This window comes from Carassius carassius, chromosome 10, assembly GCF_963082965.1.
Source record: "Carassius carassius chromosome 10, fCarCar2.1, whole genome shotgun sequence".
Lineage (NCBI taxonomy): Eukaryota > Metazoa > Chordata > Actinopteri > Cypriniformes > Cyprinidae > Carassius > Carassius carassius.
Window position 1 is genome coordinate 7,891,329 of NC_081764.1, and position 60,948 is coordinate 7,952,276.

Here is a 60,948-nt window from a genome sequence, read left to right on the forward strand (position 1 = left end):
TGCATCATCACACCTGGGTTTTTGGATTGGCCAGCTTCCTCATTCCCAGACCACCATAATGCCCAAAGTGCTCTAATGAATAATAATTACAACTTGAACTGCCACTGCGAATTGTCTTGAATTAAAATACTTTATTTCTCTCAAATGAGCGCTGAGTTTATACACTATCTTGTTTAAAAAAACCTTTGATTTTTTTTTTTTTTTGCCACAAGCATATAATTATGCATTTTAAATAGTAAATGATTAAAATCTATCTATAATTTAAAATGAAAACTAAGGAAAAGCATGTGATTTTAAAGCTATCTACATATGTTTTATTATCTGAATTAAGCAGCACATTTGATTAAACTTACATTTAGAGATGAATTATTAAAGCCATGTTCAGAGAGCTCTTTTGCTTGACTATTATGATTCAACAGCTTTTTCAATATGAAATTAATTAGAACAATATATTTCCCCTCATTCAGCCAGTAGGTTCAGATTAGTTAATTTAATTTTTTTCAATTTCAATTTATTTATAAAGCACAACTAAACACAACTACCATTGACCAATGTGCTGTACGAAGTAAGCAACCATTAACAGAATTAAAACAAAGACAAGATCACAGATAAAACTGCAACCAATATTAACTGAGAAACTTCTATTCGTAAGATAAGACTGGAACCAATTTAGGGCTGAACCTCTAATGCCCACTACCTGTTCTAAGCGGGACAGAAGAACATACAAAAGCAGTGCTCAAGTCTAAAAGTACCAGTGCTACAGAATCTCCAGTCGGTAGCTCAATGAATGTCATTAAACACTTTTAAAAGAGCCATCTCAGTGGAGTGTAATTTTCTAAAGCATAAATTTTGTAATTGACCAAGAAACTTTGAAGTTGATTGAATACTACTTTCTCTGTAATTAATTGAGTTAATATAGGAGTAATTATGTCATAGTGTCGAGGTTTACACATGCATTATGATGCCTTTCCTGGTCAAATATTCAGAGGTTAATCTAATTCCTACTCTTAAGCTAGGGTAAGGCAAGGGTATTTTGTCCCGCATTATGCTTAGATCTACTAGGCCCAATCTCATTTCTACCCCTAAAACATTGGTGCATCTCCATTAAGGTAGGAACTAGCGATTACATATTATGAAGTGTAAGTAGTGGTGTCTCGTTTCTTAGGGAAATATTTACACCCCTGTCCCTTGCCACTTTGTTTCAAGGGCCATGGGGAAGAGGTAGGCATAGTGGTAGTTGAAGGGGTTTAAAATAGAATTGGGATAGGGCCTTAAATCTTGAAACCCCCATTTGAAGCTTGGTTTGTTTATTTGTTTTTTTTACACAAAACCCTGGGCTGTGTGGAAACATTTCTTAAAAACAGACCATCACATTAAGTCGACTACACTAAAATCCCCCCAAATATTTTGATTCTGTGTCATCCCCCTGTTTATGTAATCACCTGAAAGTGCCTGGAAGGGAAAAACACCTAAACAGATGGATGATAATTGATTATCTCCACACAGCTCTATTCCTTCTCTCTTTGGAAGGAAAAGATGGTTCAGTAAATTATGCATGTGTACAGAAGTGCCCAGCGAGAGCTGGGAAGCTTTTAAACTCTTTATACAAGAGGTGCGGACTGACTCCAGGTCATTAAGGGCCTTTAAGTGTCTATCCCAATCAGCCGAGATCTCAAGGTAAGAGTTTTCAAAGAGGCATTTAAGTTCTATAACATATGTAATACTCTATGGGCTTTTTAAGCTATTGGCATGATGGTGCCATGTCATTATGAGCATTACTGATATCATTCACTCATCACACATCATTGTGCTTTTTGACATATTATGTGACCGTAACAGCATGTGTGTTAGACAGATGTGATGTTTTGATGTACTGTAGTATATATATTGGTGATAAAGCATGTCTGTTAATGTTTAAAATTAATTCAAAATGTTTCAGCAATATCATAACTTAGCTCTGCTAGAGACGGCCACTCAAAAACAGTTTTTTTCCCCAGTGCAGTTTCTTTGTACATTACAAATGTTAAAGGGTGTTTTTTCAAGTGTAAAGACAGACAAAAGTCTTATAGGTTTGGAATGACACGAGGGCAAATAAATGATTTTTTTTGTGTGAACTATTCCTTTAAAGAGGGAAGACCAAGAATGATGACTCTCCAAATCAGACAACTCCAAAGTTGGTTTGAGTTCTGCAATGAAAAACACAGACATCGATGGTTTTTATGAAATGGGCATGTAATCACACTGTTGTTGCATCAAAATGTGAAGTAAACCGACAGTAGACAACAGAAACATTTATTTTCTAAAAATAACTTGCATAAATCTCAAAAGAATGATGCTCTCCTATATCTCTGGCTTTCAACATCTACAAAAACAAAAAACAATCATTATTTTACTCCTATTAAAAAAAAAAAAAAACTTGCCTTAAACTGTCTTTCCCTCTTTTCCGTAGAAGCTGAGAAAATTGCCTCCTCCTAACACAAGCAGGCTTCTGTGTCCTTAATTTCAAAGCTAGTTTGAGTTCTGCAAAGAAAAAGGGGACATCAACGGTTTAAATAAAATATGAACATGTAATCATACTGTTGTTGCATCAAAATGTGAAGTAAACAGCCAGGACACAACAGAAACATTTATTTTCCAAAAATAACTCTCATCAGTCTCAAAAGAATTAAGTTATCTTGTCTCTGGCGTTCAACATCTAAAAAAACAAACATTCTTTTAGTCTTAGTAAAAAAAGAATAATAATAACATGATGGAATTATGAAGTTTACTTGCCTTAAACTCATCTTTCACTCTCTTCTGAAGAAGCTGAGAACATCGCCTCCTCCTCACACAAGCAAGCCTTTAGAAAACTAACGTAACGTTACATTCAGTTTAACCGCGAAAAATAAGATAACAAATTAACATGACTGAACTGTAACCATAACCGTCTATTAACACCTCAAAAAGTGCAGATGTTGTAAAATCTTATGTAAATATGACACAAGACACTCACGGACGTTATATTAAAAGTAACGTTAACGTTAACTCTTCCGTTCAGTAAAAGAGGCCGTTAAGACTTCAGTTTCTGAGGCGAAAACCGCATCCGCTTATCTTTCAATATAAGCTCTTTTATTTCCGCCTTTCATGAGACCTCAAAACACTCCCGGACATAAACAATGAATGATAACTTTACATTTCGAATCTTTACTTATCATAGTGTCTTTCATTTACTTCTCACTTCTTTCACACAGAGAAAATGGCGGCTTCTCCCACTGGCGTCGTCCGATGTTAACGTGACGTGCATTCTCTATTTCACGTCTGCGTTCCCAACCCAGTGCCGCTGGGTTATTAGTCCTTTTAGGCAAGTCATGCCACTTGGCCGCCATCTTGGCAACGCCAGCGGGCAGCTATTTCAAACTAACAAGACCAGGCTCATATCTAAATGAATGGGCATAGAGTCAGAACTGCACTTTCACTGGTCACCGGGACATAAAAACTACATGTATAGAAACAGCAGTAAAATATAATAAAAATCGCTGAAAAATGTTGATGACTTTGCACCAAAATAAGGTTTAAAACGCCTTTTTCCCCACAGGTTTTACTTTTACTACATATGCGCAAGAGTTCCTCAACTGTGCGTGTACATCAGTGGAACCAGACGATAGGCTTAAATATTTCCCAGCTTGACTGTTAAAAGCAGATGATTGGCTTTCCAGCGGGAGGGGCGGGACATGTGCATACAACCGCCATCTTTGCCGTTACGGGTTTTCCTTATATAGTTGTATTGAGGATTGAGGAAGTGGCATGTCTCTTATAAATTGTCTCTTATGATCAAGACCAATTTTCAACCCAAACTTGGGTTAAAACAACCCAACATCCTACAAAGTGCTTTCAACCCAGCATTTGGGTTGAAAAAAGACTGTGTACTTTGATGAAGGAAAGAACTACAATTCCATGAAGCATTATGAACGACATAATCAAGTTAAAACTGACAGATAAATATCTAACTATTGATTTAAAGATACTGGTCGTGCATATAGAAACAAGTTTATTGCAAAAAAAAAAAAAAAAAAAACATATATGCAAATATATTTATTTAAAAAAAATTAAACCCTTGGAATATAAAAGTGCTTTTTTAGTTGAAAAACAAAAAAACAAAGAAAAGTTTGAAACTAATCACACTTTTATTTTATTACAGCACTACACATGGCCATTTTTTTTTAATTGCATCAGTACTTTATTTTTTTTATTTTTATTTGTTCTGGCCTTTTGTTTTCATGACATATCCCTGTTGAAAAAAACAACAACTAGCAACTGCTCAGGACCAAATAAGGATCAGCTTAAACCAGCTCAATCATAGTGCCATGCTTCATAAAATACCTAACAAGCATATGCTGTTTGTTGTTGATGTTGTTGTTGTTTTCAACAGTGATTGCCAGCATCTGAAGCATCATGTTACTGTTAATTAAACAGAAAAGCTACAAGTGTACTCTCCGTTAGGAAGGCTTTACATGCTTCTTCTAAATACACTTTCTGCAGCTGTGAATAAAGTATAGATGCTTTAGCATTCCCTTTTGACTATCCACAATCCAATGATTTCTTATTCTTGTTCAGAACTCTGTGCCGGGATTGTGCTGAATTGTCTCTTCTGCCGATTCTACGACTTGTTCCTCATGCTACCTGAAACATTGGAGCGAGCTGCTCACTCCATCTGCCCTGCCTACATGCTTTTCTCACCACCCGCAGAACCTTCGCATAATAACAGCTGGAACTGCAGTTGTGATTTTGACTGTGGCCTTACAGACGCCTGCCACGAAACAGGGGAATGTCTTGAACTAGTGATGGAAATTTCTGAGGTTTGCTATCACTGAGGTCCCTGCAAAACTAAAGATGTTGCTTTGTTGGGAGAAAACCTTTCAATTCCACATCACTTTGAAATGAAAAAGTTTGTATTTCTATCCCAGAACACCACAGTCTATGCCAAAGCAAGCAAGCTACAGTAGAAAATGTTCATTTGGACCTAGCATAATCAAAATAAGTCTTGGAAAATAAATGTTAACATGACATTAAAGGGGTCATATGATGCGATTTCAATTTTTCCTTTCTTTTTGGAGTGTTACAATCTCTTGGTGCATAAAGAAGATCTGTAAATTTGCAAAGACTAAAGTTTCAAATCCAAAGAGATATTCTTTATCAAAGTTAAGACTCTGCAATGCCCCCTTAAAACGGCTCATTAATAATATTTGCGGTGGTTTCAGTAACCGGAGTTAGTGTTGAAGCAGCCATGTCAGGGATGTGCTGTGTGTATCTAGGCGAAAGCAAAAGCTCTTTACTTGGCCCTCCGAAAGTAGATGCATTTAGGAATCTTTAAGATTACTTACAATAAAACAGCAACGCATTTTATGGACGACCATTTCGTGAACCTAGGAGAGGAGGTCATTCTGACTTTGCTCTGACAATCTGGCACTTCTGAATCAGCTACTGTAGGTATGTTTTGTTATTAGTCAAATGTGGAGTTCTGCGCATTGCGTGTGTGTGTGTGTGTGTGTGAGAGAGAGAGTGAGAGAGAGAGACAGAGACAGAGAGACAGTCACACGGTGGAGTCAGCTATCTAAACCGTCCGTAGCTTGAGTACTGCAAACACACAGGAGCTTCATCACTGTCTGTCACACGACTCTGTTCCCCTTTCGGGCTTGAACTGATGGTATAACTAAGGACATTATTAACTGTCTTTAAATTTATTTTGAAAGATGAAGCTTGCGATTATGGAAAGGGGCATTACATTTCTGACGAGTGCTTGTGGTGTTCGGCTAATCACAATGCACTGGGTCAGTTGGCCAATCAGAGCAGACTGCGCTTGTCAGAAGGAGGGACTTTGTAGAAAACAATGCGTTTGGCGGGGCATAGAGGACCTACAATAATGTACAGTATTTGAAAAATGATGTGTTTTTTGAACATTAAAGCAGGTCAACATATTCTGTTACACCAAATACACAAAATAATGATCTTTAAAAAAGCACTATATAACCCTTTTAAAGCTACTATTAGTGATTTCTGTGCAACTAGTAACAATTGCAACTTGTATATCATCCATAGTCTGGCCCCTAAACTCATACCATTGGTTAAAATGGTAGAGAAATGCCTCCAGGTTTTCTGATTGGTTAATGTGAGTGGCTTTCTCTTAAATAACACAAGACCTCCGGTAATATAGGCTCCTTAACAAAAAGTATGTTCTGACTAATAATACTGTGAACAGAAATAAACTCAAAAACACTTTCACGATGTTCATCAAAAGGCTGATAAAAAGATCCTATCAGCTTCACTAGGTAAACAGTTCTACACAATAACAGGCCCTTGTGCCAACGTATGTCGATTTCTATCACAATGAAGAGCGAAGTGGAGAGAAAAGGCCTTCAGTGTGTCCCTGTGTAGATGGCTTCTTTAAACTAGAGTGTTAACAGCCGGTTTGAGACAGTGTTTTGTAGAACACTTGTCCTTCTAGGGCCCATCAACCTTTGTTCTTCGTTCAGGAAGACTGCTCTCTCAAGTGCACTGCGACGGTGTAATAGATCTTTTTTCAGCGCCAGGCTCTCATCACGTAATGGGGAAAGCTACACTTTTGTGTGGGTGTTCGTGTGTATGTAATTCAGGCATCTATTTCAGGGTGAGGTCAAGGTAAGAGAACGATCACGCCAGGCAGTGGGCTGGAGTGTTATTGTGGTATCTTGGCTTGCTAAACATTTGTTTTCAGTTAACAGACAGAGATATCAAAGGAGCAACCGGGTTGTTCAAACAACAGGAAAACCTCCGTGCAGTTAGCCAAGAAGTGGGTAGTGCTATCTTTTTCCCCACCATTTATATGGTCGTATGACTTTTTTATCAGTCTACCTGCAAATCAGTTTGCTATGTTGCTTCAATAAGCACTTTCACTGGATTTGCCATATTAGCATCGTATTCTAGAAAATTGTAGTTTTGATTAAGGGACTTACTAGCATGTGAACATGGTATCTAGAAGCAAGAGTGTATGTATTGTTTTGTTTTCTGAATTACGGTATATCTGCGAAATATATTTTTGTGTACATGTCGGTTTTTTTTCTGCACCGTCATTCATGGAGAATGCTGCACCATTTACACTATATACATGATTCTCATATATATATATATATAAATTTGTATATATATATATATATATATATATATATATATATATATATGTATATATATATATACAATTACTATTATCAAAAATGTTATGTATATGTGTTTACATACATCCAAAATGTTGCTATTTCCCTGTCAATGATGTGAAATTTATATTCTAGTGTTTTTTGTTGTTGTTGTTTTTTCAAATACAAATGCATGTGAATGATGAACTATATGTAATATTTAAGATTTCATTTGTGATTATTTTGCTTTCACTTTTCTTATGGCAGGCACTTACAAACGTTCACTTAAATTGCTCTTTAAAAAGACTTTGGGCACCTGTCACATTTTCTCTGACATAAACTGTGCACAGATTCCTGCTTAAATGGTAAACATCTGCATGTCTACAACTTTTGGATCTCTGTCAAATTACCTGATAGCTGTGGGAGCCACAGGGGCTGTTGAGCTTTGCTAATGGTTTTGTATATGATCATGCCAGCTATTTAAAGAACTTCCAAAAAGTTCATGTTATTTCTTTGCATTTGTGGCTGTCTTTTCATTGTTCGTTCAATGACTTTTCTGTCTTTAGTACCATTCAGGGCACTTGGATGATATGATGGAGGAAAAAACTTATAGACCTAAACTGAAGGAGCTACCCAAATATCATAGCAAATTTCAAACACCAAAACAACCTTAAAGCAGCACTCTAGCAACCAACCACAATGCTCTGCTCTGCATGAACAAGCACCAGTTATGTTTTCTTAATGTAAAAATTTACTTTGTAGTCAATTTTACTGAATGTTACATGTGTCAGAAAAGTAAAATCTTGTGTAAATAAATTGATATGATACAAAAAAAATTTTTTTTGATTCCTGAATTCTTACGATGTGGAAATGATATCTGAATTATGAATGCTGAGCTTCTGTGCATGTGAAGTTCATTATCCCTTATTTCCAAAAATTATGTAGTCCCCAATAAGTTATCAAACAACTCATGGCTTTTGAATCTGGGCCATACGAGTGTGGATGTATGTCAGCCATATATGCATTTAAAAAGTGAGCTTCCCCTTTTATGAACAAGGTGTTTTATGCCTTTGGGCTATGCAGACATGCAATCCCAGTGTGTGTTTCACAGGCCCATAAAGCCCATGGGCTCATATAAGAGATATCTTTCAATCGGGAAGTGATCCCCATCTGACATGACAGGTGATTTTCCTCTGTGTCCAATTAATAACCTAATTCTAACAATTAACAGAGGAGGATTGTGAAAAGCCCTGTGGATAGAGAAGGCCTGAGGGATTGGTAGCATTAGGTTTCGCTGCAGATCCTCCTAGGTTCACTCCCACAATCCCCGGTCATAATGCCATGCCCTTTTCCAGGTGTTGCTCTATGAGAGGTCTCAGAGGACGGGACAAGCTAAAAGGTGGGGTTCAAGATGGGGTGGGGAGGGAGAGCGCATATGGCAGGGAATGATAGAGTTTGGAGTGAAAACTCTCTTGCTTTACACACCACGGAGAGGAGGAAATTAAAAACCAGGCGAGGGGAGGAGAGCGTTAGGGGGTGTTTGTGGAAGGAAAGGTTGATTTAAGTGTCAGGACGGGGGGGGATGGGACTGTGGAGTTAATTACTGAGTAATGAGGGACAATTTATTGTCTTCTTGTTAGACACATCAAAATGCCTATTGTGAGACTCCCTGTTAATGTGTCCCCTTGGAGCTTGGTGCTAAAGGTCCCGAAAGCTTGTCTGGAGCTTTAGTAGACCGTCCGAGTTGGATGCAGCCATCCTGGAACCCCAAGGGCCTTGCGGAGCCACTGAAATACCACCAGGTGCTTTTAGTGTCGGTCCCCGAGTCAGGAGAATTTATTCCAAGAAATAATGTGAGTTGCATTAGCAGAGTATCGATCCCCCTCAGTGTGGCCTTCCCTCATGAGCCTGCAGTAAGTCTTTAGAGGCACCTCTCAACCCCACTAAATCTCCACTTCCTCAGTTACAGTCCTCTCCTGTTGTTTCCTACCTTGTGTCCATCTGTTTTATTTTAGGTCAAAGTTTGTCGTTCATCTCTGGAGGTGATATTTATTCTGGAAATTTTTAAACTTGAAAAAGAAAGGCATGATTAGATACAGTATTTGATCACTCTATGATGTAATGAACAGTAAAAAAAAAAATCAGACTTGTACAAAATATTATTAAAGCCAATATGTTATAAATAAAATATGTATTAATGTTTAGGGTCAGTAAGATATATATATATATATATATATTTTTTTTTTTTTTGTATTCAGCAAATAATCCTGAAAAATAAAATATTTCAAAATATTTCAGTTCAAAACTGTTTCTTTAGCAGCAAATCAGCATATTAGAATAATTTCTAGACTAACGGCTGATGAAAATGCAACTTTACCATCGCAGGAATAAATTACATAAAATATTAAAACAGATACCAGTTATATTAAATTGTAATATTTCACAATATTACTTTTTTTCAGTTTTTTTTTTTTATATAATATAATAACATAAAATATAACATTTTATATAGTTGACATACAATTCAAATTAATTTAGTATGATTTTACAGTAATACCCATTGTGTTTAAGTGGAAACAATGGTAAATGTTTGTAAGGAGAGGAAAGATAACATGCAAAATATTTTCAGCTGTCAGTTCAGTGAACTTAAAGTGCATGTGATATTCAAGGCCACTTCTAATAAACAATTTTGGAGGAAATGTCAGTAAAATCATCCTTCAGCCCTCTCCCAAAGAGAGAAACCTCAGCCTTTGATGTGGTATGTGTGAAATCAGACCACATAACAAAGTTTCCTTCACCAACAGCCAGAAGTCAGAAGTAATCTGCACCATTATTATTCAGTACCTGTCATGAATGATTCACAAACAGCAGTATTAATAGAGATATGTATGTCTGCATGACATATAAAACCCCAAAGGAGAGAATATAAAAAAAATCAGCTCTAAATAACACAGCAAGCCATTGTGTTCAAATGAAACATGCTTAAAATGCTAGTAGCCTATTAAATATATGCAGAACTCATTTTTGTTTTTTTTTCTTGTATGACCAACATCTTTCTTTCTTTCTTTTTAGATCATAATCTAAACCCATTAGTAATGACATTTCTAATCTGTGGTAATGCGATTCTAATCTGAATTGTGTTCCTTGTTTTGTTGCTCAAATGAAAATGTTCCATCAGCAGCTGAATCTGTCTTTGAAATGATCTCTCCGGATGCACGAGTAGAATATGGAATGTCTATAGAATGCAAATGAGCTTTCTCTGGACATGCACAAATTAAGCAATGAGGTTCCAGAAATAACACAAGTCTGTGAGGAGCATCTATTAATAGATTAATAGAATTTGAAATGAGGCTTTATATACGACTCCACTCCGAGAACAGGATTCCTCCCGTGGTGTTTTAAGAGCCAGTGGAACCTAGTCTCTGTCCGGTTAATCATAATGGAAGCCTTCAACAGAAAAATGCATCTCTTTTTGCATTAGCAACAAGAACTAGATGTGCTGAAAGTGCATTTCAGTGCTTTCTTTATAGCACAGTTGAAAGCAAAAGACACCGCAGCAACTTATGGGTCACATTTACAGTGCTGCGCTAACATATACAGTGCTGAACGCCATACATTGACTATACATTATTGAACTCCTCCAGAGTGGTTTTCTAAGACATATTCATCGTGTTGTTCTCCTTTGTTCTCCAAACGTCCCTTAGGGGCCACCGGCAGCAAGCTCAAACTCTTTTTGAAGAGAGAGAACAATTTTCCACCATACAAGTCAACTTTTTCATTCATCAAAATGGCAGAACACATATGCATCCAACTCCCCATAGAATTCTCCCCTAAGGAACATGCTTGTCAGTGAGAAAACAAGTATACCAACAGTGTGTTAGGTAATAGGCCACCTCATTAATCACCAGAAGTTATAGCTTATGTAATAGCAAAACAACCTCAGCTCAACAAACTAATAACTTTGTGTTTAGACTCATGTCATGTACAAACTTGGTTGTACTATGAATCCCCCCCCCCCCGCCCATTTTAACTAGCAGACAAACTGCAGTCGAAGACAAATATAAAGTACATCATGGAAAAATAGGTGTCTGAGGATGAAGTAGCAGTAGAAACAAATGGATTTTGCAGAAAACTGGTGTTTGGATATAACATTCATCAGTAAAGGTTGATAAACATTGATTGACATTTCAGAGAATTTGGTCTTCTCCCATTTAAATAGAAAGCAGCTACAGAACTAAAAATAGCTGTTAGGATAACTGCAAGTGAACTGACATACCTTACAAAGAAGCAATGATGTATAAAACAAAGCATTTAAATGTTAATGAAATGCCAACTTTCATCAATGAAAGCCAACTTTTATTATTTATGATGTTCACATACAAACCAGCTATTTTTGAAACAGCTCATTGGTTCTGTTGTGACTCAGAAATCCAAACTCTCAAATAAAATCGGTAATTCATGAGGTTTAAAGTTTAGGCAGCTACAGTCAAACAGGCCCGTAATCTGTGAGAATGAGGTGCCATAGCCTTTAGAGTCATCTACATGAATAATGCACATCTGTGTGGCTGGTTTCCCACCTCTATTTGAATAGAACGGAGCAGTATGGCACATGTTGACAAAATATTGCCCTTTTTATAATTTAGTGAAAATGCACTGTAATGTGTTTTGAAGACCTGTATGTCAGCAGGTGAGCCTGATCCAAGCAAACAGCACAAGCTTGCTATCATCAATTAGACATGAGATCACAAACAGGCCATAAACAGAGCTTACACATCAGAATTAAATAACTGTACACACACAAAAGGCTGGAAATGCAACTACAAGTCTTCATCTGAGAAAGAAGCCTGTTTATGGTCAGCTATTTTGTCACTAAAAAGTATACTGAATGAAATAAAATTTCATAAAACAGCTAGCACTGCCGTGATAGCAATTCCCTTGGGATCAAGATATTTGGGATTATCGATAATTGCTCATTTCAAAATGCACGAAGTGTAAGTTCATGTGAAGTATATCTAGGCTACTGGAGAAAGAGAACAAGCACAGCACAAGTTTCTTTTTCCACTGAAGACGTGTTTAGCACAACAGCCGTGCCCACGCTCCTGACAGTAATTGCAGCTCAAGGAGGTCATCAATAATGTATTCAAGTTCACTTACACATCATGGAGCAGTCATAGGCTTGAAGAGCCGCTTCTACCCTAGCCTAAAAAAAAACCTACGGTGCAAGAGGTTCAGGGGAAATGAGGTCTTCAAAGAGAGCTTGACAATAGTTTACAACATAATATAGCATGTACAGCAGTGTTTAAGGATAGATAGATAGATAGATAGATAGATAGATAGATAGATAGATAGATAGATAGATAGATAGATAGATAGATAGATAGATAGATAGATAGATAGATAGATACTATTTATATACTGTAGTAGTATTAATGTATATAATTTAAGTTTCTATAATAATATTTGTTAAAGTATACACATATATATGATTAACATATTGTAATAATACTATTAAAATATTTATTAATGAAACTATTAGGATTAAAAATTACCTTTCCCACACTGAAATGAGCAGTGGATTTTACTACTAAATCTAAATGTCACATGTGAACTGCAAAAAAAATAAAAAAAACCTTCCTAGGTTAAATATCAATAAGCTGAATACTAAAGCAAACCTTTAACCTAGCATCCTAAATTTTATTTTAAGTAGTTTGAGAAGCATTTTATAATAAACAATAATCTTAAACTCATGTACAGAATGTAGACAATGGGCAATGACAGTTTGATAGTTCTCCCGTGATATGTGCTGGTAAAATAGAAGCACATGATGAACTATAGCTTTCTGTCTCCGTGCTTCCACTGTGTGGACAGATAATGAATTACTGATTCTTATTAAGTCCTGCTGATTTTCCTTCTCGGAGGAACTTTGCCATTAAATACTAATTGAATCCTGATTAGTACTACTTCTAACTTTAAACACATCAAAGCGTGCATATTTTGTATTTTTGGATCTAAAAGTGAATATCTTGACAGTTCATGTGATGCTAGGCTTCAGATCAGGAGCAGAATTGTCGATCTAACATAACGGTGAAGCTCTCCAACACCAGTATCCTCATTTGCAGTACTAATTATGTAAATATCTGGCCTGAGTATCTGAGCTGATGGCATGAATTATAGACATTTATGTGCATACCTGCTATCCTATTGCTTTACTAATGGAACTAATTGGCCACTCCTTTTGAATAATTGCAGTGACGGAGGTCAAGTTCTCCACTGGCCTTTTCATTCAAGTATTGTTTTTCAGCATATACACAGAACAGAGAGCAATTAAGATAACTGTGGGAGAGGCCCTTACAGAGCCATTCACGACTGCTGATGGTGAAAAAGACTGGTAGTGTTATACACAAGGTTGAACATGAGTGGATAGACTTGAACAAGTGTGATAGCAGGTAGTATTGGGGTATGTAAAGCACTACAAATGCATTGTAAAAATTATTTATAAAGCATCTGAATCAGGGCACAAATTTAGTAGTGATTACATTTGGAAAACAGTTGTGCTGCTCATATTTGACCAATGTTCAGAAATGGTTCATTTCATTTCCAATGCAAAATTGTATACCTGAACTCTTCAAAAAGTAATAGCACACCTCTCCACAACAAGCCACATGATTTGAGCATCAATCATGCCTGTAACACAAATTAAACATGATGAGTTATGTGCCTTTTTTTGCACAGGCCTATCTAAAGGGTTAATGGTCCCACCTAGTGATCAACTGTAAAAAATAACAAATGTTACCTCTTCCCAACAGGAAAAACCTCCAACAATCAAGAATCTCACACACACAAACACTATAATTTGCTGTTATACTCCATATAACTCCATATACAAGCCAGAAACCAAGCCTTTTTTTGCACAGGCCTATTTAAAGGGTTAATGGTCCCACCTAGTGATCAACTGTAAAAATACATTTTTTTACCTCTTCCCAAAAGTGAAAACCACAAACAATCAAGAATGCATGATTATATGGTGTCATGGCTTTGCAATCAAAAAATGTCGTTATAATGGAAGTCAATGGGGCAAAAACAGCCACCAACAGCTAATTAGGGAGAAAAAATTTAAATCTAATGCTGCACAAAAACTAACAATGCATCAAAGCCAATCTTGTTACTAATCTTTGACATGCCCAAGACTGTGATAAAAGGTAAAAAAAAATCCAGTCCACAATCACTTTTTATATTGAAAATATGTAATTTTGTGTGTTTTTTTTCCCCAAATCAGTGACATCATTTATGAACTTGGTAATTAAAAAGTTAAAATCTTGGAATGTTTTGAAAAATTTGGTAGTTTTGATCAGGACTGAGGTTGATTAATAGATTTATACAAAAAAAATTGAAAAAAATATTTATCTGATACATTTTTACAGCAGTTTAATTTAGTGGATGTTTTCATCCACGAACATCCCGAAAGGGTAGTGAATTTGCCCAGAGTGTACCGTTGAGTTTTTGAAAAATTTCAAAGCATTTTCCCAAAATATGGGTCAAAATAAGATTTGTCACCAAAAATCATTCCATTAGCTCAAACACAGAGAAAGTTGTGGCCAAAATAAGACTCAACTTTACCCCCTAGTGGACGAAAACGTCCCCAACAACCCACAAGAGTTAAGATATTTCTTACCGTATTGGCAGATATTTTTTCTTGTTTTATGCAAAAAACTTTTTTTTTTTCAGAAAACAAGATCTTACAATACTCTGTCATTTTTTCATGCCACTGGACTGTCTGTGTGTGTGTTTTTGTCCCCATGTGCTCCCAGTGACCCAGTTTCTCCCTTGTTTGATTGTGTGCATTTGTTTCAGGTGTGTCTTGTCAATTACCCTCATTTCGTTCTGTATTTAAAGTGTGGTTTGCCCTACGTTCCCTTGTCAATACTATGTGCTGCGTGAGTGTTCCTGCCGGCCCCTTTACTTGGATTATTAAAGATTGTTATACATGAATCTCCTGCGTCTCCGCATCCTTTGATTAATTATTTGATCCGCATCAAGTTTATTTCATGCTTTGGTATGAAGTCATGTTTTTGTTTATATTTGTATAGTTCAAGCCTTGTAAATAAAAGCTGCACATGGGTTCAGTAAGCTTGCCTGCAGTGGACTTTATTACAGTTGTGGAAGGCAGTGTTTATCGTAATAGTGTTCAAATATAAAAACCTCATACAAAATGCACTAGTTAAATAACACACAAGTAGAGTTGCTTACAAATGAGACACTACACACTAAACAGGTTGTGGATCCACTGATAACTTAAAATGTACAGTACACACCTTCACCAAATGTACTGCATCGTTAAAATCAAGGAAGTGACTCAGTATCCTTTAGGAACACTGGGTGAGAGTATATTACCAAATCCAAGAGGCAAACTTTCTCTACCACAGACTCTGACCACCCTCTATGACTACGTTATGCCCTGTCATGTAGTCAGAGGCGTCAGATGCCAAGTATACCACTGCAGCTTGGAGGTCTGTCACTTGAGCCAGTCGTCCGGCTGGGATATCTGACAGCCAGCGCTGAACTAGAGGCTCCAGACTCTCTGAATGGATGAGAGGGGTGTCAACAATACCACTGTAGAGAAAGAGAGAGACAGACAGACAGATAAGACAGAATGTTGTTTCAAGGCCACTTGTTTCAGTTATAGCAGTCACAGTGACATAAAATGAAGTTGGCTATCCTTTAAGGACTTTAGTACTGAGCAGAACAGCTCTGATGGTGTATACACTGGTTCAATGTCCTTTGATGGATGGATAGTATGGTTGGCACACTCCAAACTGAACGTCAGAAGTCTCAAAGTCCACATGGAATCAAAACTGACCATATTTGTTACAAAAGTAACAATATATAAAATGAAAGTTTCCAATGAAGTTCCACTCATGGTTAAAACAATGCTGTATTGGTTCGGTACACATGCGCACGTCTCATACATTCATACAGTGTGTGTGTGTATATATATATATATATATATATAATTTTATGTTCTAATTTAGACCGTAATATAACTTTGCGAGGGTGAGCTTCTTTCATTCCCACTCCCTGACTGCGGGTGTCGCTGAGGGACAGTGTTTTCTCTACTTCCTGTTGGCCTTCTGTTGCTAATCGTAGCTCCGTGTTGCTGTTTTTATTTATTTTTTATTTTTTTTTCTCTAGAATCTTTATCTTACTATCACTCTCTGTTTTTTAAAGTGATAAAATATAACTTAATTCACACCATATTTCTGATATTATCGATCAATCACTTTTATTTTATATCCGTGAGTGCAGTTCACCTGCAAAGCATTAACACTCGTTAGCTTCATTAGCGTTTTCATTCGAACCTATCGCTGTTTTCTTTTCTCCTCTCCTCTCTCTTGCTCCAGTTTTTCACAAGTTCATCAAACAACTGCAGTACGAATATTTCATCAAGCACGGTGAGTAATGGCTTCTCCTGCTATTGTTATTTGCACCTCTTGCCACATGTACAGTTTATCTATCTCTGTCGCAGATGAGGGATTCACATGTGATAAATGCAGGGAAATAGTTAGGCTGACAGAGAAGATTTCAGAATTAGAGACAGGCATCCAAACTTTAATTGAGGACAGTAAGAATGTTAGGGCTCTAGATATGGCTTTGGATGCGTCTAGCTCAGGGATTCCTGTACATTGTCCGGTTCCGGCAACAGAGCCCCTGCAGCAGGGCAACTGGGTGACAGTGAGGCAGCGTAGTCGTGGTTAAACAGGTTCTCCCCACTCAGTGATGCACCCACTGAGAAACCTGATGAAAGTGCTCTAGTTATTGGTGATTCTATTGTACGGAACGTGAATATAGAGACACCAGCCACCATAGTCAAATGTTTACCGGGAGCCAGAGCGCCTGACATCTTGGCAAATTTAAAAGTGCTGGCTAATGCTAAACATAAATACAGTAAGATTGTTATTCATGCCGGCGCTAATGATGTTCGACTTCGCCAGTCGGAGATCACTAAAAATAACATTAAAGAGGTGTGTGAACTTGCAAGCACGATGTCAGACACTGTAATATGCTCTGGTCCCCCCCCTGCTTACCGTGGTGACGAGATGCATAGCAGATTGTCATCACTCAATGGCTGGATGTCTAAGTGGTGCCCACAGAATAACATAGGTTTCATAGACAATTGGACGAGCTTTTGGGGCAGACCTGACCTGTTGAAAAGAGATGGTCTTCATCCGTCCTGGGTCAGTGCCACTCTTCTCTCTAGAAATATGGCAAATAGTCTTAGTGTTTATACTTGACTAACTGGGGCCTAGGTCAGGAAGCAGACAGACTGGCTAAACCGACCGTCTGCTAGCTGCCTCACGTCACAGAGGTCAGTTAATTCTCAGCACATAGAGACTCTTTCACCTAGATATCACACTATAGAGACTGTGTCTGTTCCCCGAACTAGAAAATACAAAAAACGTCCAAACCAAGTTAAGATTAACAATTTAATTGAGGTTCAACAAATAAAAAACAGATGCAATATGGATAAACAAAAGATGGGCAAGATTGGCTTATTGAATATCAGATCCCTTTCTACGAAAACACTTTTTGTAAATAATATGATCACTGATCATAAAATAGATGTGCTCTGTTTAACAGAAACCTGGCTAAAACCTGATGATTACATTATTTTAAATGAGTCCACCCCCCAAGATTACTGTTATAAACATGAGCCGCGTCTAAAAGGCAAAGGGGGAGGTGTTTCTTCAATTTATAACAACGTTTTCAGGATTTCTCAGAGGGCAGGCTTCAAGTATAACTCGTTTAAAGTAATTGTGCTTCATATAACATTCTCCAGAGAAACAAATGTTAATGATAAATCCCCTGTTATGTTTGTACTGGCTACTGTATCCAGGGCACCATACAGACTTTATTAAAGAGTTAGTTCTGGCTGCAGATAAAGTTTTAATAGTTGGTGATTTTAATGTCCATGTTGATAATGAAAAAGATGCATTGGGATCAGCATTTATAGACATTCTGAACTCTATTGGGGTTAGACAACAAGTTTCAGGACCTACTCATTGTCGAAATCATACTCTAGATTTAATACTGTCACATGGAATTGATGTTGATGGTGTTGAAATTATTCAGCCAAGTGATGATATCTCAGATCATTATTTAGTTTTGTGCAAACTTCATATAGCCAAAATTGTAAATTCTACTTCTTGTTACAAGTATGGAAGAACCATCACTTCTACCACAAAAGACTGCTTTTTAAGTTATCTTCCTGATGTATCCAAATTCCTTAGCATATCCAAAACCTCAGAACAACTTGATGATGTAACAAAAACTATGGACTCTCTCTTTTCTAGCACTTTAAATACAGTTGCTCCTTTACGCTTAAGGAAGGTTAAGGAAAACAGTTTGACACCATGGTATAATGCGCATACTCGCACCCTAAAGAGAGCAGCCCGAAAAATGGAGCGCAGCTGGAGGAAAACAAAACTAGAGGTATTTCGTATTGCTTGGCGGGAAAGTAACCTATCCTACAGAAAAGCATTAAAAACTGCTAGATCCGATTACTTTTCTTCTCTTTTAGAAGAAAACAAACATAACCCCAGGTATTTATTCAATGCAGTGGCTAAATTAACGAAAAATGAAGTCTCAACAAGTGTTGATATTTCCAAACACCACAGCAGTAATGATTTTATGAACTACTTTACTTCTAAAATCAATACTATTAGATATAAAATTGCAACCATTCAGCCGTCAGCTACAGTATCGCATCAGACAGTGCACTATAGACCCCCTGAGGAACAGTTCCACTCATTCTCTACTATAACGGAGGAAAAATTGTATAAACTTGTTAAATCATCTAAACCAACAACATGTATGTTAGACCCTATACCATCTAAGCTCCTAAAAGAGGTGCTTCCAGAAGTCATAGATCCTCTTCTGACTATTATAAATTCCTCATTGTCATTAGGATATGTCCCCAAAACCTTCAAACTGGCTGTTATTAAGCCTCTCATCAAAAAACCACAACTTGACCCCAAAGAACTAGTTAATTATAGACCAATCTCGAATCTCCCTTTTCTGTTCAAGATACTAGAAAAGGTGGTATCCTCACAATTATATTCCTTCTTAGAGAAAAATGGTATATGTGAGGATTTCCAGTCAGGATTTAGACCGTATCATAGTACTGAGACTGCTCTCCTTAGAGTTACAAATTATCTGCTCTTATCATCTGATCGTGGGTGTATCTCTCTATTAGTTTTATTGGATCTTAGTGCTGCGTTTGACACAATTGACCACAACATTCTTTTGCATAGACTTGAACACTTTGTTGGCATTAATGGGAGTGCATTAGCATGGTTTAAATCGTACTTATATGACCGCCATCAGTTCGTAGCAGTGAATGAAGATGTATCATAACGATCACAAGTGCAGTATGGAGTACCTCAAGGCTCAGTACTAGGGCCGCTACTCTTCACGCTTTATATGTTACCCTTGGGAGATCTCATCAGGGAACATGGTGTTAGTTTTCACTGTTATGCTGATGATACTCAGCTCTATATTTCTTCGAGGGCCGGTGAAACACACCAATTTGAAAAACTAATGGAATGCATAGTCGATATAAAAAACTGGATGACGAGTAATTTCTTACTGCTAAATTCTGAAAAAACAGTGGTGTTAATTATAGGATCTAAAAACTCTGCTTGTAATAACATAGAACACTGTCTAAGACTTGATGGTTGCTCTGTCAATTCTTCGTCATCAGTTAGGAACCTAGGTGTGCTATTTGATCGCAATCTTTCCTTAGAAAGCCACGTTTCTAGCATTTGTAAAACTGCATTTTTCCATCTCAAAAATATATCTAAATTACGGCCTATGCTCTCAATGTCAAATGTAGAAATGTTAATCAATGCATTTATGACCTCAAGGTTAGATTATTGTAATGCTTTATTGGGTGGTTGTTCTGCACACTTAGTAAACAAACTACAGCTAGTCCAAAATGCAGCAGCAAGAGTTCTTACTAGAACCAGGAAGTATGACCATATTAGCCCGGTCCTGTCAACACTGCACTGGCTCCCTATCAAACATCGTATAGATTTTAAAATATTGCTCATTACTTATAAAGCCCTGAATGGTTTAGCACCTCAGTATTTGAATGAGCTCCTTTTACATTATAATCCTCTACGTCCGCTACGTTCTCAAAACTCAGGCAATTTGATAATAATAACCTACCTAACATTGGAATAACCTCTGGAATAACCTACCTAACTTTGTTCGGGAGGCAGACACACTCTTGCAGTTTAAATCTAGATTAAAGACCCATTTTTTAACCTGGCTTACACATAACATACTAATATGCTTTTAATATCCAAATCCGTTAAAGGATTTTTAGGCTGGATTAATTAGCTAAGCCGGAACTGGGAACACTTCCCATAACACCCTATGTACTTGCTACATCATTAGAAGAATGGCATCTACGCTAATATTTGTCTGTTTCTCTCTTATTCCGAGGTCACCGTAGCCACCAGATCCAGTCTGTATCCAGATCAGAGGGTCACTGCAGTCACCCGGATCCAGTACGTATCCAGACCAGATGGTGGATCAGCACCTAGAAAGGACCTCTTCTGCCCTGAAAGACAGCGGAGACCAGGACAACTAGAGCCCCAGATACAGATCCCCTGTAAATACCTTGTCTCAGAGGAGCACCAGGACAAGACCACAGGAAACAGATGATTCTTCTGCACAATCTGACTTTGCTGCAGCCTGGAATTGAACTACTGGTTTCGTCTGGTCAGAGGAGAACTGGCCCCCCAACTGAGCCTGGTTTCTCCCAAGGTTTTTTTCTCCATTCTGTCACCGATGGAGTTTCGGTTCCTTGCCGCTGTCGCCTCTGGCTTGCTTAGTTGGGGTCACTTCATCTACAGCGATATCGTTGACTTGATTGCAAATAAATGCACAGACACTATTTAACTGAACAGAGATGACATCACTGAATTCAATGATGAACTGCCTTTAACTATCATTTTGCATTATTGACACACTGTTTTCCTAATGAATGTTGTTCAGTTGCTTTGACGCAATGTATTTTGTTTAAAGCGCTATATAAATAAAGGTGACTTGACTTGACTTGACTTTACCATTCGCTTCATGGTCACCATCATGGCAGAGTCTCAAATATATGTCCCAATAATAAGACGACAATTACATTCAGGTCTGGCTCCATTTGGTACAGAATGCACACAGTCCAATCAATTTCTATAGGCCAATATCAATTCTTGCTCTCTTTTTCAAATCAATTGGGTTGCCATTGCAATCACTGTTTCATGATGACTGTAATGAGTATATTTCTTATATTACTGGCAGCACTAAAATAGCTGCGTGTGATAAACTGGATCATCAACTGTCCACATCAACTTTGCAAATGTTCTTCACACCGGGGCAGCCGCATGGGAAATACAGTCTGTCTGTTCAGACACTCACTGACAGCCGAAATCCCCAACAGCCTTCCGTGCCATTTAAGCCGGACGAATAGATTCCATTCTTCTTGATACCAAATCCAACACAGCAGCTAAATTAGAGTCAATGAAGTAGCATGTGACACCTTTAGTTAACATATTTAAATCTCAATTATATTTCTCTTCAGCTCTGCTTTATCTGGGAATCCGTCCTGGCAATCAAAGGCTTACTGTGTTCCCTCAGCCAATTTTTTAGATAATGCAGCTTATCACTGTCGCAGCTAAAGTTGCCAATGAAATCAGGTGGCAGTCAACCTCACACATGCTAATTGTGGTCCCCCCCTCACCCGTATGCATATTTATCAACGGTCACTTAACAGAAATCAGGGGCCCATTGAGAGACCTTGTGTTTGAGGGGTGGGGGTTTGATGGAGAGAAAAGAATTGCTTCCTTGCAAATTAAAATGAGAAAACAAGCTGGTGCTATATAGAAATGAATAAAGAGCACATGTGCGCGTGTTGCGGATTTGCTGTCGGAAGCACGGGGGCTTGGGGATCCTCGGCTTCAAACGACACGCTCACGCTTCCTTTTGCTCTTTTCTTCCTTTCCTCAGAAGAACTGCGCTGACAAATAGATACAAACAAGGCTGCCATTGTTTTGCTGACACTTCTGCTGAAGAGGCTAATTTGAATCCCTAATTGAATGTAACAATTAAAGAAACTGTTTGCTCTACTCATCCCTCTAGACGTCTTCCAATTAAACTGGATTGCATTGTTTCACACTGTAATTTAGTAACTGAGTCTCAATTGTGTGGCCTATTGTGGAAAATTATGCATTTTGACCCTGTCAAAACAAATTAAGTTCCCACTTAAATATCAAAACAGTCCTCCCTGCTTAATTGGTGCAATGCACATATGAAGAAAGAAAGTCTTTAGTTTTTTTGCACAAAAAGTTAGCATTGATTCATGTGTTACATTTAAGAACATAATATGGGGAGAACCAGAACATGTGCCTCTGCTAAAGAGAGCACCAAGTGGGAAATAACCATGTTACCAGGAATAAAAATGTATTCCAGTTAAATTTTGACTAATCCCACACAGCACAGTCTATGGTCTGTCACACTTACGGGGAGATGCAATTGACTCGAATGCCTCGATCGATCCACTCTGTGCCCAAGGTTTGTGTGAGCTTAACTACCCCAGCTTTGGATGTGTTATAGGACAGTTGCTTCTGCGGATGTGGCACTGTTGAGAAGGAAACAGGACATTTAAAACTTATTAAGAACATTATTTTTTAAGAAGTCCTTTTAAGAGTGAAATCCCATTACATTATTTGACAAAATAGTCAAATTTCCAATACTGGACAACTGTGATGGTGCACTTTTTCAGTGGCCTCATTAAATTTATTAATGAGTTCTGGTTTATGTTTTCATTAAAAATCGATTTTTAAAATCCAAACTTTGCTGTTGCAAAATGTGGTGGGATATGTCGAAGGGACTATCCTTTAATCTCAGAAAAAAAAGATACAAAATCTGTCAATGGGGCAGAACCTTTTTAAAAGACACACCTTTGTTCATAAACAGTCCTTGTTAGTACCTTTAAGGTACATATTAGTACCTAAAAGGTACTGCCCCAGTGACAGATTTTGTACCTTTTTTTCTGAGTTTTTATTAAATACGCTCTATATAGGTTCTATATTGGCATCTATGGTTCCATGAAACTTAAAAGTTTCACCTCCAGTTGGCTTTACAGGTAAATTAGATTTTTATTCTAAATTCATTCATTATATTGGACAAAACATATACACCTCTGTGTACAAGTTGAGCCAACAATATTTTTGAGCATTTTCCCTGAAGAATCTGCTCTGCATCTGCTATGAGCGTAGCATGTTAGAACCAGCTTTGAAGAAATTGCTCTGTGTTAGATCAATACATTAAAATGAATCAAACCAACTTTTCAACTTTTAAACACACATTATACTCTATAATGACCTAAACATGTGATTAATACAAGGCCCAATTACGTCATTCCCCTCGTAACTCAGCGAGAGGGTCTTGAACTCCAATGTGACATGAAAACACTTTCATTAGCTTTTGGGACCCCGCAGATGAAGCCATGTAAAATTAATTACTTGGGATGTTCGGCATGCATCATCTTCAAGAACAAAGGCAAAACTCCATATGTTTGTCTTGACCATCACAGATGCTCAACGCTGCATGCGATGCAGGGAAAAAGGGGCTTGCTTGATTAATCATCACGAGGGAGGCTCCAAGTTATATGCAACTTTAGTATTTAACCTCGTCACCTGGTGATCTCACTGCCAAATTGCCGTGGTTAGGAGCGAGATGATAAATACAGCACAGCTGTGCGAAGGCAGCGGCCAGTCCTGTGGAGATGGGTTTGCGCTCTCTAGCCCCTCATTTGTTTTAAAGGAGAAATGCTAACCGGACAATTGTCAGATTGCGCTAGGCCTGGTTTTCGAGGGAAGCTGCTGTTATTAAAAAAAGAGGCCGTTCTTTGCCTACAAATAAACCTCTGTTTTATCAAAAAATACAAAAAGGCCAGCATGTATTAATCTTAGCAGAAAATATGGCAAGAGAACAGGCCGCCTTTTTACTGTATGCCTCAGAGTGGCATTGAGTTTTAAAGAATATTGTAGTTTTAAAGAGCAGTCGGCTTGAGAGGATAAAAAGGAAAGTGAAACATATCTTAAATCACATTTAACATACATCGAGAGCAAGGAAACTAAGCGCCTCTCTGATCTGTAATTTTCAGAGATGTTACAGGTAAAAGTGATGTCATCAGAGTCTGTTTTTTTTTTTTTACCAAATATTTTTTTTTTTCTTCATCTAAGGCCTTTGAGTGTTTAAGAGGTAGTACACCCACCAAAAAGGCAATTCTGTCACCATTTAGTCACCATGTTGAACCAAACCCATATGACTTTATTTATACCATATGAATACAACGAGATGTTTTGCGGAATGGGGTCACTGGATTTTTGACTTTTTCAATGAATATGCAGCATTAACATTCTTCTAATCATTTCTATTTGTGCACCACCAAAAAAAGAAACTCATATGAGTTTGAAATGACACAAGAATGTATAATTGATGACAGTATTTTTATTTTTGAGTCAACTTGCCCTTTAACAGTCAGTCTGTTGCCACCTAGCTTCCATTTTAGGTTAAATGCCTCTTATCTATGGGCCGTAAAGCAGAAAACTACAAACTAGTTAACAAAAACAAATAATTAGAATTATACCAAAATTAATTTTAAATATGCCCATCCACGTCAAAGGGAATGCGGAAGAGAAAAGGAGAGGGGGAAACACAATGCTACTCACCAGATGGACAGAGGCAGTGTCATTGTGCATTTTAATTGGACTTTCAAGATGTATTCCCCAACTTGGCTACAACAGCCCCCATCTGATTACACATTATGACAATATTGTAACAGATGTCCAGGCCAATAAAGAAAATTCCTGAAGGACTGTATGTAATGCGAGTAATTGATCTCTTTTTCCCTTGCCCTCTACTCCCCCTTCCTTTTCTCATTCTCTCTCTCTCTCTCTTTACTTCCTATAGCAGCATGCTTCTGTGTTACAGATTGCACCCACAGTTGTGACTAGCATCCATCTGGTACACAAGTTTATTGGCTACTTGACTACACTGTTGATGGAGTGCTGCTATTGCACAGCAAGGGACCTGTTTGAGGAATTGTGCCACATTGTGTAGCAAATAGCGTTCCTTTACAGTGTGCTGCATAAAAACACGGTTTCTTTTTTTTTTTTTTACTGCAATTCAAGACGGAGCACCCAGGACCGGCGGCATACCAGGAAGTCCCTTTATACGAGACTGAGAAGTTGCAATTTACAGCCTTTCAACAGCGTTACAGTTTTCATGTTTATAATGATGCAAAAACAGGCTTCTGAGGGGCAAGACAATTGAAGGGCTCTAGTTGAACAAACAATAAAAAGGGTCAGAGAATTTTAGACGGTTGTACACACAAACACTTTATTAAATATATTACATACAATTTAGCAGCTTTCAGTAGTTTTAGTGAGTTAAAAGCTATGCGGAGCAGCCTGCGTACAAAACTAATGATGATCCTATGAAGAGTGTGTTTTTAATTTCTGTATTAATATTCATTTTGATATAAAGTCTGACATAATGTATAAAGTCAAAAATGTGAAATCATGATGATAAAAAAATCCTCCTTAAAAGAATGCAATTACTGAAGAAAACCTTATCAAGTAGTTTTGCGTAACTTTTATTATTATGTCTTAGGGTAGAAAGATACATTATTATTTTATTAAATTATATTTTAAGGTAATTTCTCTCTCTCTGTCTATATAAATAAATTATAAATTTATTATTATTTATTTAATGATTATATGCATAAATTTAATTAAATCTCAATTTTTTCAATGATCAAGAAAAACGTTATTACTATTAACTGAAACTTTACGTTGCAAATAATTATATTTTTCAAAGCCATATGAAACCAACACAACGTTTCTGAAAGTTTGGCACATGTGTAAACCTAGATTTCCATACAATTTTTTCTTTGTCTTTATCATGGATACTTGTGTATCTATATACCCTATAACACAAAACAGTCAAGTTTTCTTTCTCTTTCTCTATTTTACTTGTTTGATATTCTCTTTCCAAAACCCCACCCCTACGTTTGATGAGAGTATTAAATTCAGAGGGAAGAGACAGTGTAATATCTCAGCTTATGGCGGCATAAAAATCATCACTCACCTATTAAACTGGCCATGGAAGCTGTGTTGATTATCTTGCCGTATCCTTGCTTCAGCATGACACGACCGGCCGCCTGAGGCAGTAATTTGAGGGAGAGAAGAGACAAATGTGCTTTCAGAGGAACGTCACAGTATTGACACCTTCACTAATCAGACTTCCACGTCTACAGTCTACAGGGAGAGGAATAACAATCCCCGCATGAGCAGAGAGACAAAAAGTCTCAAAAACTCCCAGCGTTTATTTTAATGCGGTGAGGCATCTCCATCACCTCTCGGTTTTGTGTAAAACAGCTTACTCTGATTTATTTGGTGCCTTGCAGGATTTAATGTCTTCTAATGCTGTAGGTATGAAATCACTTTCCTTCACACCTCTCTTTTCCCTTATCAGAGCTTTTATTCCGTCTCCCGGGAAATGTCAGAAACTAATGGAAAAGTTGTTGCTAATATACAAAAGCAACTAGAATCTTCTAAAGTTTGGGCAAATACAAGTAACAGGAACCCATGTGACAAAATGTTAAAGCTGCTCTTTTACATGCAACAAAAAATGGTTCATTTTGCTTGGTATATTGTATGTTAGGTGGGGATTTGAACCAGGTCCCTTTTCAGGCTCTTGATGCTGACTGACTGTGGGTCTATGAAATGAGTTGTAAATGCCTGCCGCATTTTTAACAAGATTCTTTTCAGGAATGCCTAGACTAAATGGTTTATCTCAGCTGGAATTCATAACAAACTAAATATATAAATGAAGGGGTACCTGGCAACACATGAAAGTCCCTCTGAGGTTAATGCTAAAGGTTTGGTCCCATTCTTCAAGACTAGTGTCCTCACTAGCTGAGTTCTTGTTGATGCCAGCATTATTACAAGCGATGTGAATTGTTCCCCATTTAGAAACAATGTCATCAATCATCTTCTGAACGTCCTCTGGTTGGCTAATGTCCGCGGCCACAGCCATGCTTGAAATGCCTGGAACGACATGGAATCATAAGAAAAAAATTATTAGTCCAAGATGCACATGAACACATAAATATCACTTTATAAGATTAAGACATAAACATGGGGTTTGTCTTATTTTAAACACATCCTCAATCATATAAACTATATGACATTAATACAGTATACACACACACACACACACACACACACACAAAAGAACCAAAATGACTTAAGATATTGTCTTGTTTTCTGGAGAAAAAAAAATCTCAAAATGTTGTTAGTTTGCTTAAACCAAGATAAAAATATCTGCCAGTGGTGTATTAAATAATCTTAAAGTAAAATCAATATTAATTGTCTTGCCCCATTGGCGGATATTTACAACAAAATATCCTAAAAATGTTGATATTTGTAGTAGAAAATAAGTTTAAAAAAATTTTTTTGCAGTGCACACGGACAAAATTGCTGTATATTAAGACAAAAGATGTCAAAAATAAGTCTGAACAGCTGGGAAACAGTGTGATTCTGTTGTGTACTATGATACTAGGGCACCATCTGCTGGTTAAATCAAGTATAAGCATTATTCAAGCATTATAAATATAACAGTAAATATGTATATAATATAAATATAATAGCAAATAAAACTTTGTGAAACTAGTGCATCGTTTATAAAAATCCAATATGCCTATGCTTCTAGTAGGACCTCTGAAAATCAGTGTTATTTTAGCATTATTTTATTTAAATAATGCTAAAAGTTATTTAAGTTTAAGCTTTTCATGTAATATTTCTTTTTTTTTCAATTAGTAACCATTTTAGTTCCAGTTTTAACAGAACATGGAAGTACCACTCACCTTTCAAAGTCAGTTCATGGGCCACATTCTCTGCTTTTCCTTCGTCCATGTCTATGATGGTGACTTTGGCTCCAGCCTCTCCAAGAGCATGTGCGAAGGCCCTGCCGATGCCCTGACCAGCCCCAGTCACATAGGCCACTTTTCCATCCAAACGTAACCTGTCCAGCACTTGTTTCCCTTGAACTCCTCTGAACACCTCATCATAAGTCACTGTGCTCTATGAAGCATAGATCAGCATCAGTGATCTGATCAACGGCTGTACTGAAGTTTCCTTATAACAAAATATTCTAAGTATACTGTACCTTCAGCTGTGTGTTTGCCTGAGGTGTGTAGCGCAGTCTTCGTATTATAGTGAGGCCATCTCTCAGAGGAATAATGACCTATAAACAGAGATCAAACAACTGAAATTCAGAATTGTCTGGGTTGTCGGTTTTATAAAATGAATAAAAACCATTCACACCTGCTCTACTCGAGGATCATCTGTGACAAACTGATTAAAATCTCGCAAGGCTTTTCCACAATCATCTGCTGAGTCCTTGAGGTAAACTCTCCCTTTAAACAGTGTGTTGTCTACACATATAACACCATCTATCCGCAGCAGGTTATGGTCCAGGAGGAACTTGTAATAGTTGATGTAGTTATGTTTGTCTGCATCGATGAAAACCATGTCAAACTGCTCTCCCGTGGCAGCTAATTCCTGCAAAATAGTACACGTTTAAAGCATTTTCTTAACAGAATAATCAAATAATTGAAATTCCTTTCTGGACAGGACATATTTAACAGCTCAAATGCCTGTAGAGATGTAGGCTGGACTTTTTTTCCTCACCTTCAGGGTATCCATAGCAGGCCCAGTCTTCACAGATATCTTTTTACCATGAGGAGACTTGTCAAATATAGGTTGTGCGAATTCTTTCAGGTAAGGCTCGAGCTCACATGCAATAAGTTGGCCATTCTCTGGTAAGGCCTCGGCCATTGACAAAGCCCCATATCCTGTGAACATTCCTATCTCTAAGACCCTCTTTGCTTTGCTCATATGGACCAGCATCTTTAATACCTGACCTATTGAATGATAATAACCAGTATTAAAATACAGTTTGCACATATACGCTACTGTTTAAAAGTTTAGATTCAGTAAGATTGTTCAGTGTTTAATAAAGAAGTAAAATAATTACCGGTATTTTTCAGACTATAAGTCACACTTTTTTTCATAGTTTGGCTGTCCCTGCGACTTATAGTCAGGTGCGATTTATTTATCTAAATTAATTTGACATAAACCGAGAGATATGAACCAAGAGAATAGAAAACATTGCCGTCTACAGCCGCGAGAGGGCGCTCTATGCTGCTCAGTTCTCCTGTAGTCTACACTGAAGACATAGAGCGCCCTCTCGTGGCTGTAGACGGTAATGTTTTCTCTTGGTGCTTGGTTCTAAATAAATGCGACTTATAGTCCAGTGCGACTTATATATGTTTTTCCCTCATCATGACGTAGTTTTGGACTGATGCGACTTATACTCAGGTGCGACTTATAGTCCGAAAAATACAGTATTTTCCATTTTGATATATTTTACAACATAATTTATTCCTGTGAATGCAATGTGTGATCTTTCAGAAAAAAAATTACTTAACAGGCCACAAACTTTTGAACAGTAGTGTTTATTTTGGTTTTATGAACAACTGTGAGTAATTGTGTCTATCTATGAAGACATCAAACATAAAGTATACATTGTGGAATTTAAAATATGATTTAAATATTGCAATTAAACTAAAATTAATTTGTAATTTAAAGATTTATACCTTCTACCTGTCCAGTGATGCATGTAATAGGAAGCCTGAAAAAGGTTTTTCCATCCTCATGCACCTTATTCCAGTCATGAGAAATTGATTTCCTTCAGAAAATAAATAAACAATTACGATGTGTGTTCATACACCTCATAAAACATTACAATAACATATAATTGCATGTGACTGGCAGCCAAAATAATCTTGCACTGCACAAACACTTCCAGGACAAACACAGTGTAACCACAAACATAACCTAAACAATGGCGCATCATTCACAAAACTAATCATCTGCAACCCACACAAAGTTTCAGGTGAATAGTTACCTATACAACTCAGCCAACGGTTCACTTTCCTGGCTGCTCATTTGTTCAAGGTAACCATCCAATCCGCTAGCCAGGTCCAGGGCCTTCTGAAGATTATCACACAGCTCAGCGGGAACATTTGCATTATTCTCTGCGATCTCTTTAGCCTTCAGCAGGTACTCCGTGACAAACTCCACAGGAGTGTCTGAAACTAATATTAAAAAGATGGATTAGTACATTTATTAGTAGTATGTGAATGTATGGTTAGATGTGTTATGATGCATACAATTACAGATAACTTGTGAGGACACACACACACACACACATACATATATATATATGCTTTCATAGAGGTAAGCCTATGTAGTACAGCTACTAAAAGTATTACTGATGTCTACTACCTGGTAGAAAACTGATTACATAACACTCCACGCAGTGGCGTAGCAAGTCAGTCCCGGGCCCATATGCAAAAAAAAAAATTACGGGCCCCCTTAACAAAAAAAAATAAAAATAGTATTGCATTTTGACAGATTTTATAGTTTAAACTTATTCAAAGTGTGAATAAGAACAACTTCGAATGAGATGCCACGTGTGCAAAAAATATATAATAATTATAATTAAAAAAAAACTTTTTAAACACTTTTAAACTACTGATCTTGGCACAGCGGCCCAAAATGTAAAAACATAAAACTACTCAGTCATTTTGGCACAGCGGCCAAAAACATAAAAACACAAAACTACTCAATCATTTTAGTTGCATTCTCCGAGCCTTTCTTTCAGCAAATTCATCCACGATGAACGTGGTGTTTAATTCACGGCTTCGTGCATTCTCGATGGAAAGAATTGCCAGTCCCGATAGTCTGTTTTGCGACATGGTGCTCCGCAAATAATTTTTATTAGTTTCAGTTTTGTAAATGAGCGCTCCGCTGAAGCAACAGTAACAGGGATGGTAAGAAAGAGAAATAAAACGGTGCACATGTCACTGAAGCTAGATGTAATAGAATTGTTTTCAACAATCAAAAAATCGGCCAGATCTTGAACTGTTTTCATCCCAGAGATTTGTCTTTTAAAGGCGGCACGGAATGCGATCAATTGTTGAGGAAGGGCTGGAGACAAGTCTTGGTTGTATCTCTCCACTAACCTCTGTTCCCCCACGTATATCGCGTCCTTCTCCTCAGTTGCAAGTATACGAGGCTGGATCACTCTAAACAAATCGGCAACTGATCGCAAAGCTGAAAATCGCCGACTCAGCTGGGAAATTTTAATGTCTAGGCAAGCGTTAAAAACATTTACCTTGAAGTAACTTTCAGCATCAGCCAAACGTTCATCCTGACAGAATTCATCGAAATGGCGCTTTGCTCTTCTAATTCTTTCCTTTTCAAAAATTTGTTTCACTCCCCACTTTTCAGCCATGAATTGTGCGTTTGCTTTTGCCTCTTCGAAGTTTTCCGGAACCTTGTCAACTCCACGATGGCAGTGTCGAGTAATTCTGTATCTTTAAGTAGATCAGCATCCTTTGCCTGTAGCATTTTTGAAATGACATTGATCTGTTCCAAGACTTCACTTTGAAGAACTATAATAAAAACAAAGTCAAATCTTTCCATCAGCTTTATCAAAGCCATAGACTCGTTGCGCTCATCTGTATTTTACTGGTAAGCGAAATTTTGGCCAGGGCCTTCAACACGTCAACATATCTGTATCTGAGTGCAGACACGGCATCATTGCGAGATGCCCACCTAGTAGCGCACAGTTTTTTCAGTGTGACATCCGCACCCGGAGTTGGTTTTTCAGTAATTTCAACCAATACATTCCACCTCTTTATACTGTGCGCAAAAAACACGTATAATTTTTCCATGGTGTTGTAAAACTTTGTCAGCTCGGTTATTGACTTAACGGAATCATTGAAGACCAGATTTAAATTATGGGCAGCACAGTGTGCATAAGTGGCATTTGGTTGTCTCTCCTGTATCCTTGCCTGAACTTCCGTGTATATGCCACTAATGTTCGCAGCCCCATCAAATCCTTGGCCGCGGCATTTTGAAATATCAAGACCCTTTTCCTCAACCAAACATAAAATTTCATTGGCTATTGTGCCAGCGGACGAGTCAGGCATTTGCTGGAATCCCAGAAAAGACTCGTTGACTTACACAGCCATTGCAGCACCCTGATTTTCTCTCTCTACGGTTACATACCGAAAGATTTGACTCATCTGATCCACTTATACATCTGATACATCTTGAGTCGTATCCATGATCACAGAGAAAAACTTTCACTGATAATTTCTTTCTGGACAGACTCAGAGAGCACACCAATCAGTTCATTTTGGATTTCTGGGCTGAGATACTTAACGGAACCAGCAGGGCGACTGAGCAGCTCCTTCAAATATGGATCATACTTGGCCAGTAGGTCGATGATGGAGAGAAAATTACCTTTATTTACACTTTTAGTGTCTTCGAAGTGTCCACGAAATGCAAGGTTGTTTGATGCCAGAGTTAAAGTGACATTAACAGTGCGGTGTAGAACCTGCCTCCAAAAATTTACTTGTTGACGGATTTGCTGTTCTGACGCCTTGTCGATAGTTCCATGCAGACGCCACTGATCATAAACACTGCAAGCTGCTACATGGCACTCTGCGCCTTCATGCTTGAAAATTTTATTTGACAGGGTCTGCCATGTTCTTATTCCTTGTGTCCATGCCATGTTGTAGCTTTTGTGACTGCGGTCAGCAAATAACCAGCATGGTTCACAATATGCAGCGTCAAACTTAGGCGAGTAACACAGCCAGGATCTTGGTAGCTGAATACCAGCTTTTGTTCTGGAGGAGTAAAAACTCGTCGAAAAGCACCTGTCTCCTTGCAATGGATCTCGAGGAAATGGACCGGGGGGTTTGCATGAACCTTGCGACACAATAAATTGCTTAACTTGCCCATCTGTTAGTGTGTCTGGATAGTTTACTTTATCTGTTGGGTAATATCCAGCTTTTGGCTCGTCTGCGACTGCTTCTTCGCTCCCCGACTCTCTGCACCTCATCAAGCTGTCAGCTGCATTGTTGTTCTCATCCAAAGACGTGCAACTGCTATTAGCTGACAAAACTTCCCTCTCACCTTCGATGTCGTTGTTGTCCTTCGCACTAACGTTAGGTCGGCAAAAAAACTGTCTATTTTGGGTAGTTTTTGTGTAGTAACTAACTTCTCCACCTTCTCTTTTCTCTTTAAGGCCCCACTTTTCTGTTTATATTTGTCCATCCTTAATATTCACGCAGATAACCGCTATAGTAATCTCTCACACTGTGTTTTCTTCTTTTTTCTTTTTATTGGCGTGACGATGCGTCAAATAAATGATGGCGTACTAGTCTACGGCAGCCGCGGCGGAGTGCAAAAAAACCAGCATAACAGCATAAACGCAAACAAGAAATGATGGAGAAATTAGACATTACGGAGAAATAAGAAATTACTACACATGATATGCATAAAAAATATATGTATTGAGGCCACAAATAAAAAAATAATTTTTTTTTTATTAAAATCTGGGGCGGGCCCAGGGGCGGGCCCCCTATTGGCCCGGGCCCATTTGCACTTGCATACCCTGCATGCCCAGACGCTACACCACTGACTCCATGACTGTAGAATATAATATTCATACAGGCCACATAACCTCACATGACCTTGCGGTCTTTGTAAAATCCTAATGTATTGTAGTCATGTAACTGTGAGTCATGTTGCTTGCAACCATTCCAAGAATGAATGAATAAATGGGCGCAGGTGTTTTTTTTTTTTTTTTAGGCAGGTGACCATAAAAACATTTAATTTAATTTGTCATTTCTTCTCCCACCTCGCGAGCCCTTGCAGTTCCGTTATGAACCGCTAGGGGTCCACGAAACGACGTGGAAAAACATCTTTTTTTTTTAAGTGAAGTGAAGTGAAGTGAAGTGAAGTGACATTCAGCCAAGTATGGTGACCCATACTCAGAATTTGTGCTCTGCATTTAACCCATCCGAAATGCACACACACAGAGCAGTGAACACACACACACACACACACTGTGAGCACACACCCGGAGCAGTGGGCAGCCATTTATGCTGCGGCGCCCGGGGAGCAGTTGGGGGTTCGATGCCTTGCTCAAGGGCACCTAAGTCGTGGTATTGAGGGTGGAGAGAGAACTGTACATGCACTCCCCACAATTCCTGCCGGCTCGGGACTCGAACTCACAACCTTTCGATTGGGAGTCCGACTCTCTAACCATTAGGCCACGACTTCCCCTTTTTTTTTTGAAATTACAGAAAAAAACAGGCATCAAAACAAGAAACTCCAAAGATGATTCAAAAAAAAAAAAAGGAGACATTCACAAGACGCCAAATACAGATTCATAATATCTTACAAAAGACATAGCTTTTGAATTTTTTACAATTTTAAGAGTCTTCATTAACAGAGTGAGTTCGTTAGAGAAAACCTTGTATAAAGGAGGAGATTTTGACAATCTACATTTATGAATGAAAAAAATGTGCCATTCGGGATGATAAAATTAACAAAATTATTAATATTTTTTATCATCATTTTTAAAGTAGCAAATAATTTCTTTCACATTCAGTGTAATCCTTAGATTAGTTTTAGTGGAAAAACATCCACCAACCTCTGCTTCATTTAGAAACCGTAGGCTAATCGTAATATATTATTTAACAAACCAATACTGGTTTCTTCTTTTATTTATTATTAACTATAAACCTGTTTATTGAAAATGTATATATATTTTTGTTGCTGTTTTTATATATAATAGCAATAACGCTTAAATGAAGCCTATATACTGTAAATTTGATACAGACTATTACAGAAACTTATAGGCCTATCCTAATTTGAAAAATAAAATTGAAGTTAGCCTACCATGAATTCTGATACAGGATGTTTCTGTATAGGTCTCAGATTCCTCTGAGCACTATCATGAGGTTTAACCTACAAAACCTGTCCAAAAAATAATAGCTTTTAAAATCAAGTAATATAAAAATAAATATTTGTCTAGTCTATGAATATTTTTTTAGAACTACAGAAATTTCCTCAAATCGCTCCAACAGCTGAATAATTCCCTCCCTTTGACTATAAAACTGATTTTATAATAAATAAATTCTAATTTTCCATAAATAAACACATAACGACTCATCAAATAGTTTTGTAAGTACACGGTAAAAACATGGAGCATTTTTTCTGTATGTGCATATAAATGTTGTGCTGCACGTTAACCAAAGTCTTGAAATTAGGCTACGTTGCCAATTTGAAACCACTGACCGAGTTTAGTAACACGCTAACCCTGACTGGACTTCCACTCGTGGCGTTTAAGGTTATATTTGTCTGTATGTAAATTCTAAGTAAGAGTTGTAAGGCTATGTATTAAACATGCTTTAGAGCTGCTGCAACAAACAGAACTGACGTTATTAAAAAATGCGCGATTTGTAAAAGGTTCGGGAATACAAACTGACGCACGTAAACATCCCTACCTTTTGCTGCCTGCATAGCGAATCTTCGTAGCATGGATTGGGAGGGCTGTGTTGGCCGTGTTCACCTTTGCACAATCCCACCTTACAAGCATAAACGTTACAAAAATGCTCACGTCACAAACTTACACAAGGTAACGAATTCGCAGTCAGTGCATCGCCCCGTTTCTGTGTACAGCTTTCACACTTGTGTAACTGCGCTTCCGGATACTGTAGAGCTGATCGAGGGCTGCTGTGCTGCTGTCTGACCCGCATGAATTCCAGTCCACGACCCGCAAAGGCGCAAACACACCGGTCTGAGCACCAACCACTGCTCAAGCAACTCATTTCACGTGCACCATATGTTTCTTTTATGTTTCAATGTGTCGAAATGAATGCAAAATAGTTTTTTTTAATGTTTATTTAAAAACATTTACAGAGTCACTGTTGAATCCACTGAGGTTATAATGGAATAAAAGTTTTTTATTATTATTATTATTATTATTTTAGATTGTTCAGTAATACATCAGAAAACTAACCTACTTATTTTGTTTGTTGTGAGAATACAGTAAAATATAGTTATTGTGTTGTTGTTGTTGTTTTTTTTGACTGAATTGTTCAATAATATTTACTTGCTTTATTCAAGTCTTAAATGTTAATTAACATGACTAAAGAAACCTTACACTTTACACACACACACACACACACACACACACACACACATACATATCCAAACAAACAAGCAAACATGACAGTGATTCCAAAGTTCCAAAGTATTGGATATTAGATAGCTTGACATGGGGCATGCACAGAAAAAAAGTCAAATTATGTTGCTGTGCCTGACTTTTTTTTCTGCAGGTAAGATAATATATCATTCTATAACACATCTCTAGTCCTCAAAATCATTTCACTTGAACATTTCCTTGCAGTATAATTATAAATGATATCCGCTTAAAATAAACAAATGCTACTAATGTACAGTAATTCCAAAAATCATAATTGATCATTTGACATTTTTGAATAGCAAAGGTCAGTGTGGTCTGCATTAACTTCGCTTGTGTACATGTGGTTCTTATCAAACAGTCAAACCTGTTATACCACCTTCTCTTTTTACACCAATGACTGCAGTGGTCTTTTTCTTATTTCACTTATTTTGTTATTGTTTTAGTTGTATTAAATAATTTAGGTGTATTCAGTAATCATTAATTGTGTGTGTGTGTGTGTGTGTGTGTGTGTGTGTGTGTGTGTGTGTGTGTGTGTGTGCGTGTGTGTGTGTGTGTGTGCGTGCGTGCGCGAAACTGGGATTAAAAGGGGATGGGTAAACCTCATGATTGTTATCAATGAAACATTGCACACTCTTCGAGTCTATCAACAAATGAAAGTCATCGCCTTCTTTAAACACTGATACTGACATAGAGTTCTCGGAATGGAGCACATTCTGACATTCTGCATTTTCATGACAGTGCACTTTGGTGCTCCATTAAAAAAAAAAGAAAAAGAATTAAAGAAAAATGAGAAAGAAATGTAACTTCATAATCGTGAACAGATCACATTTGCAAATCAGCACCTTTCCATCTCTCATATAACGTCTAGTCATATTTCATAACCCACGCGCCTTCGAGGCGTTTTGCTCACGTGTGATCATCACATATAACTGTTCGTAAAGCGAACGTGAGTTGTGTAAGTTCAAAATCAGTGAGACATCACGGTTTTGGAGAGGGAGAACCTTTCATAAGTTTTGCGCGCAAGCTCCTCCCAGATTCCTGCTGATGCACCTCATGACATTATTTAATGACGCTACAAATATGGAGAGAGCTGAGGAACCTTTAACAGTTAATACATCTGAAGTTCGCCATCCAGCTGTTCCTTGCCACCCATCTTTGGAGAACTCGGCGATGGAGAACCTCAACAGACAGAAGGAAACCGTATTCAGCCTAGTGCAGGTGAAGGGGACGTGGAAACGCAAAGCAGGGCAAAATGTGAAGCAAGGATTAAAAGGACGAGTGTCAGCTGCTAAAATGTGCGTATAAGTCAATAAGTATTTATTAAACATTTAAACATTTATAGAAAACTGCACCCACCTATATGGATTAGCAAGTGTGCTTTTATCTGATCCTAAATTGCATTACGATTATATTATAATTTTTTATATTTAAAACGAATACATTTCCTTTTGATGGATTAACAATATAAAAAAAAATATTATTTTAATTTTAATTACTTTTGGTGTTTCATAGCTTTTGATGTACAGAAAAGCTATGATACTCATTATATTTAAAACGATTACATTTCCTTTTGATGGATTAACAATATTTGAAAAAAAAAACATTATTTTAATTTTAATTACTTTTGGTGTTTCATAGCTTTTGATGTACAGAATTTTATTCCATCTTATGTATAATTTTGTAAATGGACATAGTAACAGAGCTACCATTCCATATGTATTTCTCTTCCCTTCAAACTAAGTCTACAGTGAGACAGGAGGAGTCAAATATGAGCTCACTTTACATATCCAATGGAATTATCTGCTTATGCAAAGCAGGTTGTGTCAGTATTACAGCAAAGTGCTGTAGTAGTGCTGCTATATCCATGGATTCTTTTACATAAAAAAAAAAAAAAAATATATATATATATATATGAAATTATTATAAAACATTATTTTTACATTTCAAATTAAATAAACTTTTAATTAATTAAATTATAATATATATATATATATATATATATATATATATTAGAATTTAATTAATTTGAAAAGAGAAATATTGCAGTCAGGTAGCACCACTTATATTTTTTGTAATATTTAATCTTACTTTTCATATTTATATATATAATCACAAACAAGATACAAAATGAGTTATGAGCTTTATATGTTGCAGTTACGAAAGCAGCTCTTCTAGTGGCACCACCTGGACAGTGGTCACCCCTATCACCTTCACATATACAGTTACTCAGACCAAAAATCTTCTTGACCCCAGCAATGATACTCTGCTTTTGGGCCACATCAGAGACACTCAGCAGCTTGAGGCCATACGGTCCAGCACCAAGCCCTTAAAACGCTTCATAGTCATGGATGAGGTCGTATACAATCTCTATGGTTCTCAGGTTACAGACTACCTCGAAGCCAGACATGTACTGTACCGGATCCTGCCCCTGCCCACGACGGAGGAGAACAAGTCCATGGAAATAGCCCTGAAGATTCTGGAGGAAGTCCACCAGTTTGGTATCGACCGGCGTACGGAGCCCATCATCGCCATCGGAGGTGGAGTCTGCCTGGATATTGTGGGTCTCGCAGCATCTCTCTACAGACGGCGCACTCCATATATTCGTGTTCCCACTACCCTTTTGTCATACATTGATGCTAGCGTCGGAGCAAAGACGGGCGTGAATTTCGCAAATTGCAAGAACAAGCTAGGCACCTACATTGCACCTGTTGCTGCCTTCTTAGACAGGTCATTTATACAGACAATTCCTCGCAGACACATATCTAATGGTCTTGCAGAAATGTTAAAGGTACATTTTTCTCCCCTTTTTTTGGAATATTTATTATTATAAGTTTTATTCTTACACCACTCCGCATCATGTTTGCTGAATGTTATCCAATACTTGTTTCTTGTTCATTTTGGAGTGCCGATTCCAAAAATACTGCTTGTTTTTCTTCAGCACATCACACTTTCTCCCATATTAGGATATGCATTGTTTAGCATTTTTGCTTTTTACAACCATTTGTAAGGTGAAGAAGTCTTGTATTATCCCTATTGTATCTTGCTATTTAAAAACTTTTTTGTTTTGGAGTAATGGAATATAGTTTTTTTCCACTCCTTTGTAGATTTTTTTATTTAAATTAAGCATCTTTTTGTCAAACTTTTGACACTTGACTGCTTTTGTTATTCTGTATTATAGCTGATATTTATATATAGTTTGATGATATTTTTGAACTCATCATCATCAAATTATGTAGTATTAGGCTTTTTTTATAAATCAGTAGAATTTTTTTCAAATTTTCAAGATGCAGAGCTGTGTTTTTATTATCATTTGTCTTTTTTATTTTTAATGTTTAAATGTATTTATGTTTTTTATGGTTTTAGATGGCTCTCATGAAGCACAGAGGGCTGTTTGAACTTCTGGAAATGCAGGGGCAGTTCCTTTTAGACTCAAAGTTCCAGTCTGGCATGGTTCTAGAAGACGGCCACATTGACCCTGCTTCTGTTTCTACCCGTGTCGCTATAGAAACCATGTTAGAAGAATTGGCCCCAAACCTGTGGGAGGATGATCTTGACAGACTGGTTGACTTCGGTCACCTGATCAGCCCAGAACTAGAGATGGTATCTTCACTTCATCAGCCGCACATTCTACTGTTTTCAAAGGGTTGGGTGGGGTTAAAAAATATAGTATTTTTTTGCTGCAAGGCTTTCAATATTTGTTTCTTGGGTAAGAAACATTATTTTAGTCAGTCTGAAAACTGTCTAAAAAAATTTCTCAGAATTGAATTCCTGAAACTGTGGTTCAGGTTTTGGTTATACATGCATGCAAAATGGAACAATAACTTTTTTCAAATTTTTATTTTTATTATTATTATTTTTTAGAAAGTCCTACCAGCTTTACTCCACGGTGAGGCAGTGAATATTGATATGGCCTACATGGTGTATGTGGCATGTGAGATGGGGTTGCTCTCGGAGCAGGAGAAGTTCAGGATCGTCTGTTGCATGCTGGGGCTGGAGCTACCAGTGTGGCATCAAGACTTCACCTTTGCTTTGGTTCAGAAATCTCTACGTGACAGACTACAACACTCTGGAGGGCTTGTGAGAATGCCTTTACCAACAGGCCTTGGAAGAGCTGGTAATATGTTTGAATCTTAAGGATGTCATGCTTAAAGGCTTATCTATGACTGGAAAAAGAATGACAAATGTAAAACAGAAAATACAGCAAACCATAAATTATGCATGGCTAGGGTAAACTGGCTTATCAACTTTTAAAAAGGAGGAAAAGAAAGAAATGCCATGTTTTTTCAAATGTCATACCACCATTTTGGCATACCTTCAAAAGTCACAATGTTGCGTGCAACCATGGTCAGATTGATAGACATCCCTTCATCCTCAGAAAACGTAAACACTGAGACCTTGATACACTGAGAAAATATGACCTTACAGTAGAGGGTGAAGCAAGAGAAAAAATTATTTTAGCATAGTTTTACCATGTTATCTGCACAAATAAAGGTTGAGATTTTTTTGTAACACTTTATTTTAAGGAGTTCTTGTTACACGTTACATGTAATTATAATAGCAACTAATTATGCACAATTACACGCAAGTAAGCCTAAGCCAAACCCTAATCCTAACCCTAACCATATACTGTAGTAAGTAGATGTAGTTAATTGATATTACTTAGTACTTAAATGCATAATTACACTGTAAAAAGGACACCTTAAAATAAAGTGTTATAATTTTTTATTCATTATTATTAATAACTAATTATCAATAATTATTTAGTAAATTATATATACAGGTGCTGGTCATATAATTAGAATATAATAAAAAAGTTGATTTATTTAACTTATTCCATTCAAAAAGTGAAACTTGTATATTATATTCATTCATTAAACACAGACTGATATATTTCAAATGTTTATATATTTTAATTTTGATGATTATAACTGACAACTAAGGAAAATCCCAAATTCAGTATCTCATACATATATATACATATACACACACACACGTATATATATATATATATTATAAAGCAAGTACAAGCAAATCTTACAAGTATGAATTTCGTTTTTTTTTTTTAAGAAGTGTTTTTAAAGCACTAAAAAGGGATTTTAACATATTGTGTTTAGTGTTAGAAAAAGTGAATATTTGTTCCTCATTCCTCACTTAGAAATCTTCAACGACACTGATGAAGGCACTCTGTTCCGGGCTTATGAGAAGTGGTGCGATGAACTCAGCACAGGTTCACTTCGATGAGACCTCAGCCAATGTTTACAATGCTACAAGGGAGCCTCTTAGTTAAGCAATTTATATGCATGTATTATTCTATGACAGCTTCTGTTTCCTTTTTATTCTGTGTACATTATGGGCATTTAAATGTTTTACATTTAAAACAATTGCTTCTAATTACTATAATTGCCATTTTAAATGGCCGTGAATAGAAGAAGGCTGACTTGATACGTGAAGATCTTTCTTTAGTTGTGTTTAAGGGTTTCTTTCCCACCATTTCATATTTGATAAAAGAACATATCGGTTACTAATTAAATCATTTATTAAAAACGTATAAAAAATTAAATAAGTCTGTCTGATGTGTTTGATGTAATGCATGCAAGTTTATAATAAACAATTCTCTTATTAACAAAGTCTCCATTATGATGAGAATGATTTAGCCAATTATGTTTCAGAGTAACAATAACTTCAGTTTTGTGAACACCCTCACAAATACCACAGATATGTGCGGAAAACATGACACCATTTGTCTGGTATTCAATTCAATAAAGTTCTCTTGTTTTTAAGTCTTCATAAGTCTTAAAAACAAAAACAAGAATAATGGATATTAATACAAATATACAACTAGATTTGAATCAGATAATCAATATAATTTTTTTAAATTCCTGTCTTCTTCAATGATCCATATATTAAACTTTATTTTTGAGCCCATGTTGACCATATTGAAAATTGCAGTAGACATCTATGAACTGATAAAACACACTGTAGTAGAGACGAATATGTAAGAGATTTGTACTTTAGCTTTTCAGCAGCAAATTATTCATCATTAGAGATACCACATATAATTGTGATAAAAATGTGTATGTTTTTATCAATTTTATCAAAAATTTGACTTGATTTAGATTGTTGATTGTACATTTAAAATTCACTGGTTACTGACAAAAAACAATGCCTGAGTAAAAAATGTATATCTACCATGCTGTGCCAAAGTATAAACTGTACTGATAAAACAAGATTAATGTAAAACAAAAAAAAAATAGGGAAATTCCTTTTAGGATTGATCAACATACAGTACATTGCTCAAATCTATTCTACATTCTATATATCATATAGTAACATTGGTCTATCTTCTGCTTTTATTCACCAATTCATGTTACAAGACAGATCTTTGAAAATATGACACAGTGACACAGTATAAATCTAAAGTGTTCAAGATGTGTTCTCATGGTGGTATGACGAACAAACTTCATATCAGTAAAATATTTCAGTGAGTTATAGCTAAAGACTGGACATGTGTTTGATGTTGCTCTTAGTGTTGAAGAAAAGAATTGAATTGTGCAAGCCTAGACATGTTACTGGTAACTCCACCCCAAGAAGTTAAGTTGCATTTGTGGACAATATCATAGCTATATTTCATACTGTTCTAGAGAAATCCTTAATAAATCAACAAATTGTTAATACTGGTGACTCTAGTAAACTCCAACATGATAAAAAAAATTATATATATATATATAGTACAGACCAAAGGTTTGGACACACCTTCTCATTCAAAGAGTTTTCTTTATTTTCATGACTATGAAAATTATAGATTCACACTGAAGGCATCAGAACTATGAATTAACACATGTGGAATTATATATTGAATTATATACATAACAAAAAAGTGTGAAACAACTGAAAATATGTCATATTCTAGGTTCTTCAAAGTAGCCACCTTTTGCTTTGATTACTGCTTTGCACACTCTTGGCATTCTCTTGATGAGCTTCAAGAGGTAGTCACCTGAAATGGTCTTCCAACAGTCTTGAAGGAGTTCCCCGAGAGATTCTTAGCACTTGTTGGCCCTTTTGCCTTCTGTCTGTGGTCCAGCTCACCCCTAAACCATCTTGATTGGGTTCAGGTCCGGTGACTGTGGAGGCCAGGTCATCTGGCGCAGCACCCCATCACTCTCCTTCTTGGTCAAATAGCCCTTGATGCCTTCAGTGTGACTCTACAATTTTCATAGTCATGAAAATAAATAAAACTCTTTGAATGAGAAGGTGTGTCCAAACTTTTGTTCTGTACTGTATATATATATATATATATATATATATATATATATATATATATATATATACTGTACACTAGATATTCAAAAATACAAGAAAAGTACTGTAAGTAAATTTGCACTTGCACAGGTAACATATTATACAAAGTAACATTTAATCGTCTAATTTTGGTTCATCAAAAGTTTGTTCACAATGCTAAAAACCATTTTCATGTTCATCCATACTGCTGCTGCTGCTGCTGTTGGATGGGATGGGGGAGCCAGAGGACAACAGGGGGTCACTGCTGCCCACTGGAGACAGACTGTTGTCCATGAGCATGTCCTCCAGCTTGGTGGAGGCCTTGTTGGCACTGTCATAGACCCCTGGTTCCCCTTCCTCCGTGGAGCTATCGTTGTAGCTGATAGTGCCATTGTTGAGGTCCAGAGTGGTGGTACGGGACAGGTCAGGACTGGGCAGGTGTGGGTACAAATCGGATGTGCATTCCCCCATACCAGGCTCTTGTTTGATGGCTCGAGCCACCAGCTCAGTGGAATAAAGGCTGGGAGATGCTACAATGGCGAGTCCATGAGCACGGGCCTGCATCTCAAGCTCCTGGATGCAAACCAGAAATGACAAATATGTGCTTGAAAGGTTGTGTGTGTAAACAGTAGGGGTATTGTGAATCAAATGCCATGTGTCAAAATGAGGGAAATTCCCCATAATCAATTACTTGAGTGTAACTTTCGAATTTCATGCAGCTGAAGCACTGCGGATACTTTATAAGCTTTCAAAGCAATGTTACGCTTGGCCTTCTAATAAAAAAGTGTTTTGTCTTAGGGCATGTCGAAAACATACTTGTCCACAAAAACTGATCATGTGACTAGTTGCCGGGAGCTTTTAACCAATCACAGTATGTGTTGTGAGCTCTTGATTACTATTTGGTTTACCTGTATACGAAGCAGGAGATGTCTGTTGGCAAGTTCTAGTCTCTTTTGTCTGTTTTCCAGCTCTTTTGCTTTATGCTGCTCTTTCTGCAGTCTCCTAATATAATCCACTGAAGCTTTCAGGATGGTGCCCTTATTCCACCTCATGTCTCTGCAAAAACGAGATCCAGACGGTTATGCTGTAACTACTAAATGTATACATATTGGTATAAATTGGCTGAATATATAAATACAGTGTATATATATGTTATTGTAAACCAATGTTTTTTTTTATTTGAATATTAATTTTTGAGACTTACGGATCATTTGACTTGGGAATTAATGTCCCCAGCTCCTTAATTCTATCATTTATATTAAAACGCCGCCTCCTTTCAACTGCATGGATGGAAAAACCAATAAAGATTAGACATTATTATTATTAATATTATATTCTGTTATTAAAAAAAATTCATGTATACAAAGTAATGATCAGACTTACTGAGGTTGTGGTTGTCTTTCTTTTGTCTCTCTTTTGCAAAGGCTCTGACCTCTGCTCCTGAAATGAGTAATTATGTTAACTGAAACAACTTTCTTCTTAATTAATTAATAAACTTCACAGTTTTAACATCAAAGCTATAAGTCTTTCTATTACAGAGTTCACATTTTCATCCCTAGTGAACCAATGTATTCTAATCTGTTGCTATGTGCTAGAAAATTTTCAATTAAATGTAAAAATGTCAGTATTTAAAAACTAAAAATTTCTAAATGAAGTACAAATGTGTGAGTTTGTATGGAGCATGTTTACCAATCAAGTGTCCATATTGTGTGCAATTACTTTCTATATCAAATACACAGGCAATTTTTACACATGCTAACTGTGCATTTTGCTTGAAAATAATTTTTCTTTACTTAATATGTATGTAAATGTAATTTCAAATGTAAAACTTGTTGACACAGATTAGGCAATTAAATAATATGTTCTAGATATAAAATGAAAAAAAACAAAAAAACACTTCATTCATGCTTAGAGCCTTCAAAGGCCGAGGAAATGGAAACATACCTACTGGAAAGCCTTCAGGCCTTTGATAAGTGTCAAACTTGCCACATGATCCAGGCTTGTCCATTATGTGCATCATGCCAGGTGCTGGGGTAACTATTTGATACAATATATCTGACATTGATATTGTGCATTCGGAACTGCACACAATATGGATACTTTTACTATTCCTAAGAATGGTGGGTTTTGGCATGGTAACCAAAAGTCATTATAAACATTAATTATAGTTAAGATAATGTCATTTTACCAGATAATTCCCTTTTGATGGCAGGTAGGTTAGATGAGCAGGGGCTGTTAATGGTAAGCCCAGCTGGAGAAAGAGCATGATTGTTGTACATGTCCATCAGGTTTGCAGAAACTGGAATCTGAAAAATGATCGACCATATCCACAAATATTTCAGTGCATGTGTTGACTGTTCAGGTGCTTATTTGAATCTTAAACATAGCAAATGTGCATGATCCTACAATCCTGATCATATATTAGGTCCTTTACCGTATTAGTCATTTGAAGTCCTGCATCCATAAATCCTAGAATGTCATCATTGTAGCTTGATTCCAAACCTATGATGTCTTCAATTACATCATCCATCTGTGACAATTCCAATATAATATAAAACAAGAGCATAATGTGTTGACATCACCTTCTAATTTTAGTGCTTTAATGTTAGTAATGAAGTCATAACCTGGCTAATAAGAAATGCTAAATCAATAAGATAGTTGACTATTAAAACAATGAAAGATTACCATACACTACATTACCATACATGAATAATTTCTTAGAACTTCTATGCTTTTTTTCCCAGCTGACACCTTTTACTTTCCTAGAAACCCCTACAGCACTTATGTACTTAAGATCAAAGACTATAGTGTGGCATCATCAATCTCTCACATATTCTTTGAAGAGACAGTGAGAAATTTTCAGTTGTGCAACCTACACAACTTTTTTTTTTTTTTTTTTTTTACATCTAATAGGCCTCAGCATGCAGTTACTTAATACTCATAACAATTTTCATCCTTGATAGAGTTACGTACATCACCATTCAAAAGTTTGGTCAGGGATTTTTAAGAAAATAATACTTTTATTCAGCAAGTGGCAGTAAGGGCATTTATAATGTTACAAAATATTTATAATTTCCTATCTATTTGTAAATGCTTTTTTATTTGTAAATGTTTCATTATTCATTAAAGTATAATGAAAAAAATGTATTAAGGTTTCCACAAAAATATGACATAAATATAATAACTACAATTATAAGAAATTTTTCTTGAGCACTAAATCAGCATATTATGATTTCTCAAGGAACATTTGACACTGAAGACGTGAGAAATCATGCTAAAAATAAAGCTTTTCCATCACATGAATAAATTAATTTTAAAATAAAAAAGTTCATGGAAATTGTTTGTGCTATATTGTTTATCAAAAAATGTAGCCTTTGTGAGCTTAGTAAACCTTTGAAACTTTTGAAAGGTAGAGTATATAAAAATATTTGTAATAAGAAAAATATCCAAAACTTCTGAAAACTTGGTAAAACATAAATCATCTGGAGAGGCATTCTTGTTTTCCCTTTTCCTTATTTGTCTATGGACATTATTCACACACATTTAAAAAAAACTAAGCTGCGTAGGAATCCTGTCACAGTATTTACCATATTTTGACACTATAATTTGGCAAAATATATTATTTGACAGTCTACCTCTTTCTCACAGTTGAGGGTGAGAAGGGCCATAGGGCTATTAGGACCACTGGCTCCTGGTCCAGGGGGCATGCCGTGCTCTGTGGGCTGGCTGGGCTGTGGGCTTAACTTGGCTCCCAGTGCACTGGACAGGTAATGCTTCACCTGCTGCCTCTGGGTCTGTTGGATGTGGTACTTGGAGGGGCTCTCCAGGTGGGTTTGCACCTGAGTCACAAACAGAGAGGTGATGCCAATATGGTTAGACAGACATTCAGATACTAATACAGATATTAATACTGTGTGTTATCTGCACATATAATTAATTTCTATTTTGCAAAGAAAATTATATTTTTTTTATAGAATAAAATATTAGGACTAAATGCATTGCATACATTAAAATAATTGTATAATTGCTCTGTGTATAAATACTGCAAACATGCAAAGAAAAAAGACAAAATGCACAGGCTTGCCTATGAGTCTGATAATTTTTTTAAGGAAACACACTAGTCTGATTAGAAACAAAAAACAAACAAAAAAAAACAGTTAACAAATGTAATCAATGCCGCAAAATGTTAAACTATTTCTGTTCTAGATAAATAAATATATGCTCATCTCACCTGGTAGTGATTGTACTCTAGCATCTCCAACATGTTAAACTTAAAAATGTTAGCTTAAAAAATATTCCCTTTGTGTATTCAGTTTATGATGTGCAAAAATGGACTAGTCGGTTTGTCCAGTTGAAGATATCAATGCCAAAGAAAGGACTGAAGATGTATTTAAGGGGCTGGGAGGGGATTGCTGTTCTCATATTGTTTTTTTTACCAAAACGATGAATTTATGCCTTTATAGAGTTCATTTGACGTCACCAGTCCATTTCCACAATAGTCCCATTGAAAAGATGGGTTACTAGTGTCTAAACTGAAATTAGCTTACGGCTAACTAACGTTTCATGTTTAGTTCCACTCATCCTGCATAAAACATTGTTTGTTCTCAGCATCCGGCATACAATCACTGCCACTGTTAGTCTAAAAACAAGACAGTTTAAGTTGGAGTTATCTCTGAAATGTTGAAGGGGAAAGAAAGGAAAGAGAACTTTGTTGTCTGACGGGCCTTTTGTAATTGCATTTTTTTTAAAGTTGAAATATTGTGCACACGTATGTAAGTACGCACAAACAAACTCAAAGTCGTACAAATCATATCCAGTTGAACTACTGGTTTAGGACCTACAAAGGCATTACGAGGCAGTGTGTTCTGTTTTCTGTACATAGCTAAAGGCCTGTTTGATATTCATTATGTTATGAAAACAGTTATCCTTAAGCAACCACTTCTCAAAATGTTTTAGTAGCTCATTTTGGATTCATACATCTTCATAAAAATACAAAAAAGCTTGGAAAAGTATAAATGCTAACAACCATTAAAAAGGTCATATAAATAAATATACAAAATGTTCCAAAAATTGTTTAATCATCATTTACATTTTTTTTTTTGACTTTTGCATGCTTGCACAAAGCACATGTGTGCATGCATACATTAGATATCCAAGTGATCCAAATTGTTTATGCATCCCTATGACCTGCTCATAATAAGCATGGGATTTGTCCGATTAAAGATTAATATCCATTTCATGGAAGTGCCTCAGGTACTTTTCATTTCAAAATTTGAATCTGTTAAACCATAGAGCTGTTATTTAAAATCAATAAGAAATATAACTGCAAGCAGTGATTACTGGGGTCCAATCAGTTTAAGGGATTTATTGAATCTAAGCTGTTAGGAAATAGGCCTATTAGAAATTTTGGGCTGACATCACAATATCCACAATGAAGAATGTGTTAAAATATAATACTTCATACACAGTAGGCATACTTACACACAGACACACACACATTTTTGTAATTTTACATTTACATTTATTCATTTAGCAGACGCTTTTATCCAAAGCGACTTACAAATGAGGACAATGGAAGCAATCAAAAACAACAAAAGAGCTATGATATATAAGTGCTATAACAAGTCTCAGTTAGTACGTAGCAAGGGCTTTTAAATAATATAATTAATAGAAAGAAAACAGATAGAATAGAAAAAGAATTGAGCAAGCTAGAGTTAGGTCAATTAGGACAATTTTATAATAAATGAAAAGATTAGATTAGAAAGGTAGTTAGATTTTATTTAAGAACTGAATTAGAATAGAGAGTGCTAAAGTTAGAGGGTCAAATAAAATAATAATTTTAAATGTTATAACAGTATTTTATGTCTATATATAAATCCAAAAGCAACACCTGTAAAAATTACTATTTTTGTGAGCATGCTTGTTTAGAATGATATGATACATGAGTGGAAATTTGTGAATTGTGAATTGAGTGGAAACTTAATTTTGTAAAGTTTTTAGTTTTCTTTTAGGAGTTATAAGGCCTTTGGGTACAGTAGGTACAGACCATATCATTAAATGGACCTGTTACTATTGTACAAATGCAAAAGTTCATCATTGCTTTAATAATTATTGACCTAGAGACTCCAGAGTACTGTACTGCATTGATTTTATTGAATTTGAGTTGAAAACCAAGGACTAGTTCGCAAAAGTAGGTTTATTGAAGGGGTGTTTCACTGGGGTTTTTTTCTAGGCTTGATGGGGTGCAGTGTAACATGTGTTAATGAATCGTTTTAAAGGGGTGCTATTATGTTTTTTCACTTTTTCAACTTTAGTTAATAATAATCGCTTATCAGTTTGAGCCCGACTGAGAAGCAGAGGATATTATTGAAGAGGATCATGCAGAACCTGTGCGAGTATGGCTTTTAATGGAAAGCCGATGTTTTCTGTTTGTTGTTGTCTCATACTTTTAGATATGCTGTTATTTGTAAATGGGCAAATAACAGTTTGTCTGTTATTAATTCTGTCCATTCCTGCAGATTTGCTTTATTCAACACTTAGAAGATCATGCCCTTTCTTACGGAACATGCTGCACAACTCCTTGTTCATGCTCTTGTTCTGTCCAGGCTGGACTATTGCAATGCCCTCTTGGCAGGTCTTCCAGCCAGTTCTATCAAACATTTACAATTAATCCAGAACGGGGCAGCAAGATTCATTTTTAATGAGCGAAAAGATTACACGTCACACCTCTGTTTATCAGTTTGCACTGGCTTCCAATAGCTGCTCGCATAAAACTCAAGGCATTGATGTTTGCCTACAAAACCACCACTGGCTCTGCACCCCTTTACCTAAATTCATTACTTCAGGCTTATGTGCCCTCTAGAAGCTTGCGTTCTGCAAGTGAACGTCGCTTGATTGTGCCATCCCAAAGAAACACAAAATCACTTTTACAGACTTTTAAATTAAATGTTCCCTCCTGGTGGAATGACCTCCCCAACTCAATCTGGACAGCTGAGTCCTTAGCCATCTTCAATAATCGGCTTAAAACACATATCTTCCATCTTTATTTGACCCTCTAACTTTAAAACTCACTATTCTAATTCTATTCTTAAAAAAATATATAAAAATAAACTACCTATCTAATCTTTTTGTATTATATCTATTTTCTTTTCATTTATTATACAATAAAAAAGACCTCTAACAATAGGTTGATCTATTCTTTTCTATTCTATCTGTTTTCTATTTATTTATTATATTATTAAAAAGCCCTTGCTACGTGTACTGTGTTAACCTAACTGAGACTTGTTATAGCACTTATATATCATTGCTTTTTTGTTGTTTTTGATTGCTTCCATTGTCCTCATTTGTAAGTCGCTTTGGATAAAAGCATTTGCTAAATGACTGAATCATTTGCATAATGTGTGTGTGTTTATACATTCATTATTTAAAATGCACATACATTCTTATTTAAAAGTGGCCAGACATCATAAAATGAGTCACGTGTGGATTCTGTAGACAGCAGTGTCATCATACAAATTTAGTCAGGGCATATTAAAAATGCTATTCTTTTTCTTATAACATGAGGGAAAGTCTTTGAGCTTTTCTTTACTTCACTAGTACTATCATTCTTTGGTCTAAAAAATTGGGTTCAATAAAAAGTTCCTCCTGAAGAGAAGCTTTATTCTGTAAATGCCTACAGATACTGCATCTATGGAGAGATTCATAAATTCATAAATAGTTTTATCATCTTCCCACAGGATGGTTGAAGGATGTAACAGTCAATAGTCAACCTTGTCCTTGAGGAGCTGGTGACATTTTGTTGGGGACTTGAGGCTGCTAAAGTGCAGTTATGTCAGGTGCTGTTCATTAATAGACACATAGTAACACTATACATAAAGCCACAATTAAATACATTAAAATTATTATAAACACTTATTATTATTTAATTATTATTTTGTAAATGTTTTAATCATTCATTTTTTAATCTAAACTGAAATATGTTATTAATCAATTGAATCCAAATTGTATTGGAGCTTGCAGAAATAAAATAAAATATAATAATAAAATAACAGATGATATACACTTATATAATCTATATATACAGGCCTATGTGTGTGTGTAACACAAATAAATTATTATAAAGAAGAAATGCAATGCAATTCTAAAGGTCTTGATTTGAATCTTTTTGAAGATCCATTGAAACGTCTACATAATAAAATAAATAAATAATCAACTCTTAATAAATTAATAAATCAACTCTTTAGAGCATTTTACTGCAAAAGGGTATGTCATCCTTCTTTAACAGCAAACTAGCAAAAGGTTATCAAACATAGAAGACGAAAGAACAAACAAGAAAGAAAAGAATAGAAAGAACTATTCATTGCACACTAAACTTTGCTGACAATAACTGATCTGTAGCCATAAGTTTATGGCAAATTTGAACTTTTATGTCAACTTAAAGACCATAAAGCATCAGTTAAGGGGGCAAAGTTCAGACAACTTATGTAGTGGTGAAAGTGTGGAGAAAAGATCTGAACGGCACACAAAATGTGCATGACCAACATCCAGCTCATTTAAGACAATAGACACTTTGTATGAATGAGAGAGCATTTGTGAAAATGAAGTGCATTTATGAATGTGTGCAAGCTTGTACGATGCATGTGCAGATATGTCAAAGAAAACGTGAGTGTGTCTAATTAAAATATGTCACCAAGTGGTATTTATGTTAAGAAAACATTCATAATAACACTTTACATTCACAATACGTTTACATTATAAAACAGATATACTATAAAAAAAAAAATGCATTTAGACTAGGGCTGTCAGTTTAACACGGTAACTTAATTAATTCTTTTTGAAAAAAAATAACATTAAAATATTAGACCCCTAGACCTGTACATCATGTTACATTTCATACAATTCACTGTTGACAAACATGATGCAAGGCAACAACTCCATAAATGCAGTTATGCCCTACAATTCAAGATATTGTGCCAAAAAACGACCCGTATGAGTTTTTGTCTAATATTCATATCTCGATAATCGATATCATATGAGCAGCGAGAGCAATATCACACGAGTGATATATGCATGACTAGCAAGAGTGCAAATGTGATTTTATACAAAGTATTTAATATTGTGTGTTTTTGTACAGTTTTGCAAAAGAAAATATTACCTATAAAGCCACCGAAGAACTGTTGTGTGTCTGTGAGCAACATAGCAGTGTTTAATTTCTGAATGAATCCTTGTTTTAAACGAATCATGTGAACCAATGATTCAAAGACCCATTCACAGAGAGAACCATATGCTTAATTCCTGAACGAATAACTCATAACGACATTTAACGCCACCTGCTGGCAGTTTTAGTTTCTTTAAAAAGTAAAATAAATAAATGTTAAATGGATAATTCACCAAAAAATAAATACATTCTGTCATCATTTGCTCACCCTCATGTCGTTTCAAACCTGAATGACTTTCTTATGCACAGCATAAAATAAGGTATTTTGAAGACTACCAAAGCTGTTTTGGTTACCAGTGACTTTCATTGCATGAAAAAAAAACAAAGAAAAAAAACGTTTCTCAAATTATCTTCTTTTATGTCCCATATTATGTTATGCCATTGTAGCCTTATGTGTAATAAATTTAATGTGGAATGAAATAAAATATTTCTTTCAAAAGCTACTGTTACTATATGTGCTTATTAAACACAATAATGTCTTTAAATAATCTTTTGTGGGTATTTATGTAGCCAAATTTAATGCACCATGTAATTAATTAGATTAACATTTCTAATCAACTGACAGCCCTAATTTAGACACTTTCTGGTTGGACAAGATGTTCATAGATAATCTGTGAATTACACCTGACTTCACACATGCACCAAAAATTACCTTCGGATAAATTGATGAAAAGCGATGCCAATATAACATGGTTTAATATTTTGATATCTAATGCAATGAAACTCAAATATTATTGAGATGGCTTATATGTCCAAATATTTTAGGAGCTATTAAAATTGTGAGACAATCAATTTGCAAGTGTAGCTTGATAAAAATAATAATAATAATAATAAAAAAAGGACACAAATTATTTATTGCCTTCTTTGTGTGTGTGTGTGTGTGTGTGTGTGTGTGTGTGTTAGCTTTAAATGCAAGCCTGAGGGGTGTGAGTTAGCATTTGCCCTTAGTGAAGAGACATTCACGTTACACATCACGGGCCATGATGAAGACATGCAGCTCAAGAGGAGGGGTCTGAGACAAAAGAGCTTTTTCTCCGACCATATTCGTGCGGTGTGCTTTTGGGCCTATGGCAAGAGGCATTAACAAGAATGCAGCAGAGTCGGATCAGAATGGGTAACACTGGACTATTGACAACGGAATACAAAAATGCACTTGCTTAAATAACAGACAATACTGCTTATGTGTGCAGCTGGGCTATACTGTCCCAAGTCAAGTCTGATGTAAATTCATTAAAACTCCAAGACAGATTCGTTATGACAGTCGGTGGGCCAGGGCAAAACTGAATACACTGTATACCATAATGTGGGCGTTGAGAGCACAAATATTTGTCACGATGTCAGAGGTTGGAGAAGTCACACAGGCCAAAAACAAAATGAATGATGACTTTATATTAAGACAAATATAGAAATAAAAGGCAATTAGTCACTCTTATGAAACTGAATAATACACTGCTCACAAATCTAAGATTATCTGGCAGATCTGCAGAAAGACTTATGGCTAATAATGAGGACAAATATAAGTTCGGAGTCTCTTCATAGGCAAAAGATAGCTACATATTAGATCTATTAGATCTTTTGATTAACAATAGATTTAAAAAATGAAAAATAAAAAATGAATTTAAAAAGAATAAATTGGAGAGGAAAACTAAATCTATATAGAAACTCTGCGACTGTTCAAAATTGCCAAATATCCTCTAAATAGAGTATTTAAAAAAAACACAAAACCTTTGTTAGATGTTTTCTTTACTTTTCCATGACATATAACTGTGTGCAGGTGCTAGGAACATGTGTTATTTATAACTTAAATAACATAAGTGATGCCACTGTCTAAAAAAATCCCAATTAGGAAATGCACTACTGCAACTGCACTATTACAGAACATTTTTTACAAAGGCATTATTGTATATTAACACAATATGCTCTACAATACAGTGCAACATTTCCTAAACAAGAAAAGTAAACCAACAGTTTCTGAATGGCACACATTTTCTAACTAAAAGGGGGGAAATGTAAGAAATAATAAGAATTTAAAAAAAGAACTAGTAATCATACATATTGGCTACTGTATGTCTTTTATAAGATCACATTACTGTAATTACATTACGACCAAAAAAATAAGATGAAATTATGTGTAGTGTATGTCTCAGGGAAACTTTTTCAGCTTTACTGTGATACTCAAAGTTAGAAAAGTTGTTTGTTTGTTTTTTACTTTATATATTATTTACTTATATATTATTAAGCAGCCCTTTGCATGCGTCAGCTGTATCATCAAGCTTCATTAAAAACCCAAAACCTTTGAACGAACAATTGACACATCTCTATAAACCTGCCAGCAAACCAATACAAGCTATACTTCTCAGAGACCGGCCTCTTTTTTTCACAGAACAAAAGCCCTTTTTTGTTGTCTAGGTTTTGACAGAGTACAGCGCCTTAAGTCTCATCATCTCCTGAAGCTGGTATACAAAGCCGTAGTTGTATATGCATACGGACGAGTCCTGAAGCATCCCAGTCTGAAAGGTCATCCAAACCACCAATGAGAGAAGCAGACAACAGCAAGCCATTCGCACGTGGAGCTGAAATCTGATGGTATTTAAAGTCATCTGTTTTTGGAAAACATTTGCAGGGCTATCTTACTGGAGCAATAATTACAATGATAGCATGCAAGCTTTAATGCATTCTATTCAGTCACGTGAAGCTATGAGAACAGACCATTGTGTCACCAAGCAAAATGAAAGTCTTGCTGAGAAATTTTCTTACTTGCCTATTTTTACTAAATAAGATAATGAAGTTATCTAGAATTTTTTTTTATAAATACGCTCTACAATATATATATATATATATATATATATATATATATATATATATGCACTAGTTCCACAGTACAGCAAGCCTCTATAATGAATTGAACTTAGCAAAAAAAAATTGAATTGTGAGCTTATATTTCCACGTTGCTGGTCATGACGTTAAACCCTGTAGATAGGATCCTATCCTGTCACCATTTCAAAGAAGTCAGATTTTTTTCTTCAAAGAAATTTGAAGAATGAGAACAGCAGTCCTACTTATAAGCATTCTTGCTTGAATTAGTACTGAGTGTGTGTGTGGCAGAACTGTGTTTGCCTTTGTCTTCATATCTGAGCTGATTCCTTGCTTATTTCTGGTCAGGTCAGAGGTAATTCAGCTAATTAAGGGTTCACTCAATCTCTGGTCAAACCCATCTGAGCTTAATGATTTCACTTTTCTGCTTCAGCAGTCTCTGCCTGGTACCTCACAAAAAAAGTCTGCCTTGTGGAGACATGGACTAATCTATACTGTATGTAATGGCACTAATGTGTGTGTCCTTAACCATATTTTGGGGACAAATTTGACCCCCCCCCCCAAATTACATAATAAACAGTTTTAGGATAACTACCTCTATTTTAAGTGTATGAAAACAATGCAATGTCCATACACACACACACACACACACACACACATATATATATATATATATATGTATATGTTATATATATATATATATATATATATATATATATATATAGTTTTATATATATGTATATATACAACCCGAATTCCGGAAAAGTTGGGACGTTTTTTAAATTTTAATAAAATGTAAACTAAAGGAATTTCAAATCACATGAGACAATATTTTATTCACAATAGAACATAGATAACGTAGCAAATGTTTAAACTGAGAAATGTTACACTTTTATCCACTTAATTAGCTCATTTAAAATTTAATGCCTGCTACAGGTCTCAAAAAAGTTGGCACGGGGGCAACAAATGGCTAAAGAAGCAAGCAGTTTTGAAAAGATTCAGCTGGGAGAACATCTAGTGATTAATTAAGTTAATTGATATCAGGTCTGTAACATGATTAGCTATAAAAGCTTTGTCTTAGAGAAGCAGAGTCTCTCAGAAGTAAAGATGGGCAGAGGCTCTCCAATCTGTGAAAGACTGCGTAAAAAAAATGTGGAAAACTTTAAAAACAATGTTCCTCAACGTCAAATTGCAAATGCTTTGCAAATCTCATCATCTACAGTGCATAACATCATCAAAAGATTCAGAGAAACTGGAGAAATCTCTGTGCGTAAGGGACAAGGCCGGAGACCTTTATTGGATGCCCGTGGTCTTCGGGCTCTCAGACGACACTGCATCACTCATCGGCATGATTGTGTCAATGACATTACTAAATGGGCCCAGGAATACTTTCAGAAACCACTGTTGGTAAACACAATTCGCCGTGCCATCAGCAGATGCCAACTAAAGCTCTATCATGCAAAAAGGAAGCCATATGTGAACATGGTCCAGAAGCGCCGTCGTGTCCTGTGGGCCAAGGCTCATTTAAAATGGACTATTTCAAAGTGGAATAGTGTTTTATGGTCAGACGAGTCCAAATTTGACATTCTTGTTGGAAATCACGGACGCCGTGTCCTCCGGGCTAAAGAGGAGGGAGACCTTCCAGCATGTTATCAGCGTTCAGTTCAAAAGCCAGCATCTCTGATGGTATGGGGGTGCATAAGTGCATACGGTATGGGCAGCTTGCATGTTTTGGAAGGCTCTGTGAATGCTGAAAGGTATATAAAGGTTTTAGAGCAACATATGCTTCACTCCAAACAACGTCTATTTCAGGGAAGGCCTTGTTTATTTCAGCAGGACAATGCAAAACCACATACTGCAGCTATAACAACAGCATGGCTTCGTCGTAGAAGAGTCCGGGTGCTAACCTGGCCTGCCTGCAGTCCAGATCTTTCACCTATAGAGAACATTTGGCGCATCATTAAATGAAAAATACGTCAAAGACGACAACGAACTCTTCAGCAGCTGGAAATCTATATAAGGCAAGAATTGGACCAAATTCCAACAGCAAAACTCCAGCAACTCATAGCCTCAATGCCCAGACGTCTTCAAACTGTTTTGAAAAGAAAAGGAGATGCTAGACCATGGTAAACATGCCCCGTCCCAACTATTTTGAGACCTGTAGCAGAAATCAAAATTGAAATGAGCTCATTTTGTTCATAAAATTGTAAACTTTCTCAGTTTAAACATTTGCTATGTTATCTATGTTCTATTGTGAATAAAATATTGGCTCATGTGATTTGAAAGTCTTTTAGTTTTCATTTTATTAAAATTTAAAAAACGTCCCAACTTTTCCGGAATTCGGGTTGTATATATATATATATATATATATATATATATATATATATATATATATATATATATATATATATATATATATATATTAATATATATATATATATATTAATATATATATATATATATATATATATATATATATATATATATATATATATATATATATATATATATATATATATATATATATATAATTATACAAATAAATAGACTCCTCATTACAAGGCCAAGATAATGTTTCTAACATGAGCATTCAATTGAGAAAACACAAGCACACAGAAGTGTCTTCAAAATGTAAAAGGTTGTCAAAAAATATGAAAATGCATTTCAAATTAAACATTTAAAAAAAAAAATGAATGTAATTCTAGTATACTTTGAATTCACCATTTTCACAACCTTAAAAATTAGAAACTAATCGTGTACCGCAAAATGTGCTATTGACAAAATAATACACAATCAATATAGTATATTTTCCACAAATGTACATAATTAGAAATCCTTACCAGATACTTTCAGCTAGTTCCTTTCTGTCAGAAGGGTCTTTTTTGCCGCCAATGAAACTACTTTGTGTGTCTGTGCATGAGATTCACACTATCCCCTTCTAAAGTCCACTCCAACCAACCAGAAATCAAAGCCATGCAAATACGTCAGTGTAGTGGAGCAAATAGGATTAAATATTTTGAACGCCAAAAGTCTGGAAACGCAGCACAAATTAGGAGAGGAATTCACTGAGTACAGATTATCCCCCATTTGGATTTAACACAGTTTAGTCTTTAACACCAGTATTTTTTAGCCTAAAAGACACAGTCCATGGAATTTTCTCTGGAGGCCGAGATCCAACAACTGGGATCGTCACAAAAATCCAGTGGAATATAGTACCAATGTATCTCAGAGATCGAGGAAGTAACCTTTTGTTAGTTTAATCATGTCCATGTTACAAAATGAACAACTTAATAGGAATTTTTTAATTTAAAAGTCTCACATGCACAATGGTCAAAATAATCAACTGTATATCTATTGAAGACCTCACCTTTAGTCCTTCTACGGTGAGTCAGTTGTCCAGGGTTGGGGTTTATCTGGTGGGCACTCTAACACAAAGTTCCTTTGGCCCCCTGATGGTCTGGTTCATGTTTCTTCTCAAGAATCTGTTCTTAGCATCATCCACAGATGAGTAGATTGGTGACGGCACTGTCGATGAGATATACATGCATACATGAGTAGATATGATGGATCGAATGTACAATGATCATACATAGACCCAAGATAATGAACACACGAATACCAAAAATGCACGTGGCATAGAAAAACATGGCACATTTACTTACTCTGAACTTTGAGAATCATAATAGGGTGATTATGTGAATGACAAAAATGAGTACATTGGAAAATATGACAAAAAGGTGGCACAGCTGCATCCACAAGGAAGTGGCAAGAGGAACTTATAGACGCAGACAAGTTACAAAAAGGAAAATCCTTGTCTATATACACTGCAATTAAAATAAACAGTGTCTAAAAACATCCCTGATGTAACATAAGCTGTTAATAATTAGAAGCAAAACTGTTCATTAATGTATGATGTGCTTGTGACCACAACATTTAAATTTAAATGTCAAGCAACTGTCAGTGCTGTCTAGATTCAGTTCATTCAAATGACTCATTCAGAGTCCAAAACAGTTAAGATTATACAAATTAAACTAGACAGTTTAAAGCCATAATTAAATTGATTAAACAAACATGCAATCATAAAAGATTAAGTTCAATATATAGTGATTAGGCTATTTGGTTAAGGAAAATATAAACATACTGTACCATCACACTCTTGCCACTCGGTAAAATGTGTGAACAAATGACTAAATTCAAGGCTGGCCTTGACCTGATGAGTCAACATCCTTTCAAAGATGTTTCTAAAAGTCTTGAACAACTCAGCACAGCATAAAATAAAAATGAAACTATTGAAGTTTTAATGTTTTGGAACGTTTATAAAGCTGGAGAAATGATCTAACATTAATGAAGAGGCAACATACAAAAATATAAAAAGAGGAACTCTTACCTATTGGCAAACACTGAATTTGTTTGTAACATGCACAAACTTATTTAACTGGTTTGGTAAAATGAGGACAAGTGCATGAAAAACCAATGGAACCTGTCTGAACAACCTGTCAAAAACAAACTATTTGCATCACATCTAACTGTACTGTACAATACTCAGGAGTGGAAAATTCCAACAGTGGTTTTTCTGAGTACTCTCTGTCAGAGACATGTGAAACAGGAAAGATGGAAACATGACTTGTGTATCCAGACTTTAAATATAGCTGTAAATGTGCCCATTTCTGTGACAGGTTGCTGCATGTTCTTTCACCTCCCTGAATATTATAAAGCCAGACATTAGCACTGCACCAGAGAAATGCTGCGGTGAAAAAACATTGAAAAACAAATCGTGAAAAACATTTTATGGAATGATACTGCTTTGGAAAGCATATAGCATGAATATAATAATATTTTTTATTGCAAATCTATTTTGATATTTCAATGAATAATTAGATCATTTATTAAAAGAAACTAAGTTTTATATTATATAGTTTTACATATTAGTTTGTTTAAATTTTATTCAAATACTTATGCTCCACATTTTTCAGTTATGAGCAGTAAAACATACAGGTACCTAATTCCAACCCATAATATTGCAGGAACTTTGACATATTTTTTTACACTGAGATTCCAGCTTTCAGGTTTTTTTTTTTTTTTTGTACCATAGGACTTTTTACAGTGAGGAAATTTTACAAAGCTTTTGACATCAAAATGACAAATGTTGGACTTTCTGACTTTCTGACCTCAGGCAGTACGGGTCGGCAGCAACACATCCAGCACCATCACACTACACTGGGGCCCCCAAGGATG

The 60,948-nt window shown here is 36.1% G+C and overlaps 4 protein-coding genes across 8 annotated transcripts in view; 2 read left to right on the forward strand and 2 right to left on the reverse strand.

Annotated features, from left to right (window-relative positions):
• mdfic2 (MyoD family inhibitor domain containing 2) overlaps positions 1 to 4,964 on the forward strand; it is a 7,296-nt gene extending 2,332 nt beyond the window's left edge. Inside the window, exon 3 of the mRNA XM_059559942.1 lies at positions 4,594 to 4,964. Coding sequence (XP_059415925.1) covers positions 4,594 to 4,850 — 257 coding nt within the window. The 3' untranslated portion in view covers positions 4,851 to 4,964. The remainder of the gene's footprint in view (positions 1 to 4,593) is intronic.
• Positions 4,965 to 15,273: 10,309 nt separating this feature from the next.
• Positions 15,274 to 35,935, reverse strand: LOC132151654 (uncharacterized). Of its 3 annotated transcripts, none has more exons than XM_059559923.1 (11): positions 35,830 to 35,935; positions 30,240 to 30,429; positions 29,929 to 30,020; positions 28,961 to 29,193; positions 28,595 to 28,831; positions 28,437 to 28,514; positions 28,135 to 28,351; positions 27,108 to 27,316; positions 26,355 to 26,427; positions 22,719 to 22,836; positions 15,274 to 15,755 (listed from the first exon to the last, which is right to left on the reverse strand). In XM_059559923.1, exons 2-11 carry the CDS (start codon positions 30,278 to 30,280, stop codon positions 15,560 to 15,562), a joined length of 1,494 nt encoding a protein of 497 aa, XP_059415906.1. In that variant the 5' UTR covers positions 30,281 to 30,429; positions 35,830 to 35,935; the 3' UTR covers positions 15,274 to 15,559. The 3 variants fall into 3 exon arrangements, with proteins under 3 accessions (XP_059415906.1, XP_059415905.1, XP_059415907.1); XM_059559922.1 differs by having other exon boundaries at positions 35,704 to 35,916; XM_059559924.1 differs by lacking the exon at positions 22,719 to 22,836 and having other exon boundaries at positions 15,555 to 15,755; positions 35,704 to 35,916.
• Positions 35,936 to 37,391: 1,456 nt separating this feature from the next.
• On the forward strand, positions 37,392 to 41,967 carry LOC132151656 (2-epi-5-epi-valiolone synthase-like). Its single transcript, XM_059559937.1, has 5 exons — positions 37,392 to 37,699; positions 38,559 to 39,192; positions 39,768 to 40,004; positions 40,266 to 40,518; positions 41,560 to 41,967. The coding sequence occupies exons 1-5, from the start codon at positions 37,449 to 37,451 to the stop codon at positions 41,643 to 41,645; spliced, it is 1,461 nt and encodes a 486-aa protein (XP_059415920.1). The 5' UTR covers positions 37,392 to 37,448; the 3' UTR covers positions 41,646 to 41,967.
• A 1,771-nt stretch (positions 41,968 to 43,738) lies between these two features.
• On the reverse strand, positions 43,739 to 59,950 carry LOC132151657 (microphthalmia-associated transcription factor-like). 3 transcript variants are annotated; one of them, XM_059559939.1, is made up of 10 exons: positions 59,860 to 59,950; positions 59,081 to 59,238; positions 47,318 to 47,521; positions 46,117 to 46,212; positions 45,871 to 45,988; positions 45,627 to 45,719; positions 45,066 to 45,122; positions 44,887 to 44,962; positions 44,591 to 44,738; positions 43,739 to 44,255 (listed from the first exon to the last, which is right to left on the reverse strand). In XM_059559939.1, exons 3-10 carry the CDS (start codon positions 47,387 to 47,389, stop codon positions 43,860 to 43,862), a joined length of 1,056 nt encoding a protein of 351 aa, XP_059415922.1. In that variant the 5' UTR covers positions 47,390 to 47,521; positions 59,081 to 59,238; positions 59,860 to 59,950; the 3' UTR covers positions 43,739 to 43,859. The 3 variants fall into 3 exon arrangements, with proteins under 3 accessions (XP_059415922.1, XP_059415924.1, XP_059415921.1); XM_059559941.1 differs by lacking the exons at positions 59,081 to 59,238; positions 59,860 to 59,950 and adding an exon at positions 58,554 to 58,653; XM_059559938.1 differs by lacking the exons at positions 59,081 to 59,238; positions 59,860 to 59,950 and adding an exon at positions 47,914 to 48,050.
• Between the last annotated feature and the right edge of the window lie 998 nt (positions 59,951 to 60,948).

What these genes read in the sequence shown, in the direction of transcription:
- LOC132151654 (XM_059559922.1), bottom strand. Translation starts at nt 35,737, where the DNA reads ATGCTACGAAGATTCGCTATGCAGGCAGCAAAAG. An exon ending in CATCACTGGACAGGTAGAAG is followed by an intron (nt 29,194 to 29,928) that starts GTATAAATCTTT and finishes ATCATTCAATAG; the next exon opens with GTCAGGTATTAAAGATGCTG. An exon ending in AGGCAAACACACAGCTGAAG is followed by an intron (nt 28,352 to 28,436) that starts GTACAGTATACT and finishes TATGCTTCATAG; the next exon opens with AGCACAGTGACTTATGATGA.
- LOC132151656 (XM_059559937.1), top strand. Translation starts at nt 37,449, where the DNA reads ATGCACCTCATGACATTATTTAATGACGCTACAAATATGGAGAGAGCT. An exon ending in TCAGCCCAGAACTAGAGATG is followed by an intron (nt 40,005 to 40,265) that starts GTATCTTCACTT and finishes ATTATTTTTTAG; the next exon opens with AAAGTCCTACCAGCTTTACT. An exon ending in AACAGGCCTTGGAAGAGCTG is followed by an intron (nt 40,519 to 41,559) that starts GTAATATGTTTG and finishes TTCCTCACTTAG; the next exon opens with AAATCTTCAACGACACTGAT.
- LOC132151657 (XM_059559938.1), bottom strand. Translation starts at nt 47,946, where the DNA reads ATGTTGGAGATGCTAGAGTACAATCACTACCAG. An exon ending in TAGAGTACAATCACTACCAG is followed by an intron (nt 47,522 to 47,913) that starts GTGAGATGAGCA and finishes TTTGTGACTCAG; the next exon opens with GTGCAAACCCACCTGGAGAG. An exon ending in GACTTCAAATGACTAATACG is followed by an intron (nt 45,989 to 46,116) that starts GTAAAGGACCTA and finishes ATCATTTTTCAG; the next exon opens with ATTCCAGTTTCTGCAAACCT.